Consider the following 71,623-nt stretch of genomic DNA (forward strand, 5'->3'; position numbering starts at 1 on the left):
TGAATTCATTGTCTCCAGTTATAGAGATATATTATTCTCCCACATAACAGAATTTTCGAGGCATACATAATATTAATACATTGAAATAATACATAATTTCAATGTATTAATATTCTAAGGCATTTTCAGTAACCTGGCTGAGCCAGGTGTCCTCTTATTGTGGAAGTGAAAATATGTTCCCCCGACTTAGATACCAGCACGATTACACCTGCATTAAGAGTGCGTGTGTAATCTCTTCCTATTAATTTCTGTCCCTTCAGGTGAGCACCAGCCTCCCCTGAGCAGTGACTCGGACACCTCCATCATGGGAGTGGAGATCGGCATGTCAGAGGTGGATCTGTCCAGGGAGCAGGAATGTCACGAGGGCAAATCGAGATCCAATCAGAGCTGAGCACAAAAAAATTGCCAAGAAAAAGACGACGGGGAGAGAGCAAGGCTGATCAATTCATGGACCACCGGAAATTAGCAACGCCTTTGGCTTGTTCGGAAGAAGAGACTTTGCAGAAGGTGGGCAGTTGAGCGACACGGCCATCGACGGCACAAAACGCCAGGTTCTGTTTTGCCCTTGCATCTGTAGACGTGTTTCTTTGCCCATTTTCCAGCGTTCACCGTGACCAGACAGACAATCACAGCGTTCTAATGGCAGTGGCCCCGTTTTTTTACCCACATTATTTCCTTTAATCAAAGATTTAGAATGCACACATGGCGGAGAAGATGGAGCCCTTTACATTGCAGCCTCACAAATTCAACCCTGTTGTTCTACCCGGGAGCTGCAGGACGTTCTTTATACCAGGTTGTGTCTGCCGATTGTTTGACTTCTTCGCATGAGATCACTGCCAACCACTCCAGTGAGTTTACTGGTGTGATGTAGAAACATATAGCACATACAGAGAGTCGAGTCCCCTCGAGTCTCAACCAGGTGGTGTGATGTTCCCACCATCTTACCCCCTGATGGGTGCATACTATCGGCCAGCGAAACCTTTAAAAAGCTGGTTTCGTGCCGTCACATGACATTTATGGGTCTGAAAATCTAAGCACACGTTATGCTGCAAATCTCTGAACACATACACGCGACTTTTCGCGTGGATGTTAGTTCCTCGCTTCTACTTTACGTGGTAAATATTTCCGTCCTCACAATTGACAATCACAACTTTTCATGTGCAGTTTGAAGCGATGTCACCCTCTGCCCTACTGAAACTGCTGCCAACGATTACAACTTGTTATCACAACCCGTGAAACGCGTGATCGCTCCCGGCTGTCTGCCAGGAAGAGAAACGATCATGTTCACTCTTGCTGCTACATATAGCTGACTAGTATAACAGCTGTCACTCCCAAAAGCTGGCATTGTGTACGTATTTGTGTACAAACCTACACTTGTCAAACCAGCCAATATATAAATATGTCATCAAGTCTCGTGTCAGGTGCCAAGCTCGTCTGCTATACTTTAATCATAGTTATTTTTAATGAACGTTGATTTTCTTGGCAGTGGGGCTCAAATGACACTGATGATTTTCACAATATGAAACCTAAGAGATAACATGAGCACACATGAAGTAACTGTTTGGTGGAAAAAGGAGGGAACTATGCATTGCTATGGTTGAATCGAGTACTTTGAGGTCTCAAGCCTGTTTTTTGCTTTTTGGTTTTTTTTGTTTTTTTTTACCCTATGTGGCGTAAAAATGTTTACAGAAGTTGAATATGTCCACACTAAGCTAATGTTGGAAAGATTATACTGATGTTTTGTTTTTTTTGTGGTGTGAGGTGTTTTTGCAAAGAGCTGCACACAAAAATACAAACCGCTATAGCACACTACAACCTACTTGTGCAAATAAATGTTGAAACAAAAAAAAAACATGTTCCCATTTGTGCAATTGCCTACACAGCTTTAATTAAAAAAAAACAAAAACATTAATTAAGCACTTTTTCAATCGCATATAAGTTTTGACTTGCTATGCTGTTTTGAAGCCACTCTACACCTGCCCAAGACCAAACAGAAATGTGTGAGTCACTGCTTTTAGTGGCTAGTGACAGAAATGTCCCTCAGAAGCTTGTTACAGAAGAAGCTAACAGCGAGAGGCATTTTGGCTCTGTTCAGCACACATATGGCAAAAAAATTATATTTTTCAATTTAATATTCGTTTATCATGTTAGAAAGTTGGCACGTTAGTTTTACATTATTGGTTCCATCATTCACTCATTAAAGCAAAAACAAACAAAAAAAAAGGTGCCAATGTTCTCTGGACCGACACCATTGCATGACAGTTCCTCTTTTTGTTTGTTCAGTTGAATCTCCTGCACGGTGGGTCTGTTTCCTCTCACATTCCTGCAGACTTGCACACTGAAGAAGCACAGAGCCTCAGACTCACTGCATGCAGCCAGCAGAATTTTAACTGGCTGTGTTTCTTTTCCACTCATTGTTTCCATTAGGTCCTACAGTCACCTGGGATTCGGTTATATAACACACACACATTTGTCTGTCAGTGTGTGTGTGTGTGTGTGTGTGTGTGTGTGTGTGTGTGTGTGTGTGTGTGTGTGTGTGTGTGTGTGTGTGTGTGTGTGTGTGTGTGTGCAAACATGTGACCTTGTAAACTTCAATTTTTGAGGACAGTTTTTTTTTCTCCCCATCTGTAGCAGCCGGATAGGTATGATCACTGCATTGCGGTAGAACTGACAACAATTTCCATGTGAGGGTGTGTGTGTGTGGTATATTTTTTACCTTGTCCCCCCTGTGATTGTCAGTAAAGTTAAGAGTTGGACATTTGAGACATTTGAGCATTTAAATGTTGTATACGGTCCATAGCTGAACAAGTTTGACCTCATGTCATAATCTATTCTAACTATATATAAGGAGGAATTAACTGACGCTCATTTTCTTTTACTTTTTGGTGTTTATTTTGTTTTTAAAGCAAGTTCTCCTTTTTCTTTTGTTCATGTTTTGTGTTGTGAACATTATAGAGTAGGAATTCCTGCCTGTTTTGAGTTTGGATGCAGATACTGAAGTGATGGTGTTCTCGACATCGCTCTGTGTGTGTGTGTGTGTGTGTGTGTGTGTGTGTGTGTGTGTGTGTGTGTGTGTGTGTGTGTGTGTGTGTGTGTGTGTGTGTGTGTGTGTGTGTGTGTGTGTGTGTGTGTGTGTGGAGGGGGGCTCACATGAGTAATGAAACTGTCCAATATGTAAGATTACCTGTCTGTACTTGTTGCTCTCCTGATTTATCCCACTTGTTTTCTCCATTTTACATTTTCAATTCCTTGCCCCTTCACTGGTGCTCTGAAGACACAAGATTCACTGCTGCCAGGGCTGTCCAAGTTAAATTATGCAGAGCCACAAACGTATGTGATGAACAAATGAGGCCTGACATTTTTGTCCATTTACACTTTTTCAAAAATACATAACTGAGGGTCAACTGGCGTTAATCCGAGCTTGCATTGGAGTAAAAGGCCATGGTACACCCTGGACAGCTGTTTGGGATCCTTACAATTAAAAGACACAGAAAAACAGTTTTCTGTTGAATGTTGTCAGATTCAAATGAGCAGTTTGTCCTCCATATAATGACATTTAACTAAAAGTGACTTTGGTGAACCTGTGATGCTGGTTAATTCTATTTTCTGTTTATATGAAATGGTTACTAATCTTTTGGAAAATATAGTTTTATATAATTTTTTTTAACTGAATACTTTAATTTAAACCAAAGTGACAGAAAATTGTTAATTGGGCCATTATTGCTCTGTTTTTTTTAATTGCTTTTGTTGTATTATAAAAATAGAAATATGAAGCCTCTACCATTAAACAATGTACTGAGGTAACATCAAAAATATCTTAAAACACCACCTTAATAATACAACAAAACTGAATGTACAATGAATTTAGGCAAGTTATATGCTTTGCTGGCAGATAAATCATATTTTCTCTGTGTCATACTTAATTGCAGTGAAAAATGTAAATGAATGTCCAAATAAAAAATGATCTATATTTTCCCAATAATTACTATCAGAACGTGTTTTTCATGTCACCTATATTTTAAAGTAATCAAAATTATTTTCCGAAATGATGGACCTGTAAAATAAAGCCTTATATGACGTTGCTTTATTATAATCCAGAGCACCCTGGTTGTTGCTGGTGTATTGTAACACCTGCTCTGTCCTGATTGTGTTAACCTTTCTATCTTGCACTTTACCCCTCCGTCGAATGAGGAAGGTGGAACTGAATTAAACTTTTTTTTTTCTTTCTACGAACAGCTTTTAAGAAAGAGGGCTACAGTATTGAATTTGGGACACGAGTCGGTTGTTGCTTACTGTATGATGTTGTGATTTTTTTTTTTTTTTGATGTACTAAATGTATGTGAGATGGAGAGTATCAATATATTGTAAACCACACCAATCAGCCACAACATAGAAACCGAAGAAAGGGTGGTGTAAATACCGGGCGGTATCTTAACAATTAAACTTTATAAGATGATGATCTAATCTGGTGAATCATGTGGTTCCGCGCTATCGAAGGAGAGGAAGATGGCCTTCTGCCGAAAAAGTTTAGACTTTGGTATTGACCAGATGTGGACTTGATCCTATGAACATAATTTACAGACATTCAGTTAGTTGTTCAGATTAAATTCATATCAGTGATTTCCATACTTTGTAGTGGAAGTGATCTGTCACAATTTGGTCGAGAAAAAGACAATTTGACATTGTTGCAGATCTCACAACGATCATATTTCCCAATCACTGATGTACACAAGTACAATACAGAAATTGTATTCTTTAATGACAGCACCCTCTTTCGGGGGTGTTGTTAATACCAAAACATGACAAGAAATTGTTAAGTAATTGTGGAAGAAACATATGAGGGAGTCCACAATTTTTCATATAGCTTCGTTATTCCCTCGGATCTCATTCCCATTGGACTTCTGATGGTTCAGTGAGGAAGGAAAGACTGTTCAAAAGAAGCTTAAACTTCCAGCACTGTATGAATTTGCTGGTCTTGTCCACAGGGTCTGTGACATATTGTGACATATTGAAGCACAACTGGCAGGAAAAAGACAACATTTATATGTTGCTTTAATAATGTGGCTGATTGGTGTATACACCCAGCAGAAATAACAGCATTGCTATTCTGTAATATAAGCACACTGTAAAAATGAGTACTAATGTCTCTGTCCCTTTCTCGTACTGTGCACAATGCATGTGTAGGAATGTCTTTGTGTGTAATAAATTGAAATCAGGTTTTTCCAACTTTTACAAACCTGTTTGTTTCATATATGCTGGATAAACGACATGAGGAACACTAACAATTCTGGAAAATCATAACGAATTATATATATATATATATATATATATATATATATATATAAAGTAATTCAAAAAATGCTCGGATAAATTCAAATATTATCCTAAATGTGCAGCTAATAAAACACTGGTACTGAAATCTAGCGCACCACACCTACTATTGTTGTTCAGTATTTATTCAAGGATTCAAGGATTCAAGGATTCTTTATTGTCATATCAAAAAGAAATGACAATAAAGAATCCTTAAAGCTAATAAAACACTGGTACTGAAATCTAGCACACCACACCTACTATTGTTGTTCAGTATTTATCGTTTTACTGTTGTTCTATTTCATATTCGTTCTACAATCTACATTAATGTCAGTCTCTCAACGCATTCTTAAAACATATTTCTCCAGTTTCCCTTCCTTTCATAATCGATCACCACGTAGACGATTTTTTTGTGTCAGCAGACACCCCTCAGACACAAACACATCAACAACCTTACTCGGTTAGGTGGTATTCAGTGTTTATTCCGATAGATATTTATGTATTATATTTTAATAATTTATATTTTAAGAACAAAATGGATGTCCAGTAATGGATGGATGATATTTGATGATAATACGCACCAAGAAAACTATTACTTCTCGACTATGTGACCTACATGCTGTAACTAATCGTCCAGGCCACTATGATAAACCATGTTACAAAACTGAATTTAGTAGACCTGTTAAATATTTTTTGAATTATTTCAAAACTGTGTAAAGATTGTTTATCTTCCAATGTGAACTCTTGCAGCCAACACGTGGTAATTCCGAGTGTCTCCTGCAGAGGGCAGTAAAGGCCTGAGAGGTTGAAGTCCTTTGACGGCAGCAGGAGAGAGCGGCTCTGTGGAGGAATATGGGGAGGATGTGAGCACCCATGCAGCCTCCTGACAATTAAGGCCCTGTTTACATGACGCTTTAAGTGAATATGTATCAGAAACCTTTACACGGCAATGTTCTGAGAACGACGTCTGTTTCCGCGAAAACTGCAGAAACACGATGTACTTTTCAAGTTGGTCCACCAGGGGGTGGTGTTGCTTTTGTAATGAAACCACCTACACACGCGCTATAAACATTAACAATGACGAGTACACGATAATATGTATGAACAGATGAGGAAGTTTGATTTCTATTAGGGGTGCTTTAACTGTAAAACTCCCAAATCCCATGACAATATAGATGAAGTCATGATACTCATTGGCCATCTATTCGCGCATGTGCAGAAGAACTCCTCACTCCGGCCTTGGTGCGCATGCGCAGTAGCAACGTTTCTGCCATCCAGCCCAAACATACACAGGCTGTGGTTTTTGGAAAACTTCCACTATGGGACCCCAAAAAACGCAACGAGAAGTTTACTGATTTTCTCCCAAAAGCGGCGTCGCGCACACGGGCGCTGTCTGCAGAATGGGTCGCGGTGAGGAGCTCAGTGACTTCCAGAGGGGCACCGTGGTGGGATGCCACCTGTGTCAGAGGTCCACACGGGAGATCTCGGCCCTGCTGGCGCTGCCCCAGTCCACCGTCAGCTCCGTCATCGTGAAGTGGAAGCGGGAGCGCATAACGACCACCCTGCCCCGGTGCGGCCGGCCACAGAAGCTCCGGGAGGAGCACCGACAGATTCTGGAGAGGGTGGCCCGGGAGAAGTGCTTCACCTCCATCGAAGCCCTCGCCGCCGAGTTCCAGAGCGCCTCCGGGACCGTGGTCAGCTCCAACACCATCCGCCGGGAGCTGCACGAGATGGGCTTCCGCGGCCGGGTGTCCTCCTACAGCAAGGCGAGAGGTGCGTCCAGGTCCAGGAGCACCGAGCTGCAGGATCACACGATTAAAGTATGACTGATATTAACTGAGTGGAGTATGAATTAGTCTTCATGACATTGAATTAGTGCTCGTGTCGGTACGTGGAGTTAATCTTTGTTAAAAAAAAAAAAAAACAGAAAGAAAAAAGAAGTGTTATCAGTGCATCCCTGAGTCACAAAACTCACTACATCCTTCGAATCAGACCAAGTAACAATATGCATATTCAGAAATATATTTTTAACTAGGCTTCTATTTAGTTAAAGAATTCATTTATTTTATGGGTCACACAGTCGTATTGGAGGTCTTTTAGTTTGAAGTTTGCATGTTCTCCCTGTGCATGCATGTGAGAGGTTTTCTTCAGGCGCACCATGCATTTAAGGTAAATTGAAAATTGCCCCGAGGTGTAAATGTGAGGTGTTGAATTCTGCAATAACCTAAAATCAGCTAAGATATGCTCAATTCTCCGCCTCCTGCTGTTAAGTTAGATAATGTTTGCTGAAAAACATTTTTTCCCAATTTTTGTTGTAGAGTAGAGCCCGACATATTTGAAATGAGCGAAACGAATGACTCCTTTGACGTCTTTCATTAATGCCAGGAGGGAAAGGAGAAGTGAAGAAGCAGGCGGCACCCCACCGAGATGATGGCGATGCCAACGTGTCTCGACTGGACCTGCGTGTCGGCCGAATACTCACAGCCGAGCAGCTTCCGGACGCCAACAGTCTGTACGTGGAGCAGGTCGACGTTGGAGAAGCTTCTCCCAGGACGGTGGTCAGCGAACTGGCCAAGCACACATCTGTGGTACGACAGACTGAGCAATGCAATCATACAATTTCTGTTATACAATGGAAGGTAGTGTGAGTGTTTAAGAGCTTTCTTTTTTTTTAGAATACAATAGAATAGAAATACTTTAACAATCCCCGGCGGAAATTCTTTTATCTTAGCTCCACACAGAAAAAAAACTCAGAATAAATACCATGGAAGTTAAAATATCATTACAACAGACTAAAGTTAACAGAAAAATACAACAATCACTTTTGACAAAGAGGATTTATAGAGTCTTAATGCCACAGGAATAAAGGATCTCCTGTGACTTTACTTGACACTTTGGTGGGAAGAGTCTGTCACTGAAAGCGGGACTTATAAATAAAGTTGGATTGAAACCATAACCCAGGACATCATGGAGATGGAGAGCCATTGTTCAGGATGGACCTCCTCAAAGAGACCAGTACAGAGGTCATCTCCACCCTCGGCCTGCTGCTCCAGCATGCGACAGCAAAGTAGAACGCGCTCGCCACCACAGACTCTGAGAGCACCCTCAGCAGAGTGCGACAGATGTTGAAGGATGTTCGGTGCTCTTAACCCAGTCCGATTTATCGTCTATCGACACCCCCAAATATTTAAAGGCCTCCACAATGCTGCTCCAGGTCTTCATGGTGTCGGACGCCAGCGTCTCAGTTGACACAGATTCTTAGTCCAGTTCTCAAACTAGTAGAAAAATACAGAATCGGTGTAAACAACCTTTTTTTATATATTATATTGTACCGATAATCTTCGGAAATATATTTGGTGTTCTGTCCTTCACGCAGGTGCCGAACCGAATGGCGGTGCTGGTGTGTAACCTGGAGCCGGCCGTGACGAACGGATTCACCAGCCAGGCCGTGCTTCTGTGTGCCAGATCTTCAGACAGAGTGGAAATCCTCGACCCTCCCAGTGGAGCAGTGCCAGGAGACAGAGTTACTTGTCAACAATTTTCAGGTACGACGGCCTGATTACTGTCACCTGGAGAGATAGCGGCACACTTCAGGAGGAAGCACAATACCAGAGAAACTTTCATCAGACAGAGACACTGACAAACGTTTGGGATAATAAAGCTGGTCACATAATGTTTGCCCTCTCAGTTCAAACTTGTGAGATCAGCCGGGTCGACACCAATGCAGAACACTCCCGCTGAGACTTTGTTATTCTCTCCCACAACTTTCCCCTCAAGTCCACCAAACATCAGGATGAATTGGAGTCGACACTGTGAGCAGACCGCATGGCCAAAACTCGCTGCTCTCCTCACTGATCTCATCTCTTCTGCTTGAATGAAAGCAAATCCCTCCAGTGAGCTTCCATAATTTTGTGCGAAGTCTGTAGAGGGATGACGCTTTTGCAGCAGAATATTGCCTCCTTTCATTGTGTTGCTCGTGCAGAGTTGTAAGATTACAATAGACCTCCCAGAATCTCCTCAAATCATGCAAAAGAACGATGTTGACCAAAGCACGGAGAGCATCCGTATGAATCAAACTGACCTCTCGATTGCAGGTGACCCGGACAAAGAGTCGACCCTGGAAAAGAACGTGTGGGAGCAAATTCAGCAAGATCTACGCACCGATGCCCAGCGTGTTGCAACCTACAAAGGAGCGGTCTTTGGAGTTGAAGGGAAGGGAGTGTGCACCGCCCAGACCATGACTAACTGTCTCATCAAATGAGCACTGCCGTAGCAACACATGGACACCTTCACTCCTGGGCTGGTACAATACCACCACCCTGGGGTTTTCTGTGCTCAGTCAAGAAATGACAGTAAAGCGCCCTCTGCTGGACAGACATGTACATGAAATGAAGCAATGGGAGTTTTGAGTTTGTCCAAAGGGGGATCGCTCCATTACTCACAACAACGAGCTGTAAGGGGAAGTAAGACATGAGATCATGCTGCAGTCCGGCTTATTGAGCACGGTTTGACAATAGAGAGAAATATTTTATAGAATTCCCTTCTGTTGGGAAATGTGCGGTAAATTAAATGAAACTGAATTTCCCTGAAACAAAAAGAGAGACTCAAAAATCCCCTGAGATACAGAGACAGTTTAACTTTCGGTTGACAGTATGAACACAAGTTGAAACTTTTGTTTCTTCCTGATGCTGTGAAACAGTCTTTTTGTTGCGCATCAAGAAGTATACGTATCCTTTTGTATATTTTCTATTTGTTATCCAGATGCCTTCAGGAGATATATTATTGTTTTCCAACTTCAAAAAAAAAAAATGTATTCTGTGGTTGCAGAAACTTTAATTACATGTTATGTCTCATGTTTCACGGATGCAAGGAAGATGTTTTTGATTATGTAACATTGAAAAACTTCCCTTATTTTAAAAAAAGAACTGAAAAGCTGTGTATTTTAAAAAGAAATGGGGTTGTGATTCAGGAACTAAGAAGTGGAACACATTGTCCGAAGCATGAGGTTAACGGCAATTATTTGACCACATGGAGGGATTAAGAGGAAATTTTATGTCATGTTTTACACAGTAAAGTACTAGTCACTACTGTACAACAGATGACAATTCACCTTGCAAGTTTGTTATAAGAAAACAAATACACTCTTCTGAAGTAAGTCCTTTCAGGTTTGGTATAATTGAACCTCTGATATCCTCAATTGTTCCATCTGAATCACAACATGTCACATTAGATCCAATCCCAGAGTGGGTTTGAAGGCATTTTCCTGTGAGTGATTAGTAGTTATTAATAATGGATCAGATCAATGTGTCTTTACTTTACTACAGGCCTTTTACATTGGCTGTGATTAACCCTCTCCTTGTTCAGTCTCAGTGTTGTGTTAAATACCATTTATTCCACGATGCACTGCAGGGACACAGACATGTCAGTGGGGTCCTTGCGATTGAAGCCACCATATCAAATTTAACTGGTGCTGCAAAAACACATTAAGCCTTTAAAATAAGACTTCCACAGCTTCTAAAGTTTTGATATATAAATATGAACTATCTTATGTTGCATTTATGACATTTCAAATACAATTCAGGGTGGTAAACAATTTTGGACCTGATTCCAGAGTTTTCAACCTTTTTCAGCATTTTCTTTAGACAATTTGATCATTTTAGCTGTTTTAACCATTTTGACTCTTAAAAAATAAAAGTAGTTTTGTGTGTGTTTCCCCATTATAAAGCTTTATTTTCTGTTAGAAATCCTTGTAACTTTAGGGTGTTTTTTAAGGTGTTTTTAGCAGGTCCCCCCCCTATTTCTTGTGGTTTTTTATTTTTAAACCCATTTAACTTGTACTTTCTTTATAGCCCATGTCAGCCAAGAGTTAAAAATCATTCTGTTTATTTAGGTATAATTCTTTGAAAAGTTCAGGGAACTACTGTAGAGGGACCAAAGTAGACCGATCAGGGGATTTTTCCATCCTCGTTCTCTGTTGTGTGGAGACTGATGCGGGGGGGGGGCATTATCAAAACCACTCTCATATTAAAATGTCAGCAACTAATATTAGTGTCATGTCACCCCAAACCCATCCACCTGTGGTGTGTTTATGTACAGACGCTCTGTGGAAACCAAAGAGAAAGTACATTGTTAAGGTTTGTACACTCATTTCCATCCCCACATGCTACAATAACATCTCATGCGGAGGAGAGCATGTGCTGTTGATGCGCTGTGGTCTACTGAAGGGGAAAGTTGGTAAACAACCACTTCGAGTCATTTTACAGTTGATGTGAGTCAACCTGTGAGTGAAGAGCTTCTCCTACACCTTTCATATCCTGTTTTCGAGGCAACGAAGTGGCAGCAGACAACAAAACCCACACGAGTCATGATCTCAGTGTGTCTGATTCAGGACGTACATCTGTTACATCTCTCTTTATAATTGTCATTGTATTTCATGATTGAAGGTTGATTATAAGAAGCAACTATTGGTAAGCACAAGGTCTGAGAGAGATGCAGAGTATCTTCTGCGCTTGCGAAGGCCACCTGGTGGCTTTAATACTGTATAGCCTCTTAAATTAAACTTACAACTGTCCATATCCAATCGTGCAAAACTCTACATTGATTTGGGGAAATATGAGAAAGGAAATTGAAAAGATCATTGATTGATGTGATTTCTACCTGAACAAGAACCAACCATTAAATCTCTTATCACAATGCGGTACTACTGTGGTGGAAAAATCACACAATACAGTAAGTTCACTGTGTTATGTAACAATCTTATGATGCCAAAGGGCAGTCTTGCTCATTGATTTCTTAAGATTGTGTGAGTCCACAAATGTATTTCAGTGTTTGGTTTAGAATGGAAAACAGCCATCGAGTCTTAATTATTGATCTTAAGATATAAGGTGAACTATCGGGGGACAAGTGAACTTTTGTCCTATAGATAATATGATCCTGTGTTACATGAAATACTGGGAAGAGAGAACAAAATGATTGAATTCTAATGTTATCTCCTAAAACCTCAAAGTGACTACGTGTTGAAGAGATTCAAGTGAGATGCATGATCAGTGTGACCCCCGTTGATCAACACTCTGCTGTTAATAAAGGAACCTCAATGGGATCCATCACCTCCACACCGCTACAGACCAATATGCACATTACCTTTTATGCTAAGGATTAAAAAAAATAAATAAATAAATCAGTTGAGCAACTTAGCTATTTCCTCAAGAAAACATGTGATGGATACTTTCCAGACTGGTGTTCATAAAACAGAACTTCCAGAAACAGCTACACTTAAATGTTTTTAATAACATTTTAATGGTATATTGGGAACAGGTTGTTCAGAGTATACATGTGGTTTTACTGGATCTCTGTCGTTGATACTATCAATCACAGTATCGTGATTAACAGGCTTATAGATTTGTTTGAGACTACTTGTGTTTTTTTCAAAATGGTTTGCATCCTATCTGACTGAGAGATCTTAAAGTGTTCATCCAAAAGGTGTAATGTCTGATAATAATGTGTGTGGACTATATCCCAGTGATCTGTTCTGTGTTTGATTCAGTTCTTGCTGTACATCAGGGTTCCACAATTCCAGGTCTCCAGGGCCAGTGTCCTGCATGTTTTCGGTTTCTTCCAGTTGCAACACACACCTGAATGAAATAAGGGTCTCATTACTTGGCTTTTTATACAAGCATGACAATGACATCAACATCAGATTGAGGTGTGCTGTAGCTGGGAGAGAGCTAAACCGTGCAGGACACTGGCCCTTGAGGCCCGGAATTGGGGAACGCTGATGTATATATTCCCTTTAAGCCAAATTTTTAGATGTTACAAGCTATTTCTTATCATTTTTATGCTGATGACATCCATATATAATGTTCTTTCAAAGCTTCATAAGTCTATAAATTGACAGGTTTAAAAAAAAAAAAAAAAAAGATTAACCAACAATTTCCTTCAGTTAAACAAGGAGCAAACTGAAAATTGATTATAGCTCCAGACAAGGTCTTTCCAGACATCAAATAACACACCTCTTTTGTCTTGGGGATGTGGTGTCCTCTTTGACAGCATGATGTTTGAGTGCCACTCCAAACAGGAACCTTTGAGAAATGTCTCAAAACTCAGACCTCTGGTGACAAAAACTGAATTTGAGTTGATAATTCCCTATTTTTATCTGATCTCATTTAGGACAGTCTTTTAACTCGTTGAAACAAATTGCCTCTGCAGTCTTGACTGTCTTCAGACTGTGTAAAATGCTGTGGCGACACTTTTGACCAGCACCAAAGTAGGTTTTTGACTTAAGGGCCAGTTGGACGAGCTCTACAATACCTGTCTGACCTGCTGAAACCACATTCTTGAGGTCAAAAGGTCAGAAGTTTCTGTGGCGATTGGGGCGTTTCAGGCACCAAGACTGTTTAATTCTCTCCCACGAGCTGTCTATACAGGCGCATTGTTTCTTTAAAAAAAAAAAAAAAAAAACCTCGCTGAAGCACTTTGTTGTTTCTATCTATCGATCTATTCACTCACTGTCTGTGTTTTCAGTTGTGTGCAGCCCCGCGCTGCTGAACACACCAAAGTGGAAAGACATTTATTTAATCACAGTTTATCTTCCATCCGTGTTTCCTCGCGCGCCTCCAGCTCCTGCCAGCTGACGCGGCGCGCGCTCCGTGACGCGTTCCTGTTCTGCGTGCGTGCGTGCGGCACATCGGCTGAGGAGGAGGAGGAGGAGGAAGAGGATTATTGCTGCAGCGATACTGTTCTAGACAAGTGTCGCCTACACGCTTCAATACGTGACAAGAGATCACAGCTGGAGGACAGTAGCGGCTGTTTACGGTTGATTGTGACCGGCTGCACGGCGCGTGTCTCTCGGCGGAACAACAGCCGCAGAGACGCGGTGACGGCTCGCACCTGCCGCGGAGCATATGGACAACAAAGGCTGATCCAGCAGTGTGCGGTGCGGCTGCAAACCGAGCTTGCGACTTCTCCAACACTTCACGTATCTCTGATAGCGTGACGGGTGGAGGAGGTGTGTGTGCTCAAGAAGCGGGGTTTGGACTTCCATCTTGCGGGCCGAACCAAACCGATCCGTGCGCCCAGCGGGTTTAATTTTAGCTCCGCTTGGACGCGCACCGCAGCATATAGCCTGGACATCCAATTTAACAACGTGTTTAAGGGTCAACAATTGCTTTTTTTTTTTTTTTTTAAAGCCTAGAAAGATATCATCGGTGTTTTTAATTATTTTAGGTCATTTATTGTTTTAACCACGTCGTCCCAGTTTGACGGCCGCCGTCTGCCGTCCAGTGTGTCCAATGCTCCCTTAGAAATAGCGGAACTATGTGGGTCAGTCCCGAAGATGTGCTGCTGGCAGGAGCGTTGTGGATCACGGAGAGAGCAAATCCCTATTTCATCCTCCAGAAACGGAAGGGCCACGGGGATGGAGGCGGAGGACTGGCGGGTGAGTGCCATTTTTTAGCTCTCATGGTTTAATGACACACCGATGATGCGCACAGCTCTTGCTGAATGGGAGATTTGTGATGGAGTCAAGTTATTTGTTTTTTGTGCCATTGCCAAACACCAGAAAACATTTGGAGAGACGGTGCAGGGGCCATATGACCTGTTCGGTGGCCTTTCACCTGAATGCCTATTAACAGTTCCCTGGACTAAATGATTTGCTCACACTCTCAAGAAACTTTGACCAAATGTTTTGACACCAAACAAAGCCGTTAAAAGGGCAAAGGACAGCACAGACAAATTGTCTGGCCATACAGTCTCTTTAGAATGGTCATAGCAGGATGAATAACAGCTGGCTTGAAAAGAAAATTAGATTTTTACCATTAGAAATCAAACAGTTGCAACATGGTTTCAGCTGCGAAATACTGTGGAGCTTCAACAACACTGAGTCTGTTTGACCAGCGACCTGGTGTGTTTGCTGGCTCATGCTGAATCATTCTCCATTCTTCCTTCTTTCTCCTCCTCCCTTTCCTTCTCCTCCTCCTGTGAGCCTGTTCTATCCAAAATGGGTCAAGCGGCAGAGAGAGGAGGAGGAGGGACAGGTTATTGAAATGACTGACCAAAGTTCACACTTGGACCTGTCTGATGCCCTCTTTTCCTGCAGGATTGTGATATCCTGTCTCATGCTTGACCTGGATCTAGCCAACTTTATCTCTAACTGTGGGTTTGTCCTCCTGTCTGACAGATGAGATGTGTTTATCTGTTAAACAAGACTAAAAGGAGACTGTTAGAAATGTACTACTGCATGAATGCTTATAACTTAGTGGCGTCCTTGTGGTTTGTGATTCAGAACAAAACAGAAAATGGTGCTTTAACCACTGACTGATCGGTGCTCACAGTTTCTGTTCTCTGAATATTGTCGCTTTGTGTTGGTGTCACTGCCCACTCAGTCTCAGTGTCGACAGCACTGTCCGGAGTCAGATCACTGAGGATCAGTCTGAATGAAGAGTGGGTGGTCCTGATGAAAAAAAAAAAAAGGATATTATTGCCACTGCACAACAAAACTTGATCTGAATTAGTTTATAAACCTATTTGTTTGTGACCAAATAACGTAAGCTCGGTTAAGTTCAACCTTCCTTTTCCCTGAGTGGGGACTCCTGAAGTGATTAAACATGCTAAAGAAATGAAGATGATCAATTAACCAATTCGTTTAGTCTTATTCTGTGTTGTATTAGTTATTAGACCTGTAATTTTGAAATACGAATCAAATGGACTACAAAATGTAATGGGGAAACAGTTATTGGAGAATTGCTAGAAAAGTCAGTCTTGTGAATCAGGTGCCAATACAATTTCTTGACTCTAATGTAGACAGTTATCAAGTCCTTTATCATCATAAAGCTACTGTGGTATAATAAGATCCAATGATCCTGCTTCATAAAACTTAAGAACACAGAAGGTTGGAGCCCATCCCAGCTTATAGTAGGCAAAGGGAGGGTAGGCAATCACAGACATACAATAACACACGCTCACTTTCAAACCTACTGGCAGTTTAGACTCACAAATGAGTCATTAATGCATGAAATGTTTCACGACTGCAGTAGGAAACTGGAGTATCAGGAAAAACCCCAGACACAAAGATATTGTCCAAACTCCAAAGGTCCTCAAGCCGAGAATCTAACAACAAATAATCTCACTGTGATGAGAGAGAGCTGACTGTTATACAACTGTGATGCCTTGTAATATAACCATATTGTGAAACAAAAAAAAACAAAAAACAACTGTTGGAGCCAGATCAGTGATATTAAATCATTGTATTCTCATGATTTGATGTCCAGCCTCCTCTCTGTCTCTGGCGGGTTTACCGTGGCAACACAACATGTGCTCAGTGGTGCTGGAGGATGATGTCATTTTTTTATGTAAAGGCTGAGCTTGCTGACTGGCATTGTGTGCCAGTTGGCACTCGGCTGCCTGTGACAGTGGCACTGCCCTCAAGCTGTTCTTCCAGAGAGAGGGGACATCGACTGCAGGACCAGGTCGAAGCATATTACAAAACCAGACTTGAATCAACATATTGAGCTCAACGGGGCTGGAGCTCCGCCGTCGGAGCTGGCGGAGGTCCAGCGAGGTTCAGAGGGAAATGGCAAACGGCCCCAGCAGAGAACTGCAGCATGCTGTGGGGCTGTGAGCGGCAGTGTGGAGAAGTACAAACACGACTGAATTTGGTTCTGACTTCATCTGGATGTATGATCCTTTCTTTGGGAGCTCATCAAAAGAAACCAGTGAAGCTCACCTGTCAAACACGGCTTTCCTTCTATGTACAGACTTCATCCAACCTGAGATCAACTCATTGAAATATTCATCATATAAAAGCACCATTAAATCAGAGTGCAATAAAGATGGTAGAGATGCATCTAAAATAAAACTGGGTGTTGTGGTGTACTCTTGCCTCCCAGCCAGAAGATCTTGTCCTCCCACAATGCATTGCTTGTTTTAAGTTTAATTGCTTGCTGGCTTAAAGGGTGCAAGTACAATATGTGTGAACCCTTTGACCCTATGCCACATGGAATAAGCCTACTCAAATGTGTTTTCTGATATTTGCATAACTCTCCAATCCTAGTGATGCACTGACTGACTGACTGCATAACCTTGTCTTACAACTTCATCAGCTTGAAGACCCTTCCATTGATCTATGAAGGGTGTTGTGCAGGTGTGATGCTTTTACCTCTGATGTCCCGGCAGTTTGAACACTAATAACTATACATTTTATGCTTTTATTTAATTTCTGTAAATAAACTCACCATGAAGGCTTTAATTGGAGAGATTGTGTGATGTCTCTATCAATTAATACCTTATTACAGGACCTTACATATTCTGGTTATTAGCTTTTGATTAATTGTTTCATTCTCATGAAGCACATTTTAACATTGGTAAGAAAGTTGCAAAATAAATATAAATCAACAAATAAATACACAAACTGTTTACAATAATGGTATCGCTGTGAAGAGGCACTTCATTCGAAGTTCATTACTGGAAACTGCTGTTTTTCAAACGTGACCGCGGAGTCGTCCTCTTCAAGGATCAAGGATCAAGGATTCTTTATTGTCATATCAAGAAAATGATACGAAATTTGGTAAGTGAAGTGGAAAATTCACAACAAAACCTTTATTCATCAGATTGTAAACAAACTCTAAATCGGGCTTTAATGTCATGTGTTACACAGCTTCCAGCATTGAATTGCACAATAGTTGGAGTCTGAGTAAAACACAGAGTTGGATGGAAAAGCAGTAGAATATCAAACTGATGCTATGAAAGCTTGAATGTGATGGTGCATTTCGCTTTCTGTCGGTCAGTTTTGAGTCTGGGGCAAGCTGTGGTCGTCTGTGTGCTCAATCTAAACACCCCATATCAGTAGCTCTGCCCTCAAGGAGTTTATTTCTGGCAGAAGGAGACGTAAACAACCTGTTTTTCCTGTACTTCCACCAAGGGAAAGCCACTATGTCTCAGAGAAGGTGATTAGTGTTGCTGTAACAATAGGCACCTAATAATGTGTTTCATTGTGGAGAAGCACATCATTATCAGTTTTTTTGTTCTGGAGGTGGTCGCTCGCTTCGGGGTTTACAGCCAACCCAACAAATAACAAGTACATGTACTATTACAGCTGCTTTGTTTTGGGGCTGGAGCATCCGCTTTGTTTTGTACTTTGTGCACCCACTCATTCAGCGTGACGAAAGACAAATCACTGCAAAGGCAGAGGTGTGAGCTGGAACGAGTCACGTCGACTTCAGTGTGATGAGTTCATGGCACGGAAATGTGATGTTTGGGGCAGTGGGGGAGGGTTCCACTATTAAAACACACATAACTAAACATTTACTCTTAAGAACAGCACAGTGTGGCTAAATCTCCTTGTCAAAATCACTGGGAGATGAAAAACAAAACACCCGACTTGAGTTGTGTGAAGTAGGTGGTCTCACCTGCGAGTTTCCTGTGTGAAACCTCAGCTCACAGACTGGAAGCTGAACTCGTCAGGTTCTGCAGCACTGATGTCATCTCAACGGGACCCTCTACGATGATTTTCACATATTTCTTAACGCAAAGCTGCGAGAAGAAACCGCGAACACCTGCACACTGGTGTTTCACTGACGGCTGTGACGTGAAGGAAGGCGCTAGTTCAACAGATTAAAGATTTCTGTGAGATCAACGTGTGACTGTCTGTTATACTGGAACTGTTTTTCAACCTTGTGATATCCACTTTGTTAAAGAGGAAGTCGCCTTCACACAACAGTTGTTCATCTCAAATGACAAAACCAAAGTGTCAGGCCACTTTATCTCATTTGTTTCAGTCTGTCTGGAGCCATTAAGGCCCAACTGAAGACCTTTGTTATTGACATCCTAACTTCTCCATCAAACAAGTAAATAAGGGAGGAATGGTTGAGAAATACTGTAAATATTCCATTTGTTTGTTTTGTGATAAACAGCAGTAATGACATTTTCATTAGATTGAATCTCATCATATAATGATACTTAAATAAAGAATAAACTGTCAACTAATATTCTCACTTTCAACTATTTATTGATGCTTAAATTTCTTCAAAAGTTGCTTTTGAAAAACTATTTTGAGGAGTTCATGACGCAAAAAGTGGAAGTCAAACAGATATACTTAGTTTTTTCTTTCCTCAGACATTAGTTTCCCCTGAAAGTAAGAAAACAGTTGTTCGTGCCTCTTTCGTCTCGTCTCGTCTTTCTTCTCTCCTCCCGCTCGTCTTCCCCGTCTGTGTGACTCACGCTGAGTTCGCTGCACCGAGCTGCAGAACAAAAATAACCCGTCTCTCATGACAGTTGAACATGCGTTTACCTACAATGGACCATGGAGAATATTGAAGACAAACCATAGCTGCACTGCTTGTGCTATTGCTTGCTGCAGCTTTATCATAAGCCTTCGTTTATCAGAGCTTTTTGAGTTGTACTCAACTGTTTATCAATGAAGAATCAACAGCACAACAAAGCAGTGTTGTTTTAAACCCAAAGTAAGTGATTATTAAATGCTTCTTACAATCAGGGTGTGATTTGCTGGATGGGATTGGGGACACGTACCTCCTGCTTAATTATCTTTAATAAGTAATATTTATCTTCCCGGCAGTGATGTTTATGGACAAGAGATGAAATTTGTTTGTAGGTGCAAGTATAAGGCTTTTCTTTATGGTATGACTATATGAAGTAAAACTCGACTGATGCTCCTGTAATGTGGTTTTGCAATTTACATTTACACATTCAATGCATTCATCTTTACTGGGGCTAGGATCAGTCTTTAACTCTTTAATGCAAACAAAATGCTGAGTATACTGACTCATTTTTCTTACACAATGTCTGTTAAGACACACCATGCATACACTTGAAAGTTTGCAAAGTTGAGTTCTCTTGAAGTTTAAAAACATGCACCTTCAGTAAGTATACCAGTTGGGTTTTTTTAAGTGTACTCCTGAGCAGTGCTGAGCATTATTTTCTTAGCTATTCCAGATTCACACAAGTCATACAACAGTTTGTCTCACACTGAGTGTCTTCAGCATCAAGCTAAACAGGCCAGTGAAACACTGTGGGCCATAATAATGGGTTAGCAATGAGCGAGAAAATGTTAATTGAGTTGTTAGATAAAGGTGAGTAGTTGTAATTTATTTTGTAGGATGAATCATTATGTCATTTGGTTTATACCGTAGGCCATCTTTCTATAAATCGTTATAATCTCAGTTATCTAGCCAAGGGGTACGCACAAGGATTATGCTGTATATTAAAGGGTTGAGTATACAGCAAAGATCTTCGAGATCCAAGACGTTTATCAAACTCTGAAAGCTCAAACCACAAGACTTCATGGTTTTCCTCCATTCGCTTCATCATTACTGAATGAAGTGAATGTATTAATGCATCATTTCATGTGAACTTGCATCTATCGATTAATGTTAGATGTCAAATTCATTTATTTTGATTTAAGTTACTTGCTGAGGGGTTACACCAGCATTTTACTAATGTATGATTTTCATAGTTTTAATAAAAGTTGTTTTGGGTTCTTGCAGGTTTGCTGGTCGGGACCTTGGATGTTGTTCTGGACTCAAGTGCTCGGATGGCCCCATACAGGATCCTCTACCAGACTCCTGACTCTTTAGTTTACTGGATCATTGCTCATGGTATGTGCACTTTAACCCCCCCCCCCCCCCCCTTATTAATCACCATCATGTTTTTGAAGTGAAGGAAGCCACCATCATGAAAAAAGTGTGTTATTTCATCGTATTGTTGATTCGCGCCTTTTTAGCCGCTGCTCGCTTTAATAATACAGGTGAGGATAACTAGATCCACCTCTGTAACCGTAGACCCTGCAAATCCCTCCACCAGGCCTCCACGTCACCCTCCACATCCTGCCTTTTCCCATGTTAGCTGGTGAATGCAAAGCATTACATCATGCCCCAGTGGTTTTAAAGGGAGGGGGTTACTGGAAGGGGTGCAACATCTACCAGCTGATCACTCTCAGTGGAGCTTTATCATTTGCAATGTTGTTTCATGTTGTCGACTGGTCTTCACAATAATGTCAGCTGCATACACTTGTCCCTTCAAACTTCCGTTTCCTCTTTTCCATTTTTAGAAACAGAAATGCTTTGTCGACATTTTTGTGGCAGTGAGTTATGCAAATTGGCAGCGGCACTCTGGTTGGAAGTAGCACTCTGCTCTGAGGCATCGTTTGCAAATATACGAATATTTCATAATAAGCATTTATTTAGAGAAACCTTCACGCTTCCACTTTTTCATTCTGTTACTGAATCAATTTCTTCAATTTCTTTAGACTTACACAGGCAAATTGCCTGCTCTGAAACTCAGAAACAAACAAAGCATCACAGCTGAACGGATGATGGATGCAAACCTGAGCAGTTTTATTTCACTTTTTACAAGTTGAGTGTAACTTGTAATGCATCTTTACTCGATGGACCGAGAAGTAGTTCACAGTATTAACATGTTTTCTGTGCAGCATTAATTCCATTAAAAAAATAATGTGGTTTATGGATTTACTGAAGTCTGAAGTTGACTGTAGTGAGGACACCATCATAAACACTGCTTGTTTGTGAAAATATATTATAAAAGTAGAGAGTCGAGCATCATTTAACTTGTGGGTTTTCTACCTAAATGTGTAAGTGTGAAAAGAGCTCATTGTTGTGCTCTGTCTGAAATGGAGGCCTACAAACGCCCGGCTTGGTTTTAAAATGGATTTGGCTCCCATCTCCCGCCCTCTCCTCGCCTCCCGGTTCTTAATTCCTCCTCCCAGAGATAGCTGGAGAGTGGAGCAGCCTGGCAGACATGGCTAATGCAGTCTGTGTGCACTCACTGAAGGCCTGTTTGCGGCAGTCTTGAGGGATAATGGGTCACAGTGGCAGATGTTATTGCAATCAATTTCTCCTGTGGCCAGAAAAATAAATCTGTTTTTAGATCTTCCTTTGCAGCAGTTACACAAAAATTACATTTTAGTGTTGCATTTCCAGATGAAACACAGGATATGGATTCAGTTATAACTCCTGTTGACTTTTATGTATTTGCCCTCATTAGGCTGTGCTCAGTTCCTCTATTATTAAAAGTGGTCTCTGATCACTGTGGTGCTCTGCTGTAGGCTCAAAATGTCACATTGCATTTTTTTCGCCAGCCATTAATCAATTTTTGCTTCAAGAAAATATCACCTTCAATCTAAATTATTGTTAATTAATGGTCTTTCTATACGAGTCAATTTCCTGGTGTCAGCCTGACACCGCATTGCACATCTGAAGAGTTTACTATAAATAATGAAGAGCTGATTGTTGTACAGTCCCACTGTTTCGCATGTGAAACATTACACCTTCGTGCTTCTCCCATTACCAACGCCTGAGCGTCCTGACTCCCCCCGTCCTCTCCCCTCCTTCTTTTCTCCTCTGCAGGAACCTCTCGTAAGGAGATCACCGAGCACTGGGAGTGGCTGGAACACAACCTGCTTCAGACGCTCTCCATCTTTGAAAACGAGAACGACATCACCACTTTTGTGAAAGGAAAAGTGCAGGTGAACACAGTCACAGGTTGACTTTTTGGATTTCGGGTTGCAGATTTCCCCCTCTTCTTTGTTAGAGATGAATATATATATTTAAATATTAGTTTTTTTTATTGATAGAATCCTTAATAGGGTCCCATGTAGGACAATTCCAAAGATGATTTTCCATAGTGCTCAATGGAGGCTGGCACTGACCCCATTTGACTGTAGGTGACGGCAGAGCATTGAGTGTACAGATCAATACGAGTCCATTATTAGACAAGGAGAGACGGACAATCACATATATTGATACTTTTCACAGTCAATAATTTACCTCAATCTGTGTGAGAAAACCAGAATACGTTCTTAAAAATAAATCGCATGTTCAGGAACAACATGCAAACTCCACACACAATAATCCCACTGACTGAGATGGGATCGTATTGCTCACAGTCCAACTGAGAAAAAGAAAAAGAATTCCTAAGGAAAATATATGTTGTTTTTTGAGTCGTGCTTTCAGTTCTCTCACACGGGGGTTTCAGGGGCTCAAGATGTATTTGCTGGCTGTTAAAATACAAAGATCACTGGCCATTTGTGAAAAAAGCGGTGAAAACATGAAGCCTGTCTGACGTAAGAAATGATCAGCAATTGGAAAAATTGTGTTCTTCGGTTTAAAAGGTTAATCATTGAAGTCACTTCTGCTTCTCACTTCGCAATCCCAATTTGTTTCCCCCTCCTCAGCTCATTATCTCACGCTGTGTGCTTCCGTCTTGCTGCAGGGCATCATTGCAGAGTTCAACAAGAACCACGATGTGAAAGAGGACGACGACACCGACAAGTTCAAGGAGGCCAGCGCTAAGTTTCGGAAGCTGTTTGGGATGCCGGAAGAGGAGAAACTGGTCAACTATTACTCCTGCAGCTACTGGAAGGGCAAAGTGCCTCGCCAGGGATGGCTCTACCTCAGCATCAACCACCTCTGCTTCTACTCCTACCTACTGGGAAAAGAAGGTTGGATGTGAACTCTGACACAGCTTGTGAACATACTGTTTAATTCTATTTACCACAGCTGCACTTTATATTACATTTAGAAAATTACTATAATACAATTTCGTTTATTTCTCTAAACATGTTAAAAACAAAGGTCAACTAGAATGGCTGGCAGTGAAAGGAAATTAGTTTCAAATGTTATCACATTATGTTATGCACGTATTGCTGCATTTCAAATGTCAAAAATAGTTATATTGTACAGCACATTATTAGTTGTAACCTGAATAGCAAAACAAAATAATATGGGGAATAAAATAATTGGGAAGCAAAATAAAAATCGCATATAACTTCCTCCTTGTCCCACCTATTAAGTGCTGCTTCACAATGTCCTACATCTTGTTTTAAATGTTAAATCATCGGCAGAATGTCAACATTAATCTGTCACCAGTCAGGTGGCATAGGTAAGCTGTGATGGATAATATTTTAGTTGAAGGAATACACACGAAAAAAGAATCTTATATCTCATCATATTTTTTTCCACCTCAAACTGTGAGAGAAATTAGTCTTTTTAAGATGCTCTGCAATGCAAGAGGCTTGAGAACAATAGCTAATTTAAGGCGCCTGCTGTCCACCGTGACCTTGACTTCTCAAACAAAAGGCCATCATTCATGAAAAGGTCTTTGATTGTGGCTTAAACACTTTGGTCTTGTGTCCTACAGTGAGGGAGGCTTGCAGATCATCATTGTCTCAGTCGTGCAAACACAGACAACCTGAGATTACAGCATCAGAAATTTCTGCTAAAATCCGAAAAAAAAGTCTTTCCATTGAGAGGCAGGAGAGTTGGAGTGTTGGAGGCCCTTTATCTGTAGATTATTTTCAAATTTGTCAAGTGAAAAAGTGGATTTTACTGAAAACTTGATTGAAGTGTCATTTTTGCAAAGTATAAGAACATTTAGTTGACAATTCAAACGGATTCAAAAGAACTGTTGGATTTTCTCTGCTACCAATTATTTTTGCAGTCATCCTCAAAATCTAAATGTCTGAGATGTTTTGATTAATAGTTAAGAGCATCCCGCTCGCGACATCCATGTGTTGTTGTTGTTGTTGTTGTTGTTTTATCAAAGGAGCCTCTGTTTGCAGATATCTGAAGAAATTCTCTGCCAGGCTGCATTTCTTTATTTAGCCTTTTCAAAGGATGTTCTTTGTGCCTGCAGCCTCTCTATTCATCTCAGTGTCAACACTTTTATTAATCTATTCATCAGGGTTGCCTCAGTGCAAGGCTTTTTGTTTTTAATCAGATGATAAATAATATATTTAATCTCCGTCTCTATTCCTTTCTTTCTCTAACTCTCTATCTCTTCCATGCACGCCAGCCAAACTGGTGGTCCGTTGGGCAGATATCACCCAGCTGGAGAAGAGCGCCACCCTCCTGCTGCCCGATGTGATCAAAGTGAGCACCCGCTCCAACGAGCACCTCTTCTCCGTCTTCCTCAACATCAACGAGACCTTCAAGCTGGCGGAGCAGCTGGCTAACATCGCCATGCGCCAGCTGCTCGACAATAAAGGCTTCGAGCAGGACCGCTCGCTGCCCAAGCTCAAGAAGAAGTCGCCCAAGAAGGTGTCGGCACTCAAGAGGTAGAAGCGGCTGCGGCGCGAGAACACTTCTCCCCTCATCAATAACGAATCTGGTTCATACATGTTTAAGACGTGTGGTCGATGGACCATTAATGTGTTCAGCAGGAAAGCTGGTTATGCAGAGTGACCATTGCTGTGTAACAGGCTGTGGCGGTCTGCAACTGTGCAGCACAGACGTGCAACGACACAAAAAACAACTTTTTGTGGCTAAACAAAGAGGATACTGTGAAGTAAAAATGAACCGCCTCTTAAAATGGCCCCAGGATCCTAATTTTATTTGCTCAGCATATTTATGTAAGCAAGCCTTGGTTGGCTGTGACACCGTGCAGATCTGAGGTCGCATGATGTTTGCACTTGTGTAACAAGTGACACGTTTGAGTTACACAGTGTTTGTTTGTTCACATAATGAACATAAGCATCAATCCAGAACAAGAATATGAAAAGAGATATGAAGAAACGTGGCGAAAAAAAAAAGTAAGCGGTGTAGGCTGCATGATGTCAGCTATTCAAACTAAACAGTACCTTCATGGTTATGAAAAAGTCTGTTATGTAATGGTGACTTTTGCCTCTTTCAGAGACCTGGATGCCCGAGCCAAGAGCGAGCGTTACCGAGCACTCTTCCGTCTGCCCAAAGATGAAAAGCTGGACGGACACACAGACTGCACCCTGTGGACTCCCTTTAACAAGATGCACATCTCAGGGCAAATGTTCGTCTCCACCAACTACATCTGCTTCACCAGCAAGGAGGAGACACTGTGTAGCCTCATCATCCCCCTACGTGAGGTGAGCTGCAGGAGATTTTGCAAATTAAATTCAATGGAAGCTGTCACTGCCCATCTGTTCTGTCGAGAGATGACACATTGCACAAAATGCAGCTGACACGCTGAATCATAGTCATCACATCTATCACAGTCATGTTCTCTTTTGCAACTATTTATACATCCGTGGTGCTGTATTGGTCTGAACAGTGGCGCAGTTTGCTGTGGGTGAAGTGGGCTACTGCCCAGGGTGCAAACTCAACCATGCATCGGCTCAGATACAGTTTTGTGACGCCGCTCCTTTAAATCAGACCAACATCGTGGTTCAGACACAAAAAACCAGCCAGGTCCACCACTGGGACTGAATATAAGACGATCTCACTGTCTCAGACCTATTTCCCAGAAAACAACTTATAATTTTCTTATAATAGGACCAATTCTGTATTTGCACTATTCCATAATGACGTTGTGAAATTGGCACTTGGTAAAAGACTTACATGATTACAAGGATCAAGATACCTTAATCAATGTTGATCTTCAAGTAATAAATAGAAACTAATTTCATTTCATAAAATTTTTAATTTAAGCAAACATTATTGGAAGTTGGTTCTATCATCTGTTGTTAGTTGATGTGATTATTTATTCTTTTTCTGCAACTTCTAGTAGCGAGATTGAAATTAGGCCAAAGCCACTTCAATAAAAACTTTACTCATATTTCTATATTTGACTTTACTAGCTGGTTGCTTTACCTGCATTTGGCTGAAAATTTGTTTGTCCACTTTTTTTTTTTTTGCAGGTTGATTATCATCACAATTGAATAAAAATTTAATTTTCTGTATTTCAAATGAAATCATTCAGTTCTTAGACGTTCCTCATGCGTTGCTCTCAGACTGTCAATCTCCTGATATCCTATAGGTCACAATCGTGGAGAAGGCAGACAGCTCCAATGTGCTGCCCAGTCCGCTCTCCATCAGCACCAAAAACCGCATGACATTTCTATTTGCTAACCTGAAAGACCGAGACTTCCTGGTGCAGAGGATATCAGACTTTCTGCAGCAAACCACCTCTAAGATCTACCTGGAGCGGGAACTCAACAGCAGCATCAACAGCTCAGACGATGAAGTAAGAACCATTTTAAGTGTCCAGCGATACCATTTGATCAGAAGAGCTTCCTCCTCCAACATCCATTACTTTATCATGTTTGTTTATTTGCAATGACTGCATATGAATCTAGGACAGTGCCTATTTAAAGTGTGACTATAAAGGGTCTGACTGTGTCCCCAGGTTTGCTCCCAGCATGGATCCCTGCTCTCCAGCAGTCCACAGCACAGTTCGGGTTCAGAAAGCGAGCGCACATTCAACCTGAATGACAGCAGCGTACCAACAGCCACACAAGCGCTCATGACCATGTATCGCCACCGTACACCTGAGGAGTTTAATCCCAAACTGGTGAATTAAATTACATATTGTCAAACACACACACACAAATATTTTATTTCCTCGAGCATGCTGTTGCACAGAGTAGCGTACTCTTCTGCTCTGATCCATACTGTTTCCATTAATGGTTTTCTTTGTAATGTTGGATTCTAAACTGTCACGTCATGCTTTTTTTTTTTCCCCCTCTCTTTCCATAATTGGCATTTTCACGCTGTTACACTGCATCCAAATTAAAACTGCATGGAGGATTTGCTGTAAGCTGCATGTGATTTTCGGCCACATAATTGTTCCCACCGTGTTCTCAGGCGAAGGAGTTTCTGAAGGAGCAGGCGTGGAAGAACCACTTTACGGAGTACGGACAAGGGGTGTGCATGTACCGCACGGAGAAGACGAAGGAGCTCGTTCTCAGGGGAATTCCTGAGAACATGAGGGGAGAGCTGTGGCTGCTTTTCTCTGGTGAGGGAACCGTTACTGATGCACTCACACAAGGCAAACTACTAAATCAGGTTTCATACCTTGGACCACACACTCCATAGCCTGTTCTTAGATTAATGTCCCGTGATGCATATTTTATGCAGGTGTAATTAACTTACTGACATCCTGCTGAGAGAAGTGGAGCGTCTTATTGTCTTGCAAAGGAACAAATAAGTTATATGACTAAATTAGATTGATTAGAGAGGGGTTTTTTTTAACGACGAGCCTCAAGCTGGGGAAGTGTTAATGCTGTCATCTCACAAGAAGTATCTGGTGCGAAGCTGCTGGCTGATCGGGTCTTTCTGTGCCTGCATGTGCCTGCGCAATCTCATAATGAAGTGGGTATGAAAACATGTGTGGATGGAAAATAGAACGGATGAATGGATGAATCCCTATCAATAAACTGGACAAGCATATAATACTAATCCTCCACAGAGCGTAGTGAGGTAGGAGTGTATGAATAGTCCTACTATAAATGTAACAACGTGCATTGACATACAGAGAAAAAGTGGCTTAAAAATACATGTTAAGTTTAATAAAACTTCACCCCTGCACAGTTCAGTTGACTTTGCTGCATAGTTTATGTAAGCATCATTTAAAAACCTGGCACAGTAAAGATTAGGTAAAATAGAAAACGTCAGTGAACAATTGACACTATTAAGGTTTGTTGCTTGATTGTTTAGATTCAGGTATGCACATGCTCCAGAATTTCATGTTTACAAGAGCCGTTGTGTGTAACACATCAGCAGCTGTTTGTACTCGAGTCTTTACCTGAGGGGCTCCTCCCTCTGTCGCTACTGACCCACTTATGACTCATTTTGCTTGTCGTTATAGCATGTTGGGCTCACAGCTCCGCCTGGAAGGAGTTTTCTTTACATGAATATCCTTCTAAAACATTGATCATTCTTAATTCAAACGAAAACGTGGCCAAGGGTTATATTTTACAACTAAAGCTGTTAAACCCTGTTTGAGTTATTAGTTTAGGACCTTATGGTATAAAATATGTTAATACTTGATAAACATAATAAAATGTGTATATTGTAATAGACAATTTTATTAACTTGAATATTGCCACACTATATTTCGCATTTAAATTGCAATGGATGAAATTTAGATATGATATTATTAATATTATCAATTGAAGAATTGTAATGTGCAATGACAATAATGAGTTTATCTTTTATCTCTGAATAATTGGTTCATTCACAACAAACAAGCCTCCAGGCTCTGCGAATAGCAAGGAAGAGTGTTACTTTTACTGAAGTTTGTTTTGGATTTTTCTTGCCTACAACTATTTATATTTCCAATATTTGGATATATAGTTTCACAGGACACCAAGCAACTTGAGGTTATGATTAAATGCTAAATTCAGCGTCAGTGTCATCACATGGCTGCTGGAGAGATGCCTACATACATGTACACTCATGTGTAAAATTACAAAATACACTTTGCAATGAAAAGAAAATTGAGTATGAGGAAGTAAATTTGATTGTTTTCATTGTTAGCGACAGGATGTTTAATTTATCATACTATGAAACCAGTTCTGAGTGAAAGTCAGACTGCATAATGCCACGATTTAACTTTGCCTGTCTGTCTGGCTAAAACAACAACAACAAACATTTCCATTAACAGCAGCTAACTTCATAAGTTCAAGACACAGAACAAGAAACATGTCCCGCAGTGTTTGGTGATGACTCGGTGAGATCGCTCTAAAAAAAAATTGTTTATTAACACTCATAGATGCAGGGGCACGAAGCCTTAATTTAGATGTGACAGTTATATAATCTGATGGAATATTGAATTTATTGCTGTTTAATTTTAGTTCCTGTCATTCCCACTTATATAAGAGATCTTCATCGTGTTTGTGTGGCTCTGTTTTTTGTTTTTTTTAATTTTCAACCTTGGATCTTGAACTTAAGATGCAGGAATGTTTTATTTATTCTTTTGGAGTTATTAAAATCTCAAGTCCGACATTATAAATGTCGCCTTGGTTTGTGATCCACCCCTGCTGCCACAGCTTTTCCTACCTTTGGAGGATATTCTGCATTAAACCTGCTTTCGACCTTTAAATCTTGTGTTTTTACAGGAGCAATCAACGAGATGGCCACTCACCCCGGATATTACGAAGACCTGGTAGAAAAATCGATGGGAAAATACAATCTGGCAACAGAGGAGATTGAGCGGGACCTCCACCGCTCTCTGCCTGAGCACCCAGCCTTTCAGAACGAAATGGGGATCGCTGCCCTCCGCAGGGTCCTCACTGCATATGCATTCAGAAATCCCAACATTGGATACTGCCAGGTGCTTATGCTTTTTTTCTTCGTTTCTTTTTTTTTTAATACATCAGCTGATATAATCATAAGCACCTGTGACAACACTTGACTGTTCTGCTCCGACTCCACAGGCCATGAATATTGTGACGTCAGTGTTGCTGCTGTATGCCAAAGAAGAGGAGGCATTCTGGCTGCTCGTGGCGCTCTGTGAGAGGATGCTGCCTGATTACTACAATACGAGGGTCGTAGGTCAGTATGTGTAGTTATGAGGCAGAAATAGCATAAAAGATCAGGAGGTGTGAACCCCTCCCTAATGGCAGAAAAACATGATAATAAATCACTTGAGAAACAATATTATTTGAAACCGTAAGACTTGAAACTGTGTTAATGACATATAAAAACAATGCATTTGTAGCATTAAAATATAACATCATGTTTACTGCCTATGGATCAGTGGAAGTGTGTCACAGGGTGTTACAGTGGAGCTAACCTTACAAAAAAATGGCTTAGAATAAGAAACATGTCCAACAGTTTTCATGACTCATACTTGAAATTAATCAACTACATTAACACTTGAAACAAGGTTGTATTTTCTTAACTTCATTAGATCACGATTCCATCTTGGTGTATAAATCTTCCGTGTGAAGGAAGCGACTATACAACTAAGCTAGAAATCTTTACCACTCACACAATTTAGGAGCAAATATAGAGCCGTTTGCTTTGTTATAACTAATTAATTACTGTTAATGTGACTTGGTGCTTTTAGTAAATGCTGTTTGCATCTCAGCTGATTGAGTCCTGGACTGCTGATCATCACATATTTTGATTTGGCACACGTATTATGCTGAATGTCCTCCATAACGCAACCCGAGCAGGTGTATGACCTTTCTTAGTGTTCACCCACCGTCTTGACCCTCAAGAAAAGGGATGCAATCCAACAACCTGCCTATAACCTAATTCAATTCAATTCCATTCAATTAAATAACTACAAGCAATGTTAGAATGAGGAAGATTTCGCAAGCATTCCATATTTCATATCCAACTCAATTTTCAACCATTTAAAAAAGTTTCTGCAATGTAATTAAACTCATATATTTTGAATTAATGAAATTATTTGTTCATTGTTCATAGTTACAATGTTTTTCACACAGTCCTCTTGTACCCTTTATTCCCAGGGGCTCTCGTTGACCAGGGTGTGTTCGAGGAGCTGGCTCGTGAATACGTCCCCCAGCTGTACGACTGCATGCAGGACCTCGGGGTCATCTCCACCATTTCACTCTCCTGGTTCCTCACCCTCTTCCTGTCTGTGATGCCGTTCGAGAGCGCTGTGGTGGTGGTGGACTGTTTCTTCTACGACGGCATCAAGGTCATCTTTCAGCTGGCGCTCTCCGTCCTGCATGCGAACATCCACCAGCTGCTGAGCTGTAAGGATGACGGGGAGGCCATGACTGTACTCGGGAGGTAAGGAGGCGATTCCAAGTTTAGTGTTGTTTCTTCATCCTAGTATTGTAAATGTCTTCTCTTTCCAGACGGATGTTTTCATTATTTTGATATGCTGCCATTTTATTTGTTTTTGATCATTGCAGATACTTGGATAGTGTGACCAATAAGGACAGCACCCTCCCACCCATCCCCCACCTCCACTCTTTACTAACTGATAATGGGGAACCACATCCAGAGGTCGACATCTTCAAACTCGTCCGCAGCTCTTATGAGGTATTGACCTTGAAATGTAGCAGGCTAGTAAATCACAATGCCATGTGGTTTGTTCCCACAAGTCAATGTATCATCCTTTTGTTGTATTTTTAATATGACAGAGGAGCCTCGCTGTCTCCTTGCTTTAATGCGGTTATTTCCAGCCGTCTTCCTCTTTCCACAGTAATAACAAAATAATTTCACAGCTGGGTTGACCCACTTTTTTTTCTCTGTGGCTCCTTTTATCTTTTGATACAGAAATTTGGCTCCATCCGTGCAGATGTGATCGAACAAATGCGATTCAAACAGAGACTGAGGGTCATCCAAACCATCGAAGATACAACTAAACGCAATGTGGTGAGAACGCCGTCAATTAATCTGACCTGTATAAGAATTCTGCCCATGTTGGTAATTTTTAAAGATGAGTCACCTTTGATTATGTGATTATGGTGCAACTTGCATAGTCATATATCTATACTTAATGATATTTTATGTTTCAGGTCAGAACTATTGTCTCAGAGACTGCCTTCAGTATTGATGAGTTAGAGGAGCTCTTCGTGCTCTTCAAGGTGAGTTTTAAACAAAGAATGTTTAGGGTAGCTAATGAACCTTATTGTTGCTTCAGCTGATTTCTGGTCGCTTCAAATATTTGTGTGCAAAATGCTTGTTGAAAGAAATGCAAAAGATCAATTTGCCAGTTTTTCAATGGAGCTGTCTTCATTAAAACTGAAATTATGTGTGTACAACGCATACAACAAATGCAAAACAGTCAAAACTTTGTACACACATTAAAACTCAAAAAATAATATTTTATTTGCTATATTTGAGTATTTCCAAAAGAAATGCTTCAAAATAGCAAGAATTGCAAACCAGTAACATTGATGCAATTGTGTAGATACAGATCGAGAGAAAAATCAGCTGAGACACAAGAAATTTGGTAAATCATTTTTTGGACTTATTTCATTTCTTATATTTCCACCTTTCAAGTAAAATTCAGCAAAAAGCAGCTCAGCAGTTGCTGACTTGCACACAGTTTGGGGGTCTCTTTCTGTGCAGTTAGCATGCTCTCCTTGTACGTGTATGACTTTTTTCTGGGAAATTTGCTAATCGTCCATGCAACTATCAGAATCAGAATCAGAATCAGAATCCTTTTTTATTGCCATTGTTTGTAAACAGGTTTACAAACTAGGAATTTTCCTTGGTGGGATGTGCATTAAACATAAAAACATACACTTGGTTTAGATAAAAGAAAAGCTAAAAACTTTAAGCTATAAGGCTTAGGAATATAAATATAAATAAGCTAAAAATAGGTAAAATATAAAATATGGTACACGGCAACAATGGACATAGAACAGCAGGAACAACAGGATGGAATTACTTACGGTGCATAAGGTGATGGAGTGATAAAAAGTGATACAGTGATAAGTGGTGCAGTGGATCTTAGAGTCATTAAGTCTCTGTATTGTTCATGAGTCTGACAGCGGTGGGGAAAAAACTGTTCAAGTGGCGGGATCTCTGGGTCTTGATAGACCGCAGCCTCCTGCCTGAGGGGAGAGGGGTGAATAGTCCGTGTCCAGGGTGAGAAGGGTCAGCAGTGATCCGACCCACACGCCTCCGGGTCCTGGAGATGAACAGGACTTGGAGAGATGGGAGCATATATAGGATATGTCTATAGGTCTTTGTAATGCAGGGCCTCCGGAGCTGTGCGGAACAAACAAAGTGTACTGTTTGTGAGCTTCACTTCAATAAGGGCAATGATTTATCACACAGCTGAGTCTTTGTGTACAGTTCCATTGAATTAAATGTAGCATATGTTAACTGTAACATGAAATTCAAAAGGCCACACAGTAGTGTTTTGTCTCAATACAAACTGAATTAGGTCATATGTCTTGGAAGACGTTTGGTGCTATATCCAAATGACTTCGCCAGCTCATGCTGTTCACTAGAGTAGACTGGCAAGTCTTCCAGGATGTATGACCACCAAGTCCAGTTGACCTGAATCACTTTGCATTGAGTTGCTTCCTACCTGGACAAATGAAAATATGCATAGACTGCAGTGTTTGGTTTGCACTCTCGCGTCATTGAGAGACTATAAGAGTGCAGATATGTGGCCTTTCTCTGGGGAGTTGTACTTGCTGTGTGTGGGATTTCTCAAGGTGCTTTCGTTCGCTCCCATAGTCCAGAAACATGTGTTTCAAGGTATTCGCTGACTCTAAATTGCCTGTAGGCATGAATTTATATGTGTTACCATGTGTCTCTCTATGTTCACCCGGATACGAGCAGACTATCTTGCCTGCAATCTGCTTGCTCCCGGGGTTAGCTGGGCTCGTCTAGAGGGCGCTGTGACCTTAAACAGCTATAGAAAATGGATGGTTCAGATGTGACTTTTAAATTGGTGTGATTTTCACAGTTTATAAGCTTATCTTCCTTTTGTCCAGACGGAGCACCTGACCAGCTGTTACTGGGGCGGCAGCAGCAACCCCACCGAGCGCCACGACCCCAGCCTGCCGTACCTGGAGCAGTACCGCATTGACGTGGAGCAGTTTAAGGGCCTGTTCAACCTGCTGTTCCCCTGGGCCAACGGCGCCCACTCAGACCCGCTCGCCTTGCGATTCTTCCGTCTCCTCGACTACAACGGTGACGCTCTCATCAACTTCCGCGAGTTCATCAACGGGCTCGGTAAGGATAGGACCTACGGAGTGTGTGTCTTTGTGGATATTATGTGAAAGTATTGGCCTGTGACATCACTGTTTCTGCTCGGTTGACAAATGGGTGTTTGTACACAGTCCTGATTACAGCTTAAAATGTTGTATTATGTTCGGGTGATTGTTGACAGGCATTGTTTTTGTGTTGTAGGTGTTCTCTGTCACGGGGATCTCACCGAGAAGCTGAAGCTGTTTTACAAGATGCACGTTTTACCTGGTGAGCGAGTGCAGATGCAGTTTAGTCATCACAGACATTTCTCTTCGGGGGACTGAAAACACATCGTTTCATTGAATTATTAGCTGTATTGAAAAAGGGAGGGAAGAAATGTTCTGCCTTGTCCCTTGAATCACATTTCACAGGGGAAATTAATGGCTCTACAATTCCTTCATGAGCCTCCCTTTGATGGCTAAAACAAAAAGAATATGACAACATTTTTAATCAAACTTTGAATTTTATGCTAAATAAAGACTGGCTTTTCATAACATTTTTTTTAGTTGATTTTGCCTATTATTGTGTCAATGTGTCATTACACAAGGGTTTTTAGTTCAATGACAAAAATATTAAGAAAGAAATGTTATTAAATTGAATTGGTACATATAATACATATGAAGATCAAATGTTTGGTAAAGCTGGATTTTTGTCATCATCGCCTCAGAATTTTATCTCAGGGCAACAAGTGATCATCATCAGTGTCTTTTTTCATGCCAAAGTGAGAATTGTGTGTGAAAATAGGAACAAGATGAAACTCTTATGGGGGGACATGAACAATACCTGCATGGAGAAGACAAAGAAAATTATGAAAAATGTTTATTCAGTTATAATATACTGTATATACTGTATATTCCAACAATACCCAGGGTCAAAGGTGGAAACAGAAACAATACGGCACACTACACTACTCTATGATGGTGTGAGCGGAGGCCCGTAGTAACTTATTTACCACCAATAAAATGAAGAGGAACAAGGGACAGATAAAACCTGACCCAATGATAAGGGAGTGAAAGGTCAAGCAGTGGTTAAACAATGATTACGATACTAACCTTATCTTTTCTTTCTAGAAATCACACATGAGCAGGAGGAGCCGGACTCTGCCTTTGAAGCCACTCAGTATTTCTTCGAAGACATCACTCCAGAAACATCCATTGGTGAGATTAATTTCTCTCTGGTGGGATCATATTACTCCTTTCTAGAAATTCTATCTTAAGTGCTGGTGCAGTATTCACAGATAAACATAAATAGATGTCAATATTATACACAGTATAGGGTTTTTTTATTTTCTGTTTTTATTTAACAATGTGAAAGATACATATTTCTCTGATACGTATTCAAAACCAGACGCATTAAAAAGTGTCCCATTTCTTGCAAAGATAAAGATCATTGTGTAGGTTACCAGACTTACAAACTGTGAAATGAATGAATAGTTAGTTAATCTTCACTAATATTACCATTCTGGGTGTAGAGAAGTGAGGGTTTTTACCATTGTTTATTTCCAGAGTAGTGCACTCTGCTGACGTGGCGACTGGTGGTCTGCGGGTCACATGTGACTCGCGTTCTCAAACTTGACGGCTCACAAGCCCATTTTCCAAAAACAAGTGATTATTGGTTTCTCTGGGAATATGTTTGATTTAAGCACATTTGACCAGGGATCAACTGAAATTACTCTGGATCACCGTATTACTGAGCTGATTTCAAGATAAAGAAAGAATATGAATGACATGTATGACGATTTAGATTACAGACATACAATAAGTGCTTTTTATTGATTAATGTGCCGTAGTTTCATAAAACCTTATGGTTGAATTGTTCGGCCACAAATTTTCTCTGCCTGTCATGAGGATGACACTTTAGTGGCTCTCACAATGAGGAAAGTTGCCCCTCCATGATCAAATGCTATTAAAATCCACACTGAAAAAGGTGTAAAGCTGTAAAGTATCTTCTATAAAATTATTTGAAATTTGAGAGAATGTTAATGATTGACCTCGACCATCTTCAAATCTCCGCAGGCCACGACTCAAAGTGCAGAAATGAGAAGGATGACGGATTTGTCAGAGTTACATTCAAAACTGAAAAAGGTACGAAACATTCATATGTATTACAAAAAAAATTACTTAAAAAAGTCTGAATGTACAACATGCATTATGTGAACGTGTGTACATGATGAATATATGATGTACAACATCAGTACCACATGAATTGTGGTTATTTTTCCAATGACAAAATGAAACATGGGGAATTGTGTTTGTTTGGTTGCTTAAAAATGTTGTGACTTTACTGATTGAAGGTGATAGTGATTGTGCACTTAAAGCAGTATTCTTCATTCCATAAGGATGTCCAAAACATGTTTATAAGTAGCATTCTTTTCTATTGTATTATAATTAACAATGTAGTTTCACAGCACAGCTCTGAGAATGATAAGAAGGTCAGAACATTTGTATAATTTTCTTTGTAATAGTCAAAAGGACCGACAAAACTGAACTCATGACTTTTCATTGTTTTGTCTTTTCAGTGAAAAAGCTGAACACTCCTGACTACGGCCATTACCTGAAACTGTGGAACCAGGAGTCTAAACCAAAACGAGAAAACACAAAGGATCTCCCAAAGCTGAATCAGGTAATACATTTGAATGTTTGTGTCTCAGTTGGAAAAGCAGGTCGCTCTACTGGTTATCGCATCCCCAGCTGTCCTCTCTGGAGTGTCACAGTCTGTGTGGATGACGGCGTGATAATGATCCAATTTCAATGTTTTCTCATTCAGAGCCAATTCATCGAGCTCTGCAAGACCCTCTACAGCATGTTCAGTGAGGATGTTGCAGAACAAGAACTCTATCACGGCACAGCGACGGTCACCAGCCTGCTGCTGGAGATGGGAGAAGTGGGGAAGCTCTTCTCCTCCTCCGACAGAAAGGACTACAACCAGGAGGGCCCGTCGGAGACGAGCATGAGTACGGGAGATGATCCCAAACCAACCAGCGAGATTCAGGATCTGGGAGACGTTTTCAGCCCAGCGGGTCTTGAAAACAACTCCAGGGAGTGCCCGGAGGGGAGGGCGGACGAAGGTAGCGAGCGGCTCCCACCGATGCAAGACGTCAAACTGGAGGACTCGTCCCCAAAAGACACGGGCACGTCGTCGGCGATGCTCATCTCGGACGACGAGACCAAAGACGACACGTCCATGTCGTCTTACTCGGTGCTCAGTGCGGGCTCCCACGAGATGGACGAGAAGCTGCAGTGTGAGGACATCGCCGACGACACGGTGCTGGTGCGCAGCGACAGCGGCTCCAGCGGCGAGAGAGGCGGCCGGCCTCAGGGCGGCGGGCCGAGCGAGCGGGGGCTGCCTCACAGCACGAGCATCGACAAAGACTGGGCCATCACGTTCGAGCAGTTCCTGGCCTCTGTCCTCACCGAGCAGGCCCTGGTGCTTTACTTTGAGAAGCCCGTAGAAGTGGCGGCTCGCATAACAAACGCCAAGAACGTGCGTAAAGCGGGGCGCCCCCTGCTGTCAACAAGTGACTATGAGATCTCTTTGTCAGGGTGAGATTGACTTTTGCATTTCTAAAAGGAAGTGAACAAGATTATCAGTCAGTGATGTTTTTTTGGGGGGGGGGTTTTGTTTTCTTTTGTAAAGAATGAAGGTACATGTAAAATAAGTGTGTATGATCGTTGAATGACTGTGACCAAAACGGCTCCTCGCAATGTATTTTACCAGAAATGAAAGACTTTTATCTTAACAATCAGTAGATTCTGTCCAGCTCAGAGGGAAGAGAACAATAAGTTACTGTTTGCGCCGATGAAATCAGTGTGTTACGTAGTAGCTGTACTTTATAAAGCATTATGCATAGGTGTTAATACTGTAATCTCTAGTACTCCTAGACTACGTAGATGTAAATGTCCACAGATACCGTACACGTTCCAACTTGGGGATATTGATTTTCTATTGCTGCTGTACATACAGTGAGATGATCTGACGTTATATCTGACCAAACTGTTGCTACCTTACTTTACAGTTGATTTAGCTGCTAATCAAGACTATTTAAACATATTTCTCACTGGATTGAAATGTGGAAAAATGCAAAGCTATGAAAATTATGTCATTTGATTTTCCTCTGTTATCATCAAACTTTCTTTTTTTTTTTTTTTTTGCTGCTCATTACTTTAAAGCAGTGTGTCACTTTGGACAATTATAGTATTTTCAGTACCCATGACCCCTGGATATTCACCTCCACAAGTACTGTTTCCTATAGTCACCTCACATCATTCTCTAATGTCATATTCAACTATAGCAAATAACATATACAGTTAAACATGGTGCAACTACAATGTTCTCAACTGAGCAGAAACCTAAAAAAAATCAAACAGAAGAAGAAATGGTCAGAAGAAGAAATGGCAGTCAGGAATCTGCACTTTTTTGTGTTTACAAGATAATGTGATTTCACTATTATGTATTTGCTTGCCTTTTGCCACACTGTCTTTTGCACTCCAGACATTTTTTTTATTACATTTTTACTTTTTAGCTCTGTGCATTTTTACATTGCCTTTTTGTTTTGTTTTTATGTGGAATTATTATGTTAAAGTCATCTGGTCGTTACTCTGGATGCTGATGCATTGTCTATCACTCCATTCAAATAAAAGTACAGTATGACTGATTCAACACTGAACAACGCCTCAAATCTTTTTTTCTTTTAATCTGTGAGCATTACTGCCACCTGGTGGAAGGTCATTGAACACCAACGATCTTTCGCACCAGGTACTTATATAAGTATGAAAATTCAAACAAGTGATATATCCTTTTAAGGATATAGCAGATCAATAATGTGCTACACCAGTAAATGAGAATAATAACCTTTAAAAAAAAAAAAACTTTATTTTAGTGCCAAGAAGTACCATTACATTCTTTTAAAAGGGCTTTATCTGTTCAAATATGTTGTTACAGTAGCTGAACAACTTTGTTTTTAATAGAAATATGAGCCTTTTCCACAATATGTCAACAGTTACTGTTATTTTAACATGAAGGTTAAAATTTGGGTCGAGTGTTTCCCTATGGATGGAATGGTTTTGGCCCGCAGGCCATTTGTTTCACTGTGCTTCATTAAACTTACCTACAAACTCTGAATTCAATAAAAAATTTACATACAGACTTAGGGAAAGAGAGAGAGAAACAAACCCACTCATCCATCCATCTTCTGATCTGGTTTGAGTCACGGGGCCTTATAGCCGATTCCAGTCAACTGAAGGTGAAGGCCGGCTACAAAAAAGTTTGATTTCAAAGCCACCAATGTGAAATGTACATTTTTTTGTTCTGTGGAAGAAAATTGGAGTAGCCTACCTCGAGAAAATCGCAAAGGAAGAACATGCAAGCTCTGCACGAAAAGGTGTGTGGTCCATACTAATACAAATAGTAAATACATTTTAATTACAGTAATCAAATTACTCTATATCTTAGCCAACTTCACTTTTGCACTTTTTCCAGGCCCTTTGGAATTCATTCAATGTCACAATAAACCTGCTGTAAATTGGTTTTAATGGAAAGAGGAAGAGATAAACATATAGTATTGCACTTATTTAAGTCAAGCTTATCGGACACACAGTGATCCTGCCCCACACAGCTCCTTTTGTCATATTTTTTCAAGATCTTTAGATTGAAACTATATCAATTAAAACTAGTATGGGGGCCTTCCGTGTGGAGTTTTCATGTTGTTCTCTCTGCTACGCTCAAGTTTAATAAAGCAGAGTTTGGAGATGGTTGATGACAATCACAAGGTGTGCTCATTGTGTTAATAATTTAGTGCCCCATATCGGCTTTCACCTGGAAAATCTGATCCACTGTGCTGAATCATGAAATCTGAAGTACAATTTTCTGAAAATACTTCATTGTATTTATAATATGCTTATGATTCAGGGAAGTGATTTTAAACCACCATTCTGAGAAACAAACAGAATAGTTGAATTTCTCTTCTTCACTGTGAGCAGTTAAAAAAGCCTTTTTGGTGTAAAGAAATTGTTAACCTGTCTCAAAATACTGCAGAGTAATTTCTTCCAGGAGCACACAGAGCTGTAAGAGATAGTATCTGGGCACGAGCGGCCTGTGAGGATCACTGTATTGGTTTCTTTGTTTGCTTCTTTCTTTGTGTCCACAGGGCAAACGCACTGGGGTTGTGGCCGAGGCGAACCAATCAGCGTTGACTGAGCTCACACACTAGAGGACTTTCTCCACATGCTAACAGGCTTCCTTTGTCCGCCTCATGATGGAACCATGAATAATTAAATTGATAAGAAATTATGTGTGTCAGCTTGGGAATAAAAACAGAATTGTAAATATGAAATATAAAATCTCTTATAGAACTTCAATATATAAATGTAGCTTTTTCAGTTTTGATCTTAAATCATAACATCATTGAGAAGAGCAAAGTCATGAAAGTAAGATTAGAAATAGATTTTTTTTTTAATTTAAATAAGATTTCAAAGCTATTTGATCAAGCATTTACTCAATATGAAGTTTTGGGACTTTTAACCGTAAAAATTGCTGTCGTACAAACAAAAATGTTAAGAAGTGAATGTTTGATAGCAAATTTTTCGACAGAGAAGAACACTGGGAAAAACATGAGTGAACCATTTGGTAGCCCGCTTACCAGTTAACAGAAAACCCTACATCCACAAATCTGGTGTAAACACTGCATTTAAGCTAACAAGTATACACCTGGAAGTGTGGGCAGGATTCAGATGTACTCTGAAACTATCAGCTCTCTCATTCTACACAGACTCATTTGGACCCGTTAATGGCTACGGTGCGATGGACTAGTGTCCCGTCCAGGGGGAATTATAAGGTCTTACCCACTTAGCACAATGGAAACTGGAGATAAGGACCGGCCCAATAAGCTTTCATGGATTGGTTAGGGTTAGCCTAAACCTAAGCTCAAAACCATCAAAATCTGTTTGGGCTGCCTAATAATAATAATAATAATAATAATAATCCCCATACAGTTTCAATAGGATCCTGTATGCACTGTCAGTGCTCGGGCCTTAAAAAAAAAATGCTGCCAAACTGCTGAGAACACAAACATGGTGTGATGCAAAGCTCTTATCTGCTTCATGATGAACTTCAGTCACCAGTTTATGTCACAATTCTCCCTCCTGTATTCACTGACAGTTCATCTATTGCCAATGTGTCCAAATGCAACAAACAGTAAGAATCATATATGAACAAAATAAAACCGTTGCCCTCCATGAATTGTGAGCGAGTATATACCGTGTGTGTGTGTGTGTGTGTGTGTGTGTGTGTGTGTGTGTGTGTGTGTGTGTGTGTGTGTGTGTGTGTGTGTGTGTGTGTGTGTGTGTGTGTGTGTGTGTGTGTGTGTGTGTGTGTGTGTGTGTGTATAAAACGCTATAGACAAAGGCAAGAATCAAAGTGAGCGAGAGGGCAGTGTGCTGTGAGCGTCAGCTGTAAAGTCTGCAGAACAGACAGTAATTAAACCAATCAGCTGTTCTTCACACACCAGCTATCAACCGAGAGTAAAGACAAGCCTCCAGTTAATGTCTGACGCTTCAGGTTATCACTGCTGTTCAGGCAAGACGTCGAGTCTAATGGACGTAAAATGTCACTGAATATGAAGTTATTGACAGAGGAAACATTTTCACAGATATAAACTCTGCTTCCTGGACTGAAAGTGAATGATAATGTGTGTTTGGTGTATCTAGAATAAAAATAAAAAAAATAAAAAAAACTTTTACATCCGTTGATTATACGTTATCAATATTTTAGAGAGATCAGTTTCAGTAAAAGATTCGTAGTTGCTGTCACTCAGTGGGGAAGTACATCAGTTGTTTTTCAGTGGGGTGAATTGAACATTGACCTTCTGACAGTCTGTGGACTTTGATTTGACCGGGGTGTACAGGAGTACACAGTAACGCCTCTCTGTAGATGTCATAAAAAAGGCCAGCCAGAAATTATATAAATGCACAGCAAACCATGCTTCTTTCTTTTCCGTGGAGTGGAGCCACTAATGGATTTAAACCCGACCAATTAAATCTTTCCTGAGAACAAGTGAGGATCAAAAGGAACGTTGATTTACAAACAATGTAAGTGTGTTGTTTGGTTGTTGTTTTTATGTAATTATCAATCTGCATGTTTTGTTTGGGGTTAATGCACCTCATAAAAGGCATCAGACTTTCACTTGAGAATGCAATTAATTAATGCACGAGATTAATGTCTACGTGTGTGAGAGGATGCAAACCTGCCTTAATACTGCTTGTGTGTGTTTGTGCCTATTTGTCACCGCAGTAGCAGGAAACATGGTTGGACTTAAGCCCTCAGATGTGCCTCCTCCGCTGGGGGTGAAGATGGCGAGTGCTGGAGCAGCGGCTTGCATAGCTGACATGATCACGTTTCCTCTGGACACAGCCAAAGTCAGACTACAGGTACTTGCACAGAAACCATGTGAAGAAACAGACAGACCACTGATAACAGACTTTATTTACACTGACAGGCAACAACATGATTTCACTCCATAATGCAGCTTCAAAACAAAGGTCCAGGGCTGAGTTTAAACTGCAGTTACACTTGTTTGGCCAGAAAGTGCTTTGTAACACAGATTGATGTTTCTTCTGTTGACTGAGCAGTTAAAGTCTCAACTCTGTCCACAACCAGTGGCCCTCAATCAATTCTACACATTAGCCTCGCAGGAACACGTTTTCATTCTGGGAAGTTTGCTCAACCTTGTGTACAAACTGTGACCATCAGATTCAGGGAGAAAAGACGGCAGTGGATGGGATCCGTTACAGGGGGGTGTTTGGGACAATCAGCACTATGATCCGGACGGAGGGGCCCCGGTCGCTGTACAACGGGCTGGTTGCCGGGCTGCAGAGACAACTGTGCTTCGCCTCCATTCGAATTGGTCTCTACGACAATGTCAAAAATTTCTACACCGGTGGCAAAGACAGTGAGTGTTTAAGCTTGAAGAAGGAGAAGAAGAACAACAACAACAAAAAAAACCCAACAACAACAAAAAAACAGACTATATGTCTTGAATGCACGTTAACTTGAATAGGTATGGTATTCAAAGTTGCAAATGTAAAATTCTGGCATGAAATGGAATATTTTATGTAATAATCTGCAACTCCAGACAAGGAAAGCAATAATATGGGCCTCTTCAAGCAGACCGAGAGACAAGCAATAGATGCTTGATAAGGAAACTGAAATAAATTAAAAAAAAACTTTTGGAAGTTGAAGAACTGCACTTCCAAAAACCCAACTAATGAGTAAATGTAAAAATATTTATAACAAATCAATAACGACACCTAAAATACAGTAATATATCTCAAAGAAGCTGCTTTTATTCTCATAGCTTTTACATAAAACTGATGTTTGTAGAAATTGTTTTATTTATATTATTTGTTTTATTTCAATATAGTGAAGAAATGTCATCCCAAACTTAATCCTAAACCTATAAACTTCATGAAATACTCAAATAAAATGCAAAGTCATACTCTCCATCTGATTGTTTTTTTTGTCTGACCCTGTCCAGACCCCAATGTGCTGATCCGCATCCTGGCTGGCTGCACGACAGGTGCTATGGCCGTGTCCTTTGCACAACCCACCGACGTGGTCAAGGTTCGATTCCAAGCCCAGATGAACCTGAACGGCGTGTCTCGTCGCTACAGCGGCACCATGCAGGCCTACAGACACATCTTTCAGAACGAGGGCATGCGTGGACTCTGGAAAGGTGTCATTATGAGTTTCGCGCCTCACAACAGGCAAACGCAGCCCGGAAATGCTTTTGTCAGTGGGAATGCTCTCTTGTGTTTCACCCAGGAACACTACCCAACATCACCAGAAACGCACTGGTCAACTGCACAGAGCTGGTTACATACGACCTGATCAAAGAGGCCATCCTCAGCCACAACCTCTTGTCAGGTAAATGTGTACACACACACACCCTGTCATCCCAGAGGGAGCTGATTGGACAGACGTCCACACACCCACCCTTTCCTCTTCGACTCCCTCACGTCCGTTAACAACACACATGTTGCCACAGCACCACGTGGTGTATTCCACCTCCAAAGAGCCATTAATACAGTGATAATAATGTTATCTCAAAGTTACATAATCTGCAATGACGCGTTTCCTTTGTGAACTGAGAGCAAATAGCTCACCGATTCATCCCAAGCCATTTCCACATCTCCCCTCAGACAACCTGCCGTGCCACTTTGTGTCAGCGTTTGGGGCCGGCTTTGCGACCACAGTGATCGCTTCCCCTGTCGATGTGGTGAAAACAAGATACATGAACTCCCCGCCCGGCCAGTACAAGAGCGCCATCAACTGTGCGTGGACCATGATGACGAAAGAGGGGCCGACGGCTTTCTACAAAGGGTAAACACTTACGGCTCCACGCTTTACGACACTTGGAGGCTCAAGAGATTCATCGTTTCCAAACTGGTTTTCTTTTCCAGATTCGTGCCGTCGTTCTTGAGGTTGGGATCATGGAACGTTGTGATGTTTGTCTCTTTCGAGCAGATCAAGAGGGCCATGATGGTCACAAAAAAGAGGACTGAAGCCACAAACTGATCGACACCCCCCCCCCCCTCCCCCCCAGTCAGTTTATGTATAGCATGTTTGTGTACATTTTAGAAAGATTTCAACTTGCCGTCATCTATTTAACTCGCATGATGTGACGCACACAATTCACAATTTTCGAAATCAAAAGCATATTTATTAACGTTGAGCAAAACTGTGAGTCATTACATCCATTCCTCAAAAATAAACCACGGCATAGAAAATGTGTAGTAAAATTATTTGTGTCAGTGATAAAACACACAAACTTATCAAAACCGGGGTGCAACCAGAATGGGATTAAAGATCAGTGGGACATATTGAGCCATCAGTCCAGTCTTTATGATGAGATGAGGCGTCACAGGGTGGAAACAAGTCTTTACATTAGCTGGAGCCACAAAATCTGAACACAAATAGTAAATTCCTGAGCGGGACGACAGTGAGAACAAACACTTTATACAATATAATACAAGAAGACAGTTAGAAAGTGGTTAATTATCATTTTTTTCTGTCTGTAACAATTTTGGACACAGGCTTTCTGAAAGTGCTCGACAAAAGACACCGTCATCTGCAGTAGCTCTCAGCCTTAAATAATTTTACCACTGGAATGATCACATTTGAGGTATTCGCCATTAGATTTGTGCTTTATTTGTAAAACTAGCGGTAAAGACACTCATGATATACACCACGGAATGCAAGAGGATTTAGTTTGTATTTCGGAGAAATATGAAAAGCACGGCGGCTTTTGTCATGTGTTTATGTTGTCAGCGTTTCCTTTTTCTGGATCTTTCTGCTTCAACCGGATCGAGACCAAATGTCACGACTTCTGTTAGTTTCCAGAACCGACAGTCAGCGTGAGAGACACATCCGGGTCCTGCAGATGTGCCTTCACTATGTTATGGAACTTTTCTCTGTACTGATTGAAATGCATGATGCTCTCCGGTTCTTCTGCCACCCAGAACTTATCAAATTCGTATGCCAGATAACCTGAGAGAGAAAGAGGGAGAGAGAGAATCTGATGATCTCAACAACCGGAGAAAAGTGGCGGATACAGAATATTCATATTTTGCATCTACTCACAGTAGAGCTGATGGAAGTGCTGCAGCTCAGGTGAGCCCTGAACTGTGTTGTAGAAATGTGGTTTCAAAGCGCCACTCTTCAGGAGGCTGTAGGCCATCTCTGTCAGATTGATCCCGACTATTGCGTAGGAATATCTAAAATAGAAACCAGTGACTGAGTTCAACATGGCACTCTGATATCAATGTACACACTTTGCACATCTGTCTCTTCAAGTCTATTTCTGTTTACATGCCGTGCTGATACTTTCGGACAATTTGGGCCAAACAACAACAGTGAATGCAGCGACGCTTCAACGTTACCCAAGTTTAGGATGGTTTGCATGCGACAGGACCTGCTGAGCCTCCGCTGTGTAATTTTCGCTGAAAAAGCTGCAAACAGGAAAGAAAGATAGATGTGATTAAACCACTGACGACAGCTTCAAACATATATGTAAAGATTTTAAGTATTACGAGATAAAATACATTTTGCAATAATATTCACTATTTTAATTGTGCAATTCTAATAGTAAAAAACAAAAACAAAAAAACAGTTTAGCCATAAAAGAGGATGAAGTGTCTGCATATTCGGCAGCAAAAGAGATTTTTTTTTCATTAGAAGTAGAAAAAATCGGCGAGTGCAAGGATTTGAGTGAGTCTGACGAGGAAAACAAATCATGATGGCAAGAAGACGTGTTGAGAGCGTCTCTCAAACTGCAGCTCCTGTGAGGTGTGTCTTCTCTATCATCATGTATGAGGAAGGAAAAGTGTCAGAACACAGTGCGCTGGGCTGTAAAAGGAGCATATCAATGCTCCCGATGAGGTTTTTGTAAGTATTACTATTGGACATAAAACCAAAAGTAATGACTATGACATTTTTGCAAAGCGGAGAATTTGAGAACCAGCTGTGAGAAAAACAACTGTTTCCGTTGAGGGGAAACTTCTAATGACATTTTCTGTGTATTCAGGAAGTCACAGTGGGAAGCAACACGGGGTTAATACTGTAAGGTGAGACCGGAACGCGCAACTATGACTTCACAGGAAAAATTATTAACAGGGTTCATTAGTCCTCGCTGTTATGTATGTACAGTATGTGTACATTTTGCTATATGTAGACATATTGGTACAATTAATAATTTAAAAATCTAAATTAAATTCTACCATAATCTCTTAGAGCAGAAAAAGAGGCCTACACCTTAAAAAAAAAAAAAAAAATGCACGTGTGACGTAAACTAGTGGTCAGTTCTTCTGTTATAATGTTTTCCATGTTTAAATTATTTATTGTCACATTGTTATTTGAACACTCACACAAGGTTGATCAGGCCCAGGAGACCCATTCCTCTGAAGTCGGTCTTGGGGTCGTCTCCTTGGAATCCGATGTCCCCCCACTGTTTGGTGATCCTGGACTCCAGTTTCACTGCTGGCATCAACAGCTGCCACAGCTGAGGAGAATAACCAATTTTAGGGTGAAACGTTTGTGAATGCCACACGATCAAGAGTGCAAATGTGATTTCCACTCTCCAATGTGTAAATGTGATTTTGTTATTCATGTTCATCTAAAACCCATAAAACATAAAGTAAAGTATAAAAACACTGCGCTATTAAACCATCCTCAGATCTTCTCACACTCAATGGTGCCAATGGTAGAAATAAATTATCCGAACATAGTTAAAGATTGAACAATTTCTTATTGACCAGCAACATGGAGCTGAACCACTCCAGACCGATGCTTTGATTGTTGACCGTACAGATCTGCATGCAGGGCGCACATACCTTGAAAAGCATGGCCTCGTGTTCAGGCTTGTCTGAGCTGAAGATCTCCTTCCTCAAGTCTTCAACGGATGCATACAAGCTGCTGTAGCCTGTGATCTGCAGTAGGCAGATGTGGAACCTCTCCTTGAACCTTGAAAAGAAAAAAAAAAGGAAACATGGAACGAATAACTCATCATGGAATTAAAAGGGACATCTTAAAATGAAGAACTGAGTGTGATTAATTCAATCTTACTTGGGATCTTTCTGTGGTTTGATGCTCTTCTCTTTCATGATTGCGTCCACACGTTGCACTAAATTATCCTTGCTTGTTTCCAAAGCTCCTCTTAAAACCTAGAAAAGAGAAACACAAATAAAACATGGAGGTAGTAGTGTTGAAATATAAAATCCTACGGAAAGCCACTGGAGAGAAGACTGCCATAATCTACAATTGCAAAAAAAAACAAAAAAACGTGGGAGCAGGTTGACAAAGACAATCTGACAGGGAGAAAACGATGACCCAGCACTTCTGTTTCTGCACTGAATAGACCACTGATGAGAAACTGCTGACTGAGCAACATAAATGGCACGTTGATACAATTTGTCTAAGCTTGACAAGCGCGGTAAGAGATAAGGACTGATTAAGCTGAGAGGATACGCTTTTTATTGAATTCATACATACAACGGCCTACAGATAAACGAGACGTCAGTGGTTAGGGAAAGGTGATTCATTTACATCGCGGTGGACTCGAAAAGTTATAGAATAACCTCCACTTATCTGGTTTCTGTCTCTTCGTGCTGCAGTAAAATTATTTTCAAGATTTATATAGAACTAGTTATATATACTCCTTCAGCCTTTAAGTGTTAAAGCACTGCGTGGCCTATCCACTTTCACTTTCATATTTTCAAATATGTTGAAAGATTCATATTAAACTCATCTGAGCACAAAATATTTATCATTCAGTTCAATGAAAACAAAGATCTTTGGCCTGAATAATTGGTTTTTTTTCAACCTGCAACAGTATCTTACCTTATTCTTTGATGACCTCAACGAGTACTCTGCAAAAGAACACAAGCAGCAGATTAATAGCAGCATTTACATAGAATCAAGTAATAACCAGCAATGATTGGAATGACTTCTTTCACCTGCTCGTGTGGTCCTGGCCATTCCTGGCTGGTATCCAGAACATATCCTCTGCAGCTCACATGTACCCGTTGCCTGTCGGACGAGCCACTTCAGCCAGTATCGCAGGAAGGATGAGTAAACATACTGCCAGATGTAGCCCAACATTTTCTGTGACACAAGTAGAGGTCATGAACAAAGTCTCATAAATAATCCAATGCAGCACAATAGACGTTTGGTTGGGAAACGTATAGATCGTTTATTGTAAGTGTCTGCCAGTATGATAGAATTAGAGAAAATATTTAGTTGAAACAACTACAGATGACACTTGGAGTTCAGTGCACAACTATCCTCAGCTTTATAAGATTTATAAGAACGTTGTTTGTCCATCAAAGGTATTTTTATTTTGATATATATGTTGTGGATGTTTTAGTGATATGTATCTTTTATCTATCTATCTATCTATCTATCTATCTATCTATCTATCTATCTATCTATATTTTGTCCTTGTATGTAAAATTTGTATGAGTTTGAGGCTAGACTGTATGATGGGTGCTATATAATGATGTAGCATATCATTAGAATTGATGTTACATATTTAGTAGGGCTGCCCAGCCTAGTACTAAGTCGTTGCCCTAATCAATCTACACACAATCAAAAATAACATAGGTTGAATCCAGTGATTTCTAACTCCATACATCCACCCTGGTGACTTGCAGCTCCAGACCACAGCTGCTACTGACACTGTCACATTAACAATGGCCACTGACAGCAGCAGGTCAGACTTTGAGCAAAAGGTATAAACTAACCAGAGTCACTCGTATTAATAAGTGTATATCGGACGTGTGACCAACTGTGCGTCGTCGTTTCAGACACATGCACCTCCTACAACCAGAGGATCATCCCTTCCTGTGAGCAAATAAACAAACTAACACACACTCCTGCAGTCAAAACAATAGCACGACCCCCAGCTAGCTTTAAAGCTAATGCTAACTTCCCACAGACGTGGCCGATCGCTACACAAAAACAAGAAATTCAGTGACAAATATGATGATAAATTTTGTTAAAACGATAGGTTTCCTGGTAATTATAAGAGACTAACTACGCTTTAATGACGTGAAAACTCCCATCAGACATTGAGGTTAACAGGTTGTCGTCGTGTCCGTGTGTTAGCTCCCTAAATGTCGTTTCTCTGGATGAGGTGGCGTGACAAGCGGTGTTGTGATAGTTGGGTTTTGACGACCGGTGAGCAGACGAGGTTGATCTTACCCCACTTTTGTAGGAGAAATGTTATCAGACCGGGATAAAATCCAGTAAACTGACGTCCACCGAGAAGTGACCCAGACGTGTACCGCTGCTAGCAACGTGTCTCTTGACAACGGCTCCGACGCGTTCAGGGACGCACCGGACACTCAGTCCCTAACGACACACGTCTAAACAAACAAATTATTTTCAGAGTATAATTCATATAAACCAACTCATATTAGGAAATATAGCTCAAATACACTACCAACTTACTTAATTATTTTATTTATTCATAATGTTGTTTCTCGCTTTCCTATGGCGGATTAAAATCCTAGGAGTCAAAATAAATCGAATTTACGTGACGTTAGTGAACACTACAGTCTATCTTTCTCACGTTTCTGCAACGCCATCTATTGTTACATTAGTGTACTGCAGCCTGCAGCAATCCGCACACAATGCAACATCAGCAAATAGTGTTTAAGAGGTTGAACAGTTGATTTAAATGACTGAAAAACGTATTTATACCGTCGTAAATATTAGCTGAAAACTATTGTCTGCTGTGTTTGGTTTACAATTTACAGAAAAGGAGCACAACATGCAAAACTTGTCACAATGATAGCTTGATGCAACAGTTGAAATTAAAGAGCAGATTTAAATAGTTTTCAACCCCAGATACAAAAAGGTTGGAAACCTACAAAACTACTGCGAATAATTTTGGTTTAGAATCATTGTTGGTACATTGTTCTAATTTGTGATTTTCTTATCAACTAAATATGTAATGAGGGAGTTGGGTGGTACTTACAAAACAATGCTATATAAAACAAAACGAAACAAAATATATTGGCACAGTCCGATCACTTTTCAAAATAAATCAGAAGACGTTACCACTCGTACACTGTGGCTACATGTGTTTGATTAAATTCCTCTTCAAAACATTTCCAAGAGATGTCTTTTCCCTATGATTTCCAGTCACATAATTTATCCTGCTGACATTGGACATAATATTGTTTATTCTGAGCCATAATGCAAGAATTACCTGTTTAATTCTAAACTGAAGTCTGGTTTCTCCACAATGTAGGCAGCCTATCCTGGGATTCTCATCAGTAGAGCTGTGATTAAATCTGTCTACCTGCTCACCTAATGAGTCCCTCTGGGGTTTTAAAGGCAGGGAGGTCAATCCCATACAACTTATGTGGTCCAAGAGGAGTTTCTGAATAAAAACCAAGCATACATTTTAGAACTGAATCCTAAAAAGAAACCAGTTCCATTAAAATAACCACCTGAGAGATGTGATGAAATAGAAAATAGAGAATGTGAAATATCCAAATGTGATCTTTGTAAGTGACTGAATGGTGATTTATTGAAGCTCCACTAACATGCAGGATCATGTTCAAGAGTGGGTAGGTAGCCTGTGGAGGGTCTTATATGTTGAACGGGATTTACACCATGTCAGCTGTTGATATGAGGAAACATTGACTGAGACTATAGGTCAATGTGATGACTTAAATTAACCTGTTTTACCATTTCTTCATCCCCCTTTTCTGTCCCTTCACTTCAGTCATATTTTTGTGGAACCTGGCTTGAAAAATTGGAGAAAACATTTTGTTTTCTGTTCCAATTTGTTTTTTTTGTTTCTTTTAGATGATAGGGATGAGTTCATTTTCAATTCAATTCAATATTGTCTCTATGGCACTTCAAGTTCAAACAAAACAGAGAGAGAGAGTGAGAGAGAGAGAGAGAGAGAGAGAGAGAGAGAGAGAGAGAGAGAGAGAGAGAGAGAGAGAGAGAGAGAGACCAAAACAATCCCACATGAGCACAAATAGAAAAAATGCCAAGGAAAAAAGAACTCCAGCTGATTCAGAGTAGGAAGGGATGATGTCCCGCTTGGGCTGATTGAGGTAAGAGAGTAGAGAGAACAGGAGTGATGAATTAATTATCCCAAGGAAGCCATGTGGGTGGAAAAAAAACAAACATAGAACTGATATAGATGGCCGAGCCATAGGTTGTACATCATTCTGGTCAATGATGATATATATACCTGTTATATAGGCTTATGTGGGTCAGTATATAGTTTCTTTTAATACCATTTCCACACCGTACCTGTTCTGTATCAGCCAGGCTTTTTATATCTACCCATGTTTTATTTGATATATGTGATTTATATTGTAATTTTCCAGCACAGTGATGATGACTGGAGGCACATCCACAAATATGAACACCATACATTTGAAGAGTACAGCTCATATTACCTCAGCTGCTTCATATACACTTATTCATGTTTCATTCATAATTCCTCAGTGAACCTTCGCTGCTCAGGGACAACCTAAAAGGCCTTGTGTGGTCTGCAGGCAGTACATCGTGCCCAGACCTTAATCGGGGGATTGTAAGAGAGAGAAAATAGGATGGAGACAAAGAAGAAGAAACAATCTGACATAAGACAATCAGCTTATCCACGTGTTGCACACTTGATGGGATTAAGAAGCATAGACCGTAAAGGTCTGACTCCACAGGCAGATATAAATGAAGGAAAGCAGAGAGAGACAGAGCAATAGAGAGAGACCTAGAAGAGAGAGACACATGATGTGGGGAAAGAAGGGCAGACATTAATTCAGTACAGTAAATAAATGAATAAATCAGTAGTCTAATAAACCTTGAGCAGCTTGACTGGAAAAAGGGACCTGAGTTATAGTTCAAACATTAAGTCAGAAAGTTCTAAGCCCAAACTTCAACGTAAAGCACAGGATAGGTCAGATTGCTGCTTTGAAAAATATCTATAAACCTTTTCCAACTATATTTATGAAACATTATCTTCAAACACTATGACAAATAAAAATACGATAATTGATGTATTGACATACAGATAAAATTTTAATAATCTCATCAAGCATAAGTAGCTCTTCAACAACCCTACGCTATTCTCTCTCTTTACTTCATTATATTATTCTTCTTTTTTTTTTTTATTGTAGCAACACATTACTCAAATAGTTGCAGGCTTTTAATGAATAACCAAGATTATCATAAAGAAATTCAGGTGAGCTGCTTCTTTCTATGATGATGTGACATCTAGTCTAAACTATTGGAAATTATTATAAACGTAGACTAATTTAACCAACGGATCCTACAAATACAAAAACAAAATGGAAACTCCATTGTTTAAAAACAATAACATAACTAATAAATGTCCTTTTTATTATATTGCCACCTATTCATTAACATAACCCAATTTTGCTTAATGCATCTCTGCAAGCAGCCAGACATCAGGGTCAAGTCCATAAATCTGTTTTGGAACGACAGAAGCGCAGCAAAAACAATCCCTTTACACTTGAAATATAGCATGTCGCCTTATGAGGCAATGCTACTGCAAGGATCTAAAAGTAATCAATTTCAAGTGCAAGTGACCCTCCTTTTGAGAGCCTGCGGCTGTTACAACCTTGCCTTTCCTCCACCCATTCATCCATTCATCTGGGTTTCACTCCACCGCACCGCACCTCACCGCACCGCGCTGCTTGCCCTGCCCGCCCGGACCCGTTCAGTCTAGGATAACACGCACCATGAGCGGTCCATCTTGTGATGGCCCCCGGTAATAAAGACCTCCCAGGCGGCGGTGGCATCCCCCCGGTCGGTCGGTCGGCGGTGACTCATTGCGCACGGTCAGTCAGTCAGGGAGCTTGAATTTTGCGCTCGACTGTGGAGGATCGATAACTCCAAGACCCATATTGTGGCGGAAGGCGTGGCTTGGTGTCACCGACACAGGGTTGATTTTTTTTTCTTTCTTTCTTTTTTCTTTTTTTTTTCTACATTCATTTCCAGGGTTTAGTCCCAGCTCTCACTGGCACGGACGCGCAAAAAGGCGCAGGACGTAAATACGCGTTGAAGGTAAGTGATCTCCATCCGTTAATTAGTCTGTTGCTTTCCTCTGTGTTTGATGGTTAATTCGCCCGCAAGGTCAAATCAGCCAACATTCGCCCTTTGTGAGATGTTGGATAAGGAGCTCCGATACATGACATAGATCTTAATTGTGTGCGTGTGCGCCAAGCTGTTGTCTTTGGCCGTTTTGCATGAATTCACTCTTTCTGTCATTTTGTCAAACTGCTGCAGGCACGGCAAAATAATAAAAATAAAAAAGACAGCGGCAACGCCGCTTGATTGTTGAATATCTTATTACAAGTCAGGATATGCTTTCCATAAATATTTGCGCTTCGACAACAGACAGGCAGATGCGTCGTAGCAGAGCACACACACACACACACACACACACACACACACACACACACACACACACACACACACACACACACACAAATAGGCTACACCTGTCCACGACCCAAACCTGCTGCCTACTATTCCCTTCACCCAGTCACACTTATAGTGTGACTGGGTGAAGGGAATTATTTTCTGATCAGTAATCATGTTAAGCTGCAGCTTGAAATCGTGAGATACGCGTGGATGTATGACTATTACTTATTCTTGAATAATCAGACATATTATGACTCTCCAAAATAAAACCAACATGCTGTCAGAATAGAAAACGCCTCAAAAACGAGGCTGGATTTAACGTTAGTCTTAATGAGATGACGTGTAGATTATGCGCAATCGATTATCATCAATAATGTCACTGAAAAGGAAAAGGCCAACTGGTGCTCTCTTTGCTGTAGCTCAATGAATTATCAATCCCCCCCCCCCCCCCCTCTCTCTCTCTCACCAGATGCAACCCAAAGGCTTTTTAGTTGAGTACGGCCTTGATCACATTGGAATCTGTTGCTTTGACTCAAAAAAGATAAAATAATTCTTGTGTTTTCAGAGTGCTGGTGCATTACTTGAAGAATTGGATGCTTTTGCACACTGAGCAGGAGTCATTCATCAGTTCATGGATGAAGATTACTGTGAGGCTGTGGGTCACTGCTTAGTATTTACTGCTTATTGATTGCTGGACAAAAGAGAGTCTTGGGGCATTTTGTCAATTTTCAAATCAAACTGCTTAATATCTTCCACTGCACAACAATTTAAAGGACAGTGATTAAAAGGCAGATTTTAAATGTCCTCAAGGTACAATTTCAATTGATCTCTAAGTTGCAGGGTTATTTCTCAAAGAAATGGAATTGGTAAGTGTGTGTGTGTGTGTGTGTGTGTGTGTGTGTGTGTGTGTGTGTGTGTGTGTGTGTGTGTGTGTGTGTGTGTGGGGGGGGGGGGGGGGGGGATTTAAATCAATTAAAATTTTCATATCTTGATAGTATCACAATTTGCTCTGCCTGTCAGCGACACCTTTATATGTGATCATCCAAAATTGTTTATATCTTTGGTGTTTTATTATGACATGAAGAATGGCCAAGATGTTGCCATAAAGCTGATTGTTTAGTTTGTGGACACTTAAAGATCTTATTGCTGTTGTAAGCCTGACACTGCGTTTTAGCATTTTACTCATCAGGGATCCACCTGAGTAGTTGTTTTTTTCTTCTCACTTCTTGCCATCAGGCAGCTTTAATGTCATGTAAAGGGTCCTTACATTACAAACAATTCTACTTGTAAGAGTCTATAAGTCATAATTGTATAAGTATTACATCATATAAAGAATATGTGTTTGCATTCATTATATAACTATGAATTATAGAGGCTATTATAATCATTATTTTGAATCACAAATATTAATCTCAATTCAAATCAGTGGGAATATTATATAAGTAGGGGTCATTTGTTGTTCTGGTTGGCTCTTTAGTGAAACTGTGATTATTCAAACACATTTACTGAGTAGATCTGTGTAATTAGAGTGCAGATTGAGTGAATGTAAGCTGTGATAAAGGTAATGAGCTAAAACGAACTAAGTCTATCTCTATTTCTGTCCTTTAGGAAACTGAAAAAAGCATCAGATATCATTCTCACTGTACATCTGTTTGCATCATTGGATTACGACCATATTTCAAGGCTGAAACAGTGAATCCAACATGGGAACTAACCCAAAAAGGACAGTGACAGTCCAGATGGTGCCTCAACTGGCTGTGATGGACACACAGAGCAATAAGGAATCCAATGCCAACTGGGCTAAGGAGCCCAACCTCAAACTCTCTCAGGACTGTCCAAAACCCACCCACACATCTCCTGACAAGGATAACCAGTCTCTGAAGAATGCTGACACTAACGCCGTCGCACATACCCAAAAAAGTCCTTCTGAGGGAGGTGAACCCGCTAGCAGCTCAGTGTTACAAGAACCAGCACCCGATAATGGAAATCAGATCACATCAGGACACGTGGTAGATTCAGACCCCCGTTTGCCAAACCTGAGTTCAACAGATAAACATGTGGTTGAGGCAGGAGATGACCAGAGGGATTCCAATGCAAACATGAAAACATTAACTCTGACTAATGAAAAGGACTTGTGTCTGGTCGGATTGCCAACTGCTGCAAAGTCAAAGGTCGAGGTGCACAGCAGCCAATGCAGAGTAAAAGGGCCGAACGCCGCAGAGGAGGAGCATCCAACGCTGACATCCTCAGCTAAAGCAACGTCAAATGGTAACAATGAACACGTGGCAAACGACAACACTCTGAATAACACCAGAGAATTAAGGAATACAGAATCTGAATGTCTGCAAGAGAATAATAATAATAAAGGAAGTGTTTCAGCCACCCAACACACTGGCACAGCCGTGCCACAGAAAGGTAAAGAGCCTGGTCATAAGCAGAGTTCTGTGTCTTTGCAAGAGACGCCACAACCCAAACAATGCAACGAAACTTCAACTTGTAAAGAGGCAGCAGTCACGTCTATGAATGAGAAATTGTGTTCAACATCTCCAGAGAAGGATATTCAATCAGTAAAGACGCCACAGGTCTCCTCGGACAAACATCAGCCGACGTCTCTTCAGAAGCTCTCTTCCATTCAGCCGCAGGCCACACAAAGCATGTTGGCTGAGGGACAGGTGGCTGCGGAAACCAGCCAGACTGACACAGCTGCGTTTGAAGGGCATCAGCACTGCAAGGTCTACAGGGAAGTCTCCACGATGACCTCGTCTCTCTCACCAGGTCCAGTCAAGCAGTGTCATGACATGGAGGTTCAGGCGGTGGCACACATGTGCAGCAAGGCCGTGGCAACAAGTCCGAGTCTGCTGCCCTTCGCTGTGACTCGCAGGCCGAGCGGCGGCACAGTCCCCAGGGACGAGGTGCAGAGCTTGGCTGTCATCTACCAGGTTAATGACGGCAGAGCGCTCCATCAGATAAGTGTAAATCTCCACGTGCCTCGGCTGACCTGAAGCCAGAGAGACTCACCGTGGAGGCAGAGATGTGCTCCGATCCAAATGCTGGTATCGTTTTCCACTCAGACACTTTGTCCCTGCAGCACGACTCGAGGCTGGGCGCCAAACCCAAAGAACCGGGTTCGGCTCCGTGCAACATCCAGCCAGTTTATCAAATCAATATTGAACATAGCAACCACAAGAAGCAAGGGGAGACGGGTAACTCTCACCATAAACCCGAAATCCAGACATCTGCTGCAAATGCGGTCGGTGGTGAAGCTATTTCTCTGAAATCGGGGACATCCCCAAAGACGGCTGGCGTTACCAAGTGTGGATCTGCTGACAGTAACAACACTGGACTGTCTCAGGCCACTGCTGCTACCGCCAAGGCTGACCAAGTCCTGCCAACAACAAAAACAACCACAGCTGCCACATCTAAGCCAGATCTCACTGTAAAAAAAGATGGAACCTCAAAGGAGAAAAGTAAAGACGGCAAAGCTAAGGCGAAGGAGACAAAGTCCAGCAAACAGAAGATAGAACCCGAGCGAGCTGGTGAAGAGGACGACCAGTCAGAGAAGCAGAAAGGAAAGGGTGTTCATGACGTTGTCTGGGATGAACAAGGGATGACTTGGGAGGTCTACGGCGCCTCGGTGGATCCAGAATCTCTCGGTTTTGCCATTCAGAGCCACCTCCAATGCAAGATCAAGGAGCAGGAGAGGAAACTGATAGTCCAGACCTCCTTTCGAAAGTCAATCTCTGGCGGCAGTTCGCCACAACGTGGCAAAAAGAACAAAAGGAGGCAGCAGAACATTTTCAGGTCAATGCTGCAAAATGTCAGGCGGCCCAACTGCTGCGTGCGTCCCCCTCCCTCCTCCGTCCTCGAGTAGCACATCGACTACAGAGGTAGTCAATGTCACACTCCTCCCCTTTTTTCCAAGAGGTCAATATGTTTGTCCTCCACTTATCAAGAGTGCAATGCCAAGTGAAACATTAATGGGACGATGATCCCTGTAAGTAAGTATACTGGAATGTTGTAGCATCAAGAGTCCAATTATTTGTGATGTGTGTGATCGAACAAGGTAGGAAATAGAAAAAAAAAAAAATAAGATGAACAATTCAAGACTTATTTTTTAGAAATAGTAATCATGAAAAGCGAGGAAGAACTCTCAACAGTTTTTAATTAACAAATGCAATAATAGTGAAACGCATGTATCTTAGTTGCAAAGGCAGATGTTTGACCTGAAAACAAAGTCCAGTTCCCTCACAGTGAAGGGCCCTGATTATTGAGTAGATATTTTATTTACTGTCAGAATACTTGTGAATATATATGAAACCAACATCTCATTGCATTTGGTACATGTTTGAGGTGTTTTTGGGGCCCGATATTTATAAGATTGCTGTATTTTCTTTTCATGCATATTTATTTTCAGTGAGTAATTGGAAAAAAAAAAAAAGGGGCTGTATGCACACATAATTGCACTGTTGAATATCTGTTGCTCTTTGGTTTTCTATTAAAATGATAAAAATGAGATGAGCTTAACAAACTCTTTATTTCTCACTTGCAGAGATGGCATTGAGGTTTTGTGACCACAGTATTGTACTTTTCTTTGTTTTTTTTTAAAGCTCATTAATAGATAAATAATTGTGTTACTTCTGGATGTACATACATACAAAAAACTGATAGGTGGAGTCTACTTCCCATATAAAAACGCAGTGTTGGTGTGAGAGGCAAGCCAGGCGCACGTGTCAGGAGAGGTAAGAGCATCAGGCAGCATGAGGCTCGTCCACAGGAGACACTGAGGAGTGACAGACTGCAGCTGAGAGCAGACGTACAGTCGACGAAAGAGTGTGCCGGATACGTCTGTGTTGATTGTTGTGAGGCGGTTTGTGATCCCTTGTGAGTGCAGGAAGTTTAAAAAAAAAAACAAAAAACAAAGATGACCTCCCAATTATTTCTTTTTACTGTCAAGAAATCTTGATTCTTTGACTGAAGATTTAGAGATTTTATTAGCAGTGCTTTAATGTGAACTCAGTGGTTTGTATCGGTGGTTTTGTACATACGGGAGTAAAAAGATGATGGAGCTTGCATATTTTTGTGAAAATAACAGTGAAAACTGTTTGTGTCGTGCCCCAGCTACATTGCGCAGATAAACTAAATAAACCAGCGACTGTCCAGCATGTCCGAGGAAGACAACCAGGTCCGGGAGTAAACCCCTGTATCTAAATGAAATATGAAAGCGACCATCCTTCCATTTTCACACGTGTAGAACATGTAAACTTCACACAGAGAGGTCGCCCCTCTATAAGATGGGAGTGCTGACCACCACGCCACCATGTGGCTGCTGATAGAAACTCAGTTAATAGATAGTATGGGGGTACATTTCTAAAGCCAACTCACTAACAACAGAGAAAAATAACTCAATTGGAACCAATTTTTGAATGTGACTATCATGTAAAGAGTTACAAATACTATATACTTGGAACAAATATCTTTACTATGTAAACATTTGTTATTGAATGTACGCTTTGTTTTAATTAAACAGTCGGATTCCCCTGATCCGCACCAGTTCTAAGTCAGCTGCTTGGTGCCAGCCGATAAATTAACATAATTTAAAAAAACCTGAGTTGTCGTGACGTAATTCTGAAACTCTGAAACTCTGGCATGCCATGACTATTAGTCACAAGAAAAGATGTTTAAGAGGAATATTTTAATTCAAACATAAAATGTTGTATCGTACACTCAGCAAAGTACATTTTACCCAAACAAAACAGTAACATGTTATATGAATTTGGTACATTGCTATGCAGATAACAGACCTGAACAGACAAGACTCCTCCTCACTTTGAGTCAAACAGAGAGAAAATTCTACCAGAGCTTAACCTGCTTGATGTTGACATGGATGAAATCATAGGAAGGAAGGAAGGAATATGTAAATATTCAAAATTCTTCGGTGTAACAGAGATGTTGGTGACACACAAAAAAGTTGTCACCGGTCCTGAAGTTTGAAAGTGGCAGCAGAAAGTCTACAGTCTTGTCATTTTTTGGGATCTCAAAGGAGCTGCACCGAACATGCAGACGCTTTCAGTCACATCAGACTTTATTTCAGCTCCTAAACAATCTGTCTTCAGCTTTAAATCAGTGCATTGACAGAAACAACCCATTGTTTGCAAAATAATTATTTATTAGCCCCAGTTTGGGACGAAAGCTCTGACTCCAGGTTGTTTTGATCAGATACTAAGTTAAATACTAGAAAAGTTCATTTCATATTGGAAAGTTGTGATTGTTCTTGAGTTCAGTGTTTTATAATAGATGAGACATTTCGTTGACGAGTACTGTTGGACAGTATAGTTCTAAATTCTAATCAGTATAAACCACTTTAGTTGATAGTTTTACATTTTGCACCTAATTGTTTCTTTCCAAATGGTTTTGAGGATGATCATTATAGTGAAAAAGAGAGATTGTTATTTTCATTATAATTAGTTTCTTCTGGGTTCTTTTTATTTGATAGTTAATTTGACTGCAATTCAATCAAGAAGCTGTGTGTTTAGACAGTTAACATTTTTTTACTTTTTTTGTAACTTAATTCTATTCCCTATGGCTTTCTGGAATCCTAATAGAATCAAAATGTGCATTTTTGTATTTTGCTTTCTTGTTTGCATAAAATTAGACAACTTGTATAATCTCTGCATTTTATTAGACCTCCTTTATTTATTCATTTGCATTGCACAAACTAGATTATTATTATAAACCGTATAATAATGAGAGACAAAATATGTTACATCCAATCCTCAATGTTAAACAGTTAAGCAGAATTACAAATTAAGAAGACATACTGTATACATCTAAATTAATTGTGCCAGGTCAGGCCTTTGTAATTTAGTGTAAAAATAGGGATTTACAGGTAATGCTATATTTAACACAAGGTTTTGCATTTGCAAAAACACCTCCTTTCAGTGTGAATTTACTGTCCTGACTGGTGTAACACTGATTTCAAGTGACTGCTGTGAGTGTCCTAACAAGCGTGTCACTTGATGTTAACGTCAGAAAAGTGGTAACAGGGCCGGGGAAAAAACCCTCCTCTGTACCCACATTGCTGTGAAATGTGAAAAAAAAAACCTTATCGAAATGCTTTTTTTTTTTTTTTTGCTTGATTTTTCTGTTTGTTTGTTGTTTTTTGTGCGGTCGTTTTTTTTTTTTATCCACATCTGGGGACATGCACTCCCAGTCTCACTAATACATGTCCTAACATGCCTGCTGGGATTTCACCCTCGGTTTTATTTTATTTTTTTCCTGTTTTTTAAAATTTCCGGACTGAGTGAAGTCTGTCACACTGACATCACTACTCTGTGGAGTCATGAATACCAAATCCAGCCTCGGGGAAAATTAACACGTATGTCTTCCACCTTTTCCCATAGAGGTCATCTTCTACTCCACACATTGATTCTGTCCATATTTCTGAGCTTGGTCTTCATGATTAACTGACTGTACTTCTCTCACACCGATTTTAACACATCGACTCACCGTGCCATTATTTCTGTCTCGCTTCAGAGTACTCCATTAGTGATTAGATGACGCTCCCTACATAAAGCTGCATATTTATTTAGTCTAAGCAATGTATCTCACTATAAATGCCCACATAATGTTATGTCTCTGTCATGCTGGACTGCAAAATCAAATTATACTTTATAAAGGTCTAATCTGTGATACGCTGCTCTTAAAAGTAGTGGTGATTAAATACATGTCCCGGAAACATGACAGTGACAGTGTAGCTTTAATACACAGCATGAGCGCAGGATAATAATTTCTCAAGCGTTCCCAATTAACAAGGTAACTCCCAGGCTTTGTCAGAAGCTACAATTAAAGACCGATTGTCCACGAGAGGAAGCGGGACCCCCCCGTCACAGCCCAGGGGCCTCCCCCTGAGTCAGGCTGAGATGTTGGGACTAATGATGTTGTGGCTGAGTTGACAGCGAGAAAGAAACACTGCTGTGGGTATATGTGAAAAAGAGGAAAAAGAAATACTGGAGTTGATAGTGAACTATAAATGTGAGATTAAAATCCAGTTGTCTAAACAGAAACATTTTACATTTGTGTTCTCCATGCTTCACTAATTACATAGACATTTTTAAAATTCCTAAATTCAATCTAAAATTGGCTCAGCACAAGTAAATAAACAGACGCAGTTTTGTTTTGACTCCTTTTTTTGGATGTCATTGCGGATTTGTGTGTGTGCATTTTAAACATTTCCAAGTGTAAACATCACCGTGTGTAACAGTATCCTCAAACTCTGAGAGAAATTGAGAGCAGCAACAGCAGCAGCATCATTTTTGAGCTATAATTGAAGTCCTACTGATAAATTGCAGTAGTATTGGGATTTCAGATCTGCTTGCAGTGACCCAGTTAGCTTCATAAACACTCAAGCTTCTTCAGTTCATAGAGCAGATACTCTCATAACCGGCACTGCAGATGCTGCCACACTTGGGAAGGAAGTCATTACAAAGATTCTGTCCTCAGGATAAAACCTACTCGCGCACACATCATCTGTGGGCCATTAGATACACTCTCATCGCCGGGACGAGGGTTGGTAATATGTACAGATCGTGTTTTGAGATGATGCAGTGGGTAATTAGAGGCTGGTGGGTGTTCACACTGTTGTCATTTATTACCACAAAGCGCAGACATTAAAACGCCTTCTGGAGACGTAAAGTTAAAAACAGATTCTCATGAATTCTCTTTCATTTAGTTTGTCTTGACATCTTCATCCATCTCTGGGTCTTATTAGCAGCTTTCATCTTCTGCGTTCATCACTGGGGGTTTTTTTGTTCTCACAGTGTGCCTTCGCTATCAACTCCAGCTTTCTCTTTCTGTCCCAAACGCTCTTTTTTTTTTTTTTTTTCCAATGATGATATCATAATGAAGCATCCTAAGCTAGAAACAGTGAAGTAATTAAAGCCTCTACAATCTCTTCCTCCAGTTTCTCACGAAATGGTCTTCTCATGCTCGTCTCCCTTATTTATCCTTGCATTGTATTTCAAGATAGCTGGAAGTGAGAGTCGTCCTCCTGATGGCCGCTCCGTCCCCAGTGGAATATGTGGCCTACATTTGTTTGCAGTGCAGTGTTGGCCTATGTGTGCACGTCCCTTCATCACACACTTTCAGATTCCTGCACCTCGGTCTCTTCCAAGAGTTTGTGTTTGGTAGCTCTGTACTGTAATCTTTTTTTTTTTTTTCCTGTCAGCTCAGTGATTCTGTCTTTTCTGCAACTGGGAATTGGACCTGTCCTGTGTTGTTCATTCATTGCGTAACATTCAGCTCACAATCGCACATACTGGTTCTAACAGTGCGTAACAATAAACTAAACTTTCCTTTTTTTTCCCTACATTGACCAATCGTAGGACCCAGGGACTCACAGAGCTGAGACTTCAACTGTTCCTTCTTTAACCTCGAGGCCAACACTGCCTCTAATACATGTGTACAGATGCATGTGGCACACACACACACACACACACACACACACACACACACACACACACACACACACACACACACACACACACACACACACACCTATACAAAGGTCACCTTCCGTGGCTTCATTAGACACTGCTTTATTATAGCTGACAGATGTGCTCATAAATCATAGGTCCCTTGGTGGAGCAAGCAGATCCAAAACAAATACAGAGACAGAGAGAGAGAGAGAGAGAGAGAGAGAGAGAGAGAGAGAGAGAGAGAGAGAGAGAGAGAGAGAGAGAGAGAGAGAGAGAGAGAGAGAGAGAGAGAGAGAGAGAGAGAGAGAGAGAGAGAGAGAGAGAGAGAGAGAGAGAGATACAGATTGATTAAAACACCAAAAACGCACACATAGTTTTGCCGTATATCAGTATTTGATAACCGTGTGCTCAAATACAGGCTTCTACAATTGCAGAAAAATTATCATTTAGCCTTGAAAATATCATCTTCTCCAACATCTTCAACATCCCCAGGGGGAAGATAAGCAGCTTTTGTGAGATTGTTGTCTGTTGTAAAAGAAAGAAGAAAAAAAAGGAAAAGCAGGTCTTGAGAGATAATGAAGTCGTAAAAGGGACACAGGGAGAGATTGCTGCTTCAGAGTCACGTACTGTATAGTCGAAGTGAATCCAGGGGATCAATCTGATAAAATCCAATAGAATTTATTTGCGAGATTCAATGCAAAGATCCCTCTTGTGACATACATCAACCTCTAACCTCAATGTTTTACTTACAGCCTATGACAAACTGTGCTGCCTGCAGCACAGTGTAAACACTAAATCTCTTTTCACCTTCATCCAGTAGAAAAATATAGCTTATTCAACCGTCTACGCTGCATCTGAGACTGACCAATGATTTATCACAAAGATAACGCAGAGAGACCCACAGTTGCATACAGTATGTGCAAATTTATTCAACCTAAAATGCCTACCGGTACTTCAAAATACTACAAGTCATAGATGCAAAGGAAGAACATGTTACTTCCAGAATAAGATGTTATGGCCGGCGTCTTGAATTGAATTATTCTTTACCATTGGTAAAGAATAATTCAACATGGTTATTGGTTCTCAAATTGTTGGGCTGAGCCTCCTCTGTGTTTCCTTTCTTTTTTCTTTTTTTTTTAAAGGAACCATATTTGAAAATGTTTTTGTTTATGAAAGTTGTAATAGAGACTAATTGAAATGTAAAATGTTGTTTCAATGTAAAATCACAAGTGCAACAGTTGTGCCAGTTACAGGTTATATATAAAAAATCTTATTTTTCTTTATAGGTTGTGTTGTTTTTAATTGGTATTGCCTATTAATCCAGTCAGTCATTAGCAATTATATCTTATAATGTAAAAAAAGAAAAACAATGAGACACTTCCAACACTTTGACAGGACGAGATCAACTTCTTTGTATTGGTTTTTTTCTATTCATATTTGAACAGAAAAAGAAATGGTCTTGTGTATAAGTTAGGTCTCAACATTTTTTAAATATGCATTTCCTGAAATGTTAACATAAAAATGTACAGCTATTCATTTGTTTTGGTGAACCCCTGTGGTTTAGATATATATTTGTGACACCCATTACCTTTTCTACTATGGACTTTTACACATCAAAGGGAGCACCATAAGGAGATTGACTTTTCTTTTCTTTTTTTTATTTAGATCTCCTTTTTAAGATCCAAAGATTCTGACATCAGACTGTTTTTCTTTACATTTAGTATTTGAGCATCGGGGAGCCTCCTCTGGTTCAACATTGTTGTCACATTTCACACTGAATTCAACTCCACATCACAAACAGCTGGATGATTTATTGCTTGACCTTAGTAGGTTCCACATATTTCACAAATTTATCAGCATTTGTGTATCTTTCAGTGCCACAGGTGAGAGGTTTGGCTGGTATCCATTTACAGTCTCCTGAAAGATATGACCTTTCACTAAATGCTGATATGGCAGTATGATGGGCCTAAATGACCTCCATCTCACATCGTCTTACTGCAATACAAGATCAGATCAAGCTCAAGGTTCATCTGTGGAGTTAAAGTTTAGGTACAGTTCTTTCTAGGTTTAGTAATAAGTTAGTGAACCACAAGACGAGGTGAAGTTTCTCCTGCAGTGCAGTGAGGAAAACCGAGCCTGGAGAAATGGCGAAGCGTCTGAGCACCCTGGAGAAAAGTTTGATTGTCATCATTGTGCTGATGACCATTGCCTGCATTGGTCTGGTGGTCATCTACTTCATAGAAGAACCTCATGAAGAAGGTGAGAACTCAGTTTTAATGTTCTTTAGTATCCTTAGTCGTATTTCTTTAATGTCGTAAAATTGTTGCTATATTATATTGAGTAAAGGTTAAAATACATTTAAAATAAAATTCTAAGTCACATTGTGCTTTCTAAGAAATGTTTCCTGAATATATGAAATGCGTAGAAGCATAAAGGAAGCACCATACGGAGTTACTGAGGCCCCGGGAGTGCAGCTACAGTGTGAAAATGCATAATCAATATGGTAACTGATTTTCACATGTTGAAGCACTTGCATGTATTTATAGCTCACTTGAATTCCCGGCTTACTTGCTTATGACTTCTATTTTTATGTTGCTGTAAATCAGGCATAATTGTAGTTACTGAGCCTTGTTTAACCCAGAGCCCCGATAATTTTAATCTTTCAATTTACCACTTCTGGTGGAAATAATTGCAAAACATTTTTGATAAAGTGACAAAAAAAAAAAAAAAGTGCAATTAACCCGCAACCTTCAAACTAACCCATTGGTGTCCCAATCACACAGAACATTACCTTATAGCCAAAACTGTTCAGTGTCTTTGGATAAAATAAGCATCATATTTTGATATGCCAGTGTACATGGTGAATATTAAACTTCAGCATGTCAGCATTATCATTGTAGACATGCTGACTTTAGCATTTAGCTCAAAGTACACAGCCTGTGATTGCTGATAATGATACTGCAGACTCTCAGGCCTGTTGGAAGTCTGATCATAACATCCAGGTGTTTTTTTTTCCCCTTTCATTTGAAAATATTTACATCAACAAATCAACAACAGACCAGAAAACTCTTGAAAGACAGTGTACTTTTACAAAACAGGTCATGATAACTTGCTAATTTAGATTAAAGTTGCAGTGAACAAGTCACATAAGTATCTTATTTGATGCTATATTATTTGTTGCGTTACAATGTTTGGATATTTGTTTTGTTTTGCTTTGTTTGGGGGGGGTGGTGTTTGCATATTTTCAGATTTTTTTTCTTTCTCAGTCCAGTGCCATCAACCTTTCTGAAGTGTTTACTACGATAAAGACCATTTCCACTTTCCTTTCACATTTAGAAAATGTTTTTGTTCTAGTGTTGACCTGAAGAAAAGACATCTTCAGATTGAAATAGGAACAGAATGCTTTATGAGGGCTGACGCAATCCAGCTGCCTTAATCTGGAAAAGGTTGGTAATTAAAAGGAGACATTATCAGTAGTTCTCTGTATTTCAAACCATGTGAGAACAGTATGTACTGTAAGTCATGACAGGAGAAAATAATGAACACACTTTTATCAGTAATTTAAAAAAATGTTTACTCTAAATGACTTATTATTTATCTCCATAAATAGAGAAATCTATTCAAGTTTGGCATTGACATAAGCACTTATGTGCTCACACAAAAGCTGCTCCTGCTACAATAAAAAAAGAAACAAATAAAAGCAAGTATCATATTTTCAAATCATTTAAGTTGTAACCACACTGACCTGCTATAATCAAAGTGATGAACATAATGTAAGAATAGGTGGCATCAGGAGTAGCACTATGAATTAAATAATATGTTGAACCACAAATTGGGTCCACATTGAATATATATAAGGACTATCTATTTTTTATGATTGAATGTTTATGATGAACTAAGTGACGTTTGGAGAGAAACATGAACGATCTTACTTCCACCTGATTATAAAATTAAAGAGTGAAATTTAAACATTGACAGGAACTTTTTATTGTGACATTTAAAAGAAGGTTTTTGACGTTCAAAAACTGTAAAATGTTTTTTGTTCCAATAAAAATAACTGATTCTGTATCTTCTGTTGTACTGTTCACCTATCTAAATAGTAGCATTAGCGGTAGCTCATTAAATTCCTGCTTACTGGAAGAGGAATGCCTCATTAATGTTGAACTAACTCCGCTCGGCTGACAGCAGCATGAAAGATGTTACTCTGTCAATTAACAAGTGTGATTTATTAGCAGCTTTAAATAAACCTGAGCTCACCTCTGTAGGACACATCTGCAGCTGTACATTTGTCCATTATTTTCATCTGTTTCTTCACAATTTCAAATCAAAAGAACAAACAGGCCAGATACTTACAGAGAATGAATTAAAAAGAGACACTTTGTCATGTGACTACTTGCTTTTTCTTTGCAGTTATGACTAAAACACTCCAAGTACTGTCCATAAATGGTCCGTGTAACTGTAATCACTCAGTAGCCCTGCTCTGTCATTGTTCTCCAGGCTGCGGGGGACCCCAAGACATGTATGGGGAGTCGGGCACCTTCACCAGTTGGAACTACCCCAACAACTACGACAACGGCAAAAGCTGCATGTGGGACATTACCGTGGACCCTAACAAGGTGAATGAACCTAAAATCTCACTTCTATTAATTTCTACGCATATGAACTTGGACCGATCTTGTGTTTTTGAGGCTTGAATTCCACTGCATGTGTAAGTTGCACTGAATCCAGTTGCATGGATGGATGGATGGTTTTTAAACATCACAAAAAGGAGGAGAGAGCTTATGGGTGTTTTCCTCCAGTGTTTGGCTTCACTGTAATATCTTGTCAAGTCAAATATCAGATGTGGACAATCGTTTCTTTTTGAGGCAATCTGAGGGCACTCCAGGGGAAACTAAAGGTAATGAGCCACTGTTACGTGGCCACTGATCAAACGTCCTCTGATGTTGTTGTCCACTGGCAATAAAGGACGCGAACATGGGAAAAGGTAGAGGATTTATCACAGAGTTAATTGTGTTGCCATAATATTGATGACATAAGACTATAATCATCTGAAGTATTTCTTTATAAAGCAGTTCATCTCATCTTTGGGACACTGTAGATCAAAACAATCGCTCGTGCCTTTATTTCATACAGGGCTTTACTGTGCCTGGTGTCTACTGAGTGGCGTTGCTGTTGTGGAAACTGTCACATGTGAGGCCAAGCAGTGGAGGACAGCTGCACTGAAGGCTGTGGCAGGGTTGTAGACAGATGGCTGCCTTGCCTCCATTCTCCTCAGCTCTCCTCCCCAGACCCACAGGACAAAACTAAACCCTTGATCCTTCCTCCTCTGGCAGCATGACTGCTTTCCTGCATGCCTGACATACTGGCAACTTTTCTCTCCTCTTCTTTTCTCTGTATTCCCACACATAAACACTCACAAAGCCATGGCGTATAGCTGCTCTCACACAACAGCACATCTCACACAAAGCAACTCGCTGCCGCCTAGACTGTCAGCAGCCCGTCTCTTTCATCAACTTTTCACATCTAAAAAGGAAAGATGAAACGCCACAGCGTGTTTCTGTTGCAGGTGATCCATCTGTGGTTTGAGGAGTTTGCGTTGGAAGACACCCAGCTCTGCACGGCAGACTTCATCACACTGCAAGACTCTCTGGGAATCATTGGTAAATATCTCACATCAATCCCAACCCGAGGTGGAAAAAAAAGAATTCAATCTTCAGAAGTGCAGAAGCATCTCCATTTCAGAGAGCGATGCATATCTGTTCCAGGCTGAGAGCGTTCATGCATCCGTGGGCAGACTCTGATAGTGAGCTGTCACGCAGTCCTGGTGATCCTCTATATGCTGCTCTGCTGTCACACACATTCTAATACGCAACCTGGCAGTTTAAAGCTGCACCTCTGGTTCACAAGCATATTTATGTTTTTGTATATGTGAAATGGTAAAAGCCAAGTATTTAACAGCAAATGAACATTAACTGATTGGGAGAGATCGACTGAGGCACAGATTAAAACTAAATGGACACACAAATGAAAATGGTAGTGACTCAGATATATTGCTTCACGTTGTCTTGTCATGAAAAGAAACTACATAATTCATTGGGATTATTTTGTGATGAATAAATGACACTAAATATATGCAAATATTCTATATATTAATAAATAACCAAAGTATAAATGCAACTCCTGATATGTTATATGAGGCCTTACCTTCCAATATGATACATTGAATATTGCTCATGTAAAAATTGAATAACAGGCCTATATTTAGATTCTTTAATCAATAGTTACAACACAAATATTTTGTCACTTGAGTAATGTGCCTGGGGAATATAAAAGACCCATACAAATGTCTTAGCTGTGCAGGTATTCTGCCTGTTTCAACCATCACTCTACGTAGTGTATGCTGCTGTTATTCTTGCTATTTCAACATCTTCTGTTCACATTTGTAGGCAAATACTGTGGTGACACCAGACCAAACCCGGTGGTGTCACTGTCAAACCGCCTCAAAATCTACTTCAACACCAATGACAGAAAAACAGACCGTGGATTCAAGGCTCATTTTAAAGCTGTCGCTCCGGAGCTCACACAAGGTAAGATTATGTCAGGAAATCCATTTCAGTCAGGAAAAGCTGCCTGGACCCCGACGTGATGTTTGATTTCGGTCTTACAGCATATGATTGACCTAGAAAGTGAATGCTGTGGGAAACAGGGATGGTGCAGGGAGAACGAGTAGGGGATTGGCAGGCAGAGGGGTGTGTTATGGGTATCCTTGAGGTGTCAGTGGACCTGAAGTGCCCTTCATCCCTCCTGACAGAAATAGCTGGAGCCGGCGGCTTTCTCCAAGGTGATCAGGGGAACCTGATGACACCCGGCTCCCCAGAGAAGAACTACCTGAATAGAGTGCTGTACCAGGTACGACTGCGAGAAACTCACATTGCAGCACGGCGAATGAGGCTGCAATTTACTTATGCCGAAGTTTTAATATATGAGGAAACACAGATGATCTTTGCCAGAGGAAATACTGCTGTGCTACATCAGAACACACTGAGTACAGCCTACAACAAACAAGAGTTAATACTTGTGTTTGTACTTGTGTTTGCCCCCCATGCCTCCATGACAGAGCTTCACGCTCACTGTGATGGCTGCCATGTCAGGTTTGGGGTTCAAAAATGGGGGCTCAAACTCATAATTTGGAAAATTACCAGATCTATTAACTTAGCCACATTCTCCAGATGTGATGTTGTACTAAAAGATTTCAGCTTTCAAGCTCATTGTGAACTCGTTGGATTTCATCATTGTCGTCTAGAAATCATTTGTACTCTGGATCAGAGATCAAATTTTCAGTTAAACTAGAATCGATTTATATAAGGGTTTGCACCCTGGAAGGAAGTTGGGGTCAGACGGCATAATTTTCCTGTCATGGTGATTTCATCTGGCTGAGCTTTAGATTGATGAATCGCTGGCTGTCAG

The 71,623-nt window shown here is 40.6% G+C and overlaps 7 protein-coding genes across 9 annotated transcripts in view; 6 read left to right on the top strand and 1 right to left on the bottom strand.

Annotated features, from left to right (window-relative positions):
* The window catches only part of rnf150a (ring finger protein 150a), an 18,863-nt gene extending 13,670 nt beyond the window's left edge, over positions 1-5,193 (top strand). Inside the window, exons 7-8 of one of the 2 annotated variants that reach the window (XR_013937182.1) lie at positions 261-3,066; positions 3,141-5,193. Coding sequence is in view for 1 of the 2 variants with exons in the window: in XM_080520240.1 (XP_080376366.1) it covers positions 261-391 (131 nt within the window). In the remaining variant the exon portion in view is untranslated. Of the gene's footprint in view, positions 1-260 lie in introns of both variants that reach the window. The other variant, XM_080520240.1, reaches the window with a different exon arrangement.
* Positions 5,194-6,710: 1,517 nt separating this feature from the next.
* Positions 6,711-9,571, top strand: LOC308149331 (aminoacyl tRNA synthase complex-interacting multifunctional protein 1-like; the record flags this gene model as incomplete). The annotated part of the gene is made up of 4 exons (XM_080521031.1): positions 6,711-7,083; positions 7,696-7,898; positions 8,687-8,833; positions 9,293-9,571. 4 exons carry the CDS (start codon positions 6,711-6,713, stop codon positions 9,569-9,571), a joined length of 1,002 nt encoding a protein of 333 aa, XP_080377157.1.
* A 5,051-nt stretch (positions 9,572-14,622) lies between these two features.
* Positions 14,623-39,303, top strand: tbc1d9 (TBC1 domain family, member 9 (with GRAM domain); the record flags this gene model as incomplete). 2 transcript variants are annotated; one of them, XM_080520233.1, is made up of 21 exons in its annotated part: positions 14,623-14,743; positions 20,805-20,915; positions 22,683-22,801; positions 23,548-23,776; positions 25,129-25,390; positions 25,966-26,173; positions 27,064-27,270; positions 27,433-27,597; positions 27,891-28,041; positions 30,146-30,360; positions 30,464-30,581; positions 31,508-31,793; positions 31,919-32,048; positions 32,286-32,384; positions 32,528-32,596; positions 34,466-34,706; positions 34,884-34,949; positions 35,792-35,878; positions 36,737-36,805; positions 37,240-37,343; positions 37,488-39,303. In XM_080520233.1, 21 exons carry the CDS (start codon positions 14,623-14,625, stop codon positions 38,265-38,267), a joined length of 3,837 nt encoding a protein of 1,278 aa, XP_080376359.1. In that variant the 3' UTR covers positions 38,268-39,303. The 2 variants fall into 2 exon arrangements, with proteins under 2 accessions (XP_080376359.1, XP_080376358.1); XM_080520232.1 differs by having other exon boundaries at positions 37,240-39,303.
* Positions 39,304-43,018: 3,715 nt separating this feature from the next.
* Positions 43,019-45,290, top strand: ucp1 (uncoupling protein 1; the record flags this gene model as incomplete). The annotated part of the gene is made up of 6 exons (XM_080520243.1): positions 43,019-43,144; positions 43,467-43,665; positions 44,251-44,448; positions 44,538-44,639; positions 44,915-45,095; positions 45,176-45,290. The coding sequence occupies 6 exons, from the start codon at positions 43,019-43,021 to the stop codon at positions 45,288-45,290; spliced, it is 921 nt and encodes a 306-aa protein (XP_080376369.1).
* Positions 45,291-45,410: 120 nt separating this feature from the next.
* On the bottom strand, positions 45,411-50,575 carry elmod2 (ELMO/CED-12 domain containing 2). Its single transcript, XM_080520242.1, has 9 exons — positions 50,472-50,575; positions 49,226-49,373; positions 49,110-49,138; positions 48,336-48,433; positions 48,104-48,233; positions 47,639-47,772; positions 46,655-46,723; positions 46,356-46,489; positions 45,411-46,262 (listed from the first exon to the last, which is right to left on the bottom strand). The coding sequence occupies exons 2-9, from the start codon at positions 49,368-49,370 to the stop codon at positions 46,105-46,107; spliced, it is 897 nt and encodes a 298-aa protein (XP_080376368.1). The 5' UTR covers positions 49,371-49,373; positions 50,472-50,575; the 3' UTR covers positions 45,411-46,104.
* Positions 50,576-56,386: 5,811 nt separating this feature from the next.
* On the top strand, positions 56,387-58,554 carry gprin3b (GPRIN family member 3b; the record flags this gene model as incomplete). Its single annotated transcript, XM_080521032.1, is given in 3 exon segments — positions 56,387-56,618; positions 57,234-57,656; positions 57,659-58,554. Coding segments are annotated over 3 exon segments (1,551 nt in total).
* Positions 58,555-66,300: 7,746 nt separating this feature from the next.
* Positions 66,301-71,623, top strand: part of LOC308149333 (ovochymase) — a gene marked incomplete at both ends in the record, with an annotated part of 16,736 nt that continues 11,413 nt past the window's right edge. Inside the window, 5 exons of the mRNA XM_080521033.1 lie at positions 66,301-66,415; positions 68,654-68,772; positions 69,723-69,816; positions 70,603-70,743; positions 70,863-71,065. Of these exons, the coding sequence (XP_080377159.1) occupies positions 66,301-66,415; positions 68,654-68,772; positions 69,723-69,816; positions 70,603-70,743; positions 70,863-71,065 (672 nt within the window). The remainder of the gene's footprint in view (positions 66,416-68,653; positions 68,773-69,722; positions 69,817-70,602; positions 70,744-70,862; positions 71,066-71,623) is intronic.

This window comes from Blennius ocellaris, assembly GCF_963422515.1.
Source record: "Blennius ocellaris genome assembly, chromosome: 3".
Taxonomy (NCBI): domain Eukaryota; kingdom Metazoa; phylum Chordata; class Actinopteri; order Blenniiformes; family Blenniidae; genus Blennius; species Blennius ocellaris.

What these genes read in the sequence shown, in the direction of transcription:
- elmod2 (XM_080520242.1), bottom strand. Translation starts at nt 49,370, where the DNA reads ATGTTGGGCTACATCTGGCAGTATGTTTACTCATCCTTCCTGCGATAC. An exon ending in AAACCACAGAAAGATCCCAA is followed by an intron (nt 48,234 to 48,335) that starts GTAAGATTGAAT and finishes TTTCTTTTCAAG; the next exon opens with GTTCAAGGAGAGGTTCCACA. An exon ending in ACGAGGCCATGCTTTTCAAG is followed by an intron (nt 47,773 to 48,103) that starts GTATGTGCGCCC and finishes TATTCTCCTCAG; the next exon opens with CTGTGGCAGCTGTTGATGCC.